General features: G+C 40.9%; 1 protein-coding gene across 1 annotated transcript; it reads left to right on the top strand.

Moving 5' to 3' along the window:
• Positions 1 to 31492: 31492 nt before the first annotated feature.
• LOC117419343 (neurotrophin-3-like) lies at positions 31493 to 56065 on the top strand. Its single transcript, XM_034032004.3, has 2 exons — positions 31493 to 31856; positions 48566 to 56065. Exons 1-2 carry the CDS (start codon positions 31839 to 31841, stop codon positions 49349 to 49351), a joined length of 804 nt encoding a protein of 267 aa, XP_033887895.1. The 5' UTR covers positions 31493 to 31838; the 3' UTR covers positions 49352 to 56065.
• Positions 56066 to 72089: the final 16024 nt, after the last annotated feature.

Here is a 72089-nt window from a genome sequence, read left to right as displayed (position 1 = left end):
GCTAATACTAACACATTCATGGGGTGTGTGAGTGCACCTTCTGGGAATGAGACCTTACTGACATTCCAATGTTGCCTTGCAGGTCAATAAAGGTGGTGCCGGCACTGGTGGGTGAAGATGTGCCCTACAGACATTCCTTTTCCCATAATGTGTTATTAGGAATTTAGATGTCGCTTAAGGAGCAGTTTGGTACGGGTCTAAAATATCACAGTCATCTTGATTAAAGTATTTGTACTGTTATTAAGAATCCCTCATTTCCATCATCACATCTTGGTGACTTTTTAAAAACATTTAGGAACCCTGTGGCCTCAATAGAGCTCTTAGAATCATGTCTGATCTCCAGGAAGTATGTGTAACTTCCAGGTATAGATGGTACACCAGAGTGTAACAATTAGTCTGTCCCCTTGCAACACTCTGCCGCCAGAGGATGTAATGAATGCATCAGTAAGACATACCACAAAGAACACAAGCTATATGTCTTACTTCATCAGCCAGCAGAATGTGACGACCGACTGAAACAGAAACTCACACAGATTCTAAAGAGCAAGAAAAACACATTAGTCAAGATCCAGTAACTCAGATTTCCGTGCTCATTCTGAGTTGCTGCTAAAGTCAATTCTGTTTAGAAGCAGTTGTTGCTCTTCTCTTTGGGTTTTGGGTTAGAATTGTTCTCCACTATATATATATATTTATTTAAACTTAGTGTGTCCAATCGTTATTTCCTCCCTGATTTTCTCCCAGTTTGGAATGCATAATCACTTTTCCCCTCACTGTTGCAATTGCCCAGGGTTAGGGTTAGGGTTAGCTGTATGACTCATCCTGCACACGACACGCCTGCACTTTTATCAGGTGAGCTACTCGGGGACCCCCATGGCTATTAGTTTTTTGCACATGTAACTTTCATGAGACTTCACAACCACTGTCATGTGACTTGGCTCTAGTCTGTCTGGATACTTTTCATGGAAGGTTAATAAGCTTAAAGATTTAATTGTGAATATGAACTGTGTTTGATTGAGAGGGTTCAGAGGAGTTTATACAAGTATACAAGTAAGGCTTTGCTTAATTTTTTAATGGTTCTGTCCCAGGAAAAAAAGAGTTTATTGTAAAAATGTAGTAATACTACAATAACTGTAATAATGCATGACAGGGTGTGGGCTATTCTCTAATATCACCACGCCCAGGTGCATTATAAGTCACAAGGTGAAGCCGAATGGCTTTAACTGCCTGGGCATGGTGATATTAGAGTATATCCCTGTGACCGAGCTGTTGTTGAGTGGCGTGTGGGGTGGTGACGTCACAGACCAGGAAGTAAACAAAGGCAAGGAATGGTGGTGATAAACTATGTTTTGCCTCTGTGACCAGAATGGTTTGTGGCTTAAACACAAACACTTTACAAAAACAAAAGGCACAGCAACAAACACATTCAAACAAACAAGCACCATGCTGGTTGAAATCCAGCACGAGTAGCAATTGCAGTTTTATAAATTTCCTCACCTCTCCTCTCCTCTCTCTCACGTACCTTCTCTCTGTACGCCTGTAACCCTTGTACACCCAAAATGATCTAATGTAGTACCGACTACGCCACTCCCTATCTACGGGAGACCCTCTAACCCCTCAATTAGAACTTATGCACACAGATTCTTTGTGGATATAGTGAACCTACAGAAATCAAAACCAAGTCCAGCAATAGCATTCAGCAGTTTATTCACAAGTTTATCACAATTACACAATTATTGCTAACAGTCCCAAAGTAGCAAATATCTAATTAAATGATTTTCAATCAGAGCAGCGTTTCAACTCAGTAGTAATATGTTAAAGTGCAATACAGGGTAACTAAAAGTAATACAATATAACTTAAGAAATATACAAAAGCAACCAATCTGACATCTATATTCACAGTTCTCTCAAATAGCCACAATTGTTGTTATTGTATACCTCAGATGGCAAAATTAATGCATTCTAATTAAAACTAACAGTTTTAATTCAATACAAGATTTAAGTGTATCAAAAATAAATTCAAATAAAATCAGGGTTCCCTTTAATACTTAAAAACAATACCAGTTTATAACTATTAAAATAAAACTACATCAAACATTCTACCCTTAGCAGAGGATTTACAATTACCAGACGGCACAAGAAAACCTCAACGGCAACAAACTATCAACTATATTGACTGTGCAAGCGTTTACACTCAATCACAATAATACCGGCTTTGATTACCTTGACTCCAATCTAAACATACATATGCAACCAACACTGCTAATCCAATGGTGTGTTCCCAACCAAGTAAAACAAATAGCCGCTTGTGTTTCCTTGTGCCATGCTGGACGATCCACACTACGTTCTCTGTACCTGCTGTGCTCTCTGTAGCTGCTGTGCTCTCTATAGATGCTGTGCTCTCTATAGATGCTGTGCTCTCTATAGCTGCTGTGCTCTCTATAGCTGCTGTGCTCTGCCTTCTGCTCTGCCTGTGTGGCTTTTATCTATATATCTATTGAGCTGTAATCAGGAGAGGAGAAAAACAATGAGGGACTGGTGTCTTGCATTTAGACATTTTACTGGGGATGGCAAGAGGTGTCCGTATTAACTGTGCAGCTAAACAATTAGTGATTCATCCTACAATTACAGAAAAAATCCATGTGCAAAAATTAAATACATCAGTGCATCACAACAAAATAACGTGTTCCATAAATCGTGAAAGGGAAAAATAATGAAAATCAAATCAACAAACGTGCGCTCTCTATACAAATCAAAAGTGTATGCATTACATTGTGACACACCCAACCCCGGTCAGCAAAAGCTGCTGGGTTTTATAACGTGGTCTTAACTGGCCATCAATTACCTAGTTTATCCCTCGACCATATTCTGCACGGGTTCTCATATGCGTGGCCGACACCCAATTTGTCAGTAAATCATCAGGTGCCGACCACGCATTCTCATGCGAGGTAGTCTGGCACAAACAAGAAGCAAACATCGTCTCTGCCAAACTACACCAAACCACCACAACAAAACATGCACACAGCAGTACATTTAAGTGATAATAATACCACACAAATACTAAAAATACTAAATATACAAAATACACACAGGGGCAGGGTGTACTCCGCCACAGCGCCCCCATTCAGCAAAAGAGCTATTCACAAGATTAGATGAAACAGCCTCAGGTAACAGTAACACTTTGAGCTGTACGGCAGCTGGGGTACCTAAGACCAGTGTAAAACATCTGCACCTTGCTCAGTCTCCTACTGCTTTTCGACGGGGTCAAAAAGTAGGCCAGTGTAGATGCGGAGTTAGGGATAGGGTGTGGTCGAGTCAAACAGGAGTCTGCCTAGCCTCTTCTTGTTGCTTCTGGTCTCTTTCCAATGGCTAGCTGGCAGTGTAATACATGTAAAGGGTGTGGGGGCTTGGTGGGATGGGTGATTAGCACTGTCTTCAATCAAAAGCCCTTTGGCTTATCCAACTGTCTCTGATTGAAAATACTCACTGCAGTGCTGCCCCAAGTATTGAGACCCTCTGTACATCTCAGTGTTACTGCTCTGGATAGGGTACCGGCCCTCTGTGCATGTCAGTGTTACTCCTCTGGATAGGGTACCGGCCCTCTGTACATGTCAGTGTTACTGCTCTGGTTAGAGTATAATAAATGTAAATTGTGATTGAATGTTTTAACACCAGGGTGGTTTTCAACATCAAGACCAGACTGAGTTGAAACTGATCTCTTGAGAAGAGGAGCAAAAGATAGACACCTTTTAAGTGCTAGGACAAGTCATGCAGAAGCTATGATAAATAAATCCAAAGCAGTTCACACCAGCTTCTAAAAAATATGCAGTGAATTAGCGCTTGGAACACATAGTCAAGACTTTTCTTTTAATGAAATTATTACCGGATTTGGTAAATGGTAAAGTATGGCATTGTCAATGAAAGTTGTCGTTGAAAAATTAACTAAGTATGTCATTATTATTATTATTTTTAATTAACACAGCTAAATGAAAATAATACTTTATTCATTACAATATGTTTCTATAGCTTTTTCCCATTTTCTTTCATCTTGTTATAGGATACAGTAAATACATTGAAAAAGCCTCTAGCACTAAATTTATAGCAATAGTATCACTGCCCCCCCCCCCCCCCCCCCCGGTCTTTTTTCTTCTGTTGATTTGTTTTTGTTGTATTAATTGAATTTTACAGACTGCTTTTATGGTGCTAAAGGAAACTTGTCGTAAGAAATGGGATTTTAAAGCCTTGATTCTCACTCATTTTAAATGCAAATACTGTCTGCCTCAAAAGGGGCTTTTTATTGAATTTAACCAAACAGATTATCTTCCGGGTCCCGTGGGACACAATATCAAGATTCAGATGACCGCCTGCTTTTGAAGATTCATTTGTGTTGGAATTCCAAGCTCATGAGGTCAAGGATAGGAGGCTAGTATAATGGAGAAAGAAGAAAAGAGATATACATAGTCAACATTCATAGTCAGAGCTGTTGCTTAACACTGGAAGACCAAACAATAATTTAAATGTAATCCAATCCTGTGTTAAACAACACTATTCCCATGACTGGAAGATAATGAATTGAAACCCAGTGTGACCCCAATAGTATTGCACTTTCAAGACTGTATCACTCGTTTTAGGGCATTTCATTCCCATTTCTACAACAGATACAGCAGGGTGCACATTTATTAGAACACCCCATTGCGTCTGTTGTTTTGATTGCTTGTGCATATGAACTCAAAGCACTGTAACTGAAAATCTTCACAAATATTATCCACAAATGGTAAAATGCAGGAGACTTTTTAGTCGAATACATTTGCACACTACTGTACACTACTTTTTCCAGCTAGAGATAATCTCCTGGATTGCATTAATTAATTTTAGAGGGTAATCCTGGGATAAGTACAGGTAGGTGGTTAATGAATGAAAATGGGGATTCCCCGGTGCTGTAAAATGCTCCAATAAAACAATCAAATCCCGCTGCAGCTTATCAGAATACAGGCTGATCAAATTAACCCTGCAAAGAGTAAGTAGCGGGGATCCTAAAAATATCGCGTCCTCACGTGTTGCTACAACTGTTTAAATAACGTTTCTTTTCATTGTTAACACCGATATTGTAAGAATTATTGCCCTCATTGTCAAACAGGTAACACAGCAATAACGATCCATGGTGTTTTACAGAACAGAAAAGCAGGAGCACTTGTTATGTTTTTTTTTATCCCTCTCCCGGCAGTGATTTAGAGGACAGATCTTAAACCTCAGTGCAGTAGAATGGCCATTTTGAAAAGAGCTTTGAAACAGACTTTGAAGTTATGTGCAAAAAGCTGTCAGGATGTTAACAAATAAATGACAAATTACAGGTACGTTATTTAAACAGTTCTAGCATCACGTGGGGATGAATCCTGCTATTTACTCTTTAAGTTTTCTGAATTAGAATTTGATTAAGTGTTTGAAGTTCGGATGAAATGCTTTCAACACGCAAGTTTTCTGCTGTACCGTAATAAAGTTTAAGAATGAGTCTGGCAAAATGCTTAGGAGGTAAGCAGAGTCCGCTTCAGCTCTATAACGATAATATCAAACTCGGCCAGGCATGCACAGAGAAGCTAACAAAACAGAGAAAGGAGACAGTATTCCCCAAGCAGCCGTGCTAACACAGAAATAGATGTGGCCTTAGGCAAGGACTAGAGTGAATGCACAAAGGCTTCAGTGGACAACATGTAAGGACATCTGGAAAGGGTGAAAGGAAAAGTAATACCCGTAGGAACTGAACAGGGAAATGTGTCCAGAGCAGAGGCAAACAGGAATACTGTGATAAAGAGGAGCGTATTGATCTGCCGTGGCTCTGTGGGTGCTGCTATTCACAGAGACTAAAGTAATCCTTATCAGGGCAGGGTTTATTAACAAAAGCCCCACAATAGCATAGTGTTGTCATGTAAAGAACATATCGGTCTGTATACATTAGGGTTGAGTGCTTTTTGTTTTAAATACCGGTCTGTATGTCTCAGTAGACATGCCGACAATGTATCGGCACTGCTGAAATACATTAACTGTTTCCCGTCTTTCTTTTTAGAAAATGTGGTGCTTTAGAATCTCATAAAGAAAGGTGAGGGATCAGGGAACATGTGAACTTCCTCCCGCTCACAACTCTGATCATGCGACCGCTCCTCAAACCTGCCATCAGTCCTGGGCTCTCTGAGCAGACCTCCAACTGTGTCAAAGTGAATTGCTTTGGAGGATGTTGAAATCATTGCAACTGGGACCTGAGGGAGTCTCAAGCCTCCAGAGGCAAAAGGCTAACAAAATATTGGCTGCTGTGTCCCGTGTGTTATTTTAGGAAGTTCAGCCTTACAAAAATACTACTTTTAAGGGAATGCTTACCTCACATCAGACAGATGCCTGGTTCCAGCAGTCGCCACCCGGTTATTTATTGGTATAAAGACAATATTAAATGATCGTTCGTGGTATACGTTTTTATTCTCCTTAGGAGGATGTCCTTACATAAACCCCTCACCTCTGTAGGGTCTTGTGATTTACTGGGACATCCTCCTGCAGCGAATACAAACCATACCCTCTACTTATTACATTCTACAATGGAACGCATGTAATTGTGTAACACATTTATTTCAGAATTTCCACCTCCACAGTAAGACCAAAGGGATCGTGCTGCTACACCAGTATTACTGTTTTCCACCTTCAAAAGAAACCTGCTCTGCTTTGCATGAATGCTTGATGGCAAATCTCAGCAATGCATGAAACCGCATTCAGTCAACACTGCAGAAGCATTCTGTGATCTCATTCCCTGTCCCTGAAGCTAGGAGATGTGGTTAACAAGTAAAAGGGCACGATTAGAAGTTGAATGCTTCAAGGGTAGCCAAGGGTAGGTTTACCCATCTATCAGAGGCAGTGCTAAAGCATTTGATGGCAAACTTGAGCAGACTGATTCTCCTGGACAGTGGATCTAGGTAGTCACATGACCTAACTCCCCTTCTCTCATTGCTGGCATACTCTGGCATTACGGATTCTGACAGCTATATTGCATTGTGGTTAGGACGCTCGCTTGAGCTGCACGGGGTCGCCAGTTCGCGATCAGCCTCTGCCCTGTACTCCACAACTGTACAGTATAACAAATATTAAGATTTACAATTCTCGACCCCACATGCTCAGCATATAAACAATCTCTGAAAATGTTCATTACATTCCAAAGCAATAAAAAAGGAGGAGTTGGGATAAAAAGAATGAGGCAAAAGATGGGAGACAAAGTACTTGGGGAAGTTCAGACAGTCTAGAAGGCTTTCTTAGTCAACCCACATCCCCTTTACTGTTATATAACACTGCCAAAGTAAAGAAAAGTTAAGAGGTTAGCTGTCAATACAGTTTTTTATTTCTATTTTGACAAATGTTATTGGCACACATACATTCTTAGCTCAGTAAAACAGGTTGATACATTTAAAAAGAAAATGAAAAACATTATCAAAATGAGATCTGTCAGTAATACATCCATCACATTTTACAGTAAGATATTTGCTTGGGACTGAGTTTCTTCATAATGTAAACAACATGAAACCTGTTAATCGTCACTTTTCTCCACTTAATTGGAAAACAAGTGGATATTTCAAGGTAAACAATAGGAAAAGGGTTTGAGTTGGATGGAAAACTTGTCTGTCAGCTTTTGTGTATTCGTTCGGTGTAATTATCCGATTAAACTTACATCTTTCGTGCAGAATCTAAAACACTTTCTTTACTTTTATGTTGTAAATACAGTACTGTTCACATTTAGAGATGTGAATTGCTATTCATTTGCTCACACTCCCTCATTTCCCTGTATTATTATTATTATTATTTATTTCTTAGCAGACACCCTTATCCAGGGCAATTTACAGTCGTAAACAAAAATACATTTCAAGAATCACAGTACAAGTAATAATACAATTAAGAGCAAGAAAAAAATACAATGACTTTGGTTCATGCAAGTACAAGTATGACAATACGATTCAATAACGGAGCAGATAACAGTGTCAGTGATACTTACAGCAGGATATAATTAAATACAAAATACTACAGATTAAATAACACTTGTGACAGATTAGAGTACTCTAAAGTACAGGATTAAATGCAGTAAAATAGGGGGCAGATAAGAGCAAGTAAAGTGCATTTAAGGAAGAGTGATAAGTGTCCAGAGAGAAAAAAGAAGAGTTCTACAGGTGCTGTCTGAAGAGGTGAGTCTTGAGGAGGCGCCGGAAGGTGGTCAGGGACTGGGCAGTCCTGACATCTGTAGGAAGGTCATTCCACCACTGTGGGGCGAGGGTGGAGAAGGAGCGGGCTCTGGAGGCAGGGGAGCGTAGAGGAGGTAGAGCCAGTCTTCTAGTGCAGGAGGAGCGGAGAGGTCGAGTGGGGGTGTAGGGAGAGATGAGGGTCTGGAGGTAGCTGGGTGCAGTCTGGTCAAGGCATCTGTAGGGTAGTACAAGAGTCTTGAACTGGATGCGAGCGGTGATTGGGAGCCAGTGGAGTGAGCGGAGCAGTGGAGTTGCGTGGGAGAAGCGTAACATGTCCCCCTGATGTTTTGTAACAATACTGGACACAGCCATGGGCATCACTGTACTGTCAATGATTTTTTACAGTTATGACAGGAAACAGGTAATACATCCTGGAATAAATAAGGAGTAAAAAAAAAACATAATCATTCATAAAACATAAAACTCAGCAGCAACAGCAGGCACAGATGTCAGTCAGCAACGAGTCGGCCCTACTGAAACTCCAGTTTCTGTTCAGTTTGCACCAGTACAAAGCTTGCCCTCAGTTTGTATACATTGATCTGTTGCTCAAGGCTGAAAACCTCTTAGCTGCAGATGGAAGCAGTTAAATGAATGCTCCAGTTTATTGTAGGATATAGGATTTCTGATTGTGATCTATAAATGCATTGCTCCATCGTTATTCATGACCTGTTTCAGAAATCACAGCTGAAACACTTTTTAAAGCTCTCGAGTTTAAAGCTCTCCTGTGACCTCAATAGAGCTCTTTGTAACATGTCTATTTTCTAGGTTCATCTGATAGACCAGAGTGTAACCTGCCACCCTGCAGCACTGCCTCGTAGTGCAGGGGTGGCCAACGTTGCCCCTTACAGTCTTGGTCTTTATTCCAACCCTTTGAACCAATTACACATCCACCCAGTTCCGAAACAGTTCCTTTATTCACCTGTTAAACCTGGAGATTGGATATCCCTGCCTAAGTGGATGTAAGAAACATATCAGTAAGAAAAAGCACAAAACAAATGTCGTATTTCTTGCCTCCAAGCACAGTGGGCCACAGAAGAAGCTGTGATCTCATGCTGCTACTGCAACTACAAAATGGCAGATGTCTGTGACTTTATCTCTTGTTTTCCACTCTAGCTGTTTAGTCCCCCAGTGACTATTTACCCTGGACCTCTTGGCTTGTACCCATGTGGTTAAAACACCAGACCACGGTGCCTCTGAATGCAAGAAGACAGCAGCCTGTGAGCACGTCAGCAAAGATTTCTTTTTTCCCCAAAGATTTTAACAATTTAACACAACACAACTTTTGATTTAGCAGACCCATGCCACTGGGGTACGGTTGTGTAAGACTTTTCAGAGACTTTGTGTGGGTTTAAACAATTGAGACCATTCCAGATATCATCTTGAACAAGGTGACTTTAATCAGGGTCCAACAATGCAGATGTTCAACATTAACTCACTGACTGTTGTGTCGTTGCATAAACGTGAGCATAGACAACAAGCCACTCGCTTTCCTCCCGAGGCTGGAACTGCTTTACTACTAAAACATTCCCTCCAGGAAACAGTATCTCACAAACGTGTGCTAACTCCATTTCACCATGTTCAAAAGCTCCTACTTGTTTATATATAAAGAACACATTTAGCAACTACTATTGGTTTGCTTTTAAACATTATACTTCATTACTGATAAATAGCTGTTATCAGTAAATGTTATTTGAAGTTTCTAATTATTTTAACTTCTACCCCTTGCTATATTTAAATTTATAGTTAAAAGCAATATAACCCTTGCTTAACCATTTAAATATAAACATATAAATGTTACAGTTGCAAGCTCAATTTATATGGATTCTACCAAATACTGTACAAGATTCCCATGCTTATACTCAGTCAGTGTCCAAAGTGTAGCAGGATTCAGGTCTCTCTTCTTTAACTAATTAGGATTTTTATTTTATTATTTGATGTTGATCAAGAGAGAGAGAGAGAGAGAGAGAGAGAGAGAGAGAGAGAGAGAGGGAGGGGGGGTATTGTGTTTAGAGTCAATATGTTAGTGTGGCGGAGTGTCCCGCCCCTATTTATTATTATTTGTATTTTTGTTTGCGGCGCGGGTAAAAGCGCCGCGTCTTTTATTATTATTTAAAACCCCGTGAGGATGCATGGCTGATCAGCTACTGATTACTTAAATAGCTGACAGTCATGCATCCTTACCAAACGCGTGCAGACTCTGGCCGGGGGATAATAAGATAATTACCAACTAGTTAAATCCCTCGGCCAGAGTATATAAACCTGCAGCTCTCTGCATTTGGGGTTGGGGTGTTGGAGTAGAGAGTACGGGGAGCGGAGAGAAGGAATAATATTTAAAAAACAATTGCTAATACGTGCTGGATAATCCAGCACGGCACTTACTTGTTTGTTTATTTATTCGTTTGGCCCTCGTGCCCTTTTGTTTGTATTTTGTTTAAATATTTTGTTTGTTTGTTATTAAATACGCTGAGTGCTTTTGCACTCAGTTTCACCCGCCCATCCACTGTTTGGAGTCAGTTACTTCCTGGTCCGTGACGTCATCCACCACACCACTGCGAGCCAGACTGTCACATATGGTGTCCTGCGTGGGACAAAACAAACGCCTCCAATAGCCGGACCAGGAAAGAAAAGCTCGTTTTTTTGTTCGTTTTTTTTTCAAAGTGTTTTTTGTGTGTTTTTGGAAAAAAAAAAAAAAAAAAAAAAAAAATATGGGAAGAAGCGGACGGAGGAAGCAGCAGCTACAGCAGCGTGGGGCCGGTCGCAGGTCCCACTGTAGCTCAACCATGCTGGACGTCTGCCCCACCTGCTTGAAAGGTGAGGAGTGGTGCTTCGCTGTTGGGGAGGTGGGGCACATAGCACCCGACCAACCCCCTCCATGGCAGGAGAAAGAGGAGCCAGAGCGTCCAGTGAGGGAGGACCTGCATCCTCCAAAGAGGACGAATGCACTCTCCTCTGAGGGAGTCTGGGACTGGCTGGTGGAGCCGGGGAGGGATTATGAGGAAGCCCTCCCTGCAGTGATCAACCTCCTGTGGGCAAGAGATGGGGAGCGCTGGGAGGCCTGGGAACAGCAACACCACCCAGCTTCCCTCCCAGACATCGCAGCCATGGTGTTCAACTACCTGGCTGCGGATATGGGAGAGACCCTGCTGCTGCCATCTCCAGCACAAAAGGGAGAGGAGCCATCGCTACCGTCTCCAGCGCCAGAGGGAGAGGAGCCATCGCTGCCGTCTCCAGCGCCAGAGGGAGAGGAGCCATCGCTGCCGTCTCCAGCGCCAGAGGGAGAGGAGCCATCGCTGCCGTCTCCAGCGCCAGAGGGAGAGGAGCCATCGCTGCCGTCTCCAGCGCCAGAGGGAGAGGAGCCATCGCTGCCGTCTCCAGCGCCAGAGGGAGAGGAGCCATCGCTGCCGTCTCCAGCGCCAGAGGGAGAGGAGCCATCGCTGCCGTCTCCAGCGCCAGAGGGAGAGGAGCCATCGCTGCCGTCTCCAGCGCCAGAGGGAGAGGAGCCATCGCTGCCGTCTCCAGCGCCAGAGGGAGAGGAGCCATCGCTGCCGTCTCCAGCGCCAGAGGGAGAGGAGCCATCGCTGCCGTCTCCAGCGCCAGAGGGAGAGGAGCCATCGCTGCCGTCTCCAGCGCCAGAGGGAGAGGAGCCATCGCTGCCGTCTCCAGCATCAGAGGGAGAGGAGCCATCGCTACCGTCTCCAGCATCAGAGGGAGAGGAGCCATCGCTACCGTCTCCACCAGCAGAGGGAGAATGCCTGCTGGTTTCGCCTCCACAGCCTGGGGAGGAGCCCGAACGTCCTACGCCCGAGTGGGAGGAGCCCGAACGTCCTACGCCCGAGTGGGAGGAGCCCGAACGTCCTACGCCCGAGTGGGAGGAGCCCGAACGTCCTACGCCCGAGTGGGAGGAGCCCGAACGTCCTACGCCCGAGTGGGAGGAGCCCGAACGTCCTACGCCCGAGTGGGAGGAGCCCGAACGTCCTACGCCCGAGTGGGAGGAGCCCGAACGTCCTACGCCCAAGAGGGGGGAGTCGGTGCGTCCACAGCCCAAGAGGGAGGAGTCGGTGCGTCCACAGCCCAAGAGGGAGGAGTCGGTGCGTCCACAGCCCAAAGAGGGGGGAGTCGGTGCGTCCATAGCCCAAGAGGTGGAAGTCTGCGCTTCCACAGCCTTAGGACCCAAGCTGCAGTCCCAAGAGCCAGAAGGGGAGGAGTTACAGGCTCAACCCCCTGAATTTTTCTGGGGGGGAGAAGGGCAGGATGCTGGTGTTCCCCAGCAGCCTCTATTTATGCTGCTGAAGGGAGCACGGCACACACCAGCCCAGCCGCCACAGCAGAGGGAGCCAGCACCGCCACAGCCTCCCTCTGAGTGGCCAGCATCCGCCCCATCGCCTCTGCATCCACCACCACCAGGAGCAGAGCAGCAGGAGCTGCCTCTGTCTCCACCACCACCAGGAGCAGAGCAGCAGGAGCTGCTTCTGTCTCCAACATCACCAGGAGCAGAGCAGCAAGAGCTGCCTCTGCCTCCGCCACCTCCACCAGCAGAGGGTGAATGCCTGCTGGTTCCACATCCACCGTCGTGGGAGGACTGCTTGCCCCTCCCACCTCCACCAGCAGAGGGTGAATGCCTGCTGGTTCCGCCTCCACCGTCGTGGGAGGACTGCTTGCCCCTCCCACCTCCACCAGCAGAGGGTGAATGCCTGCTGGTTCCGCCTCCACCGTCGTGGGAGGACTGCTTGCCCCTCCCACCTCCACCAGCAGAGGGTGAATGCCTGCTGGTTCTGCCTCAACCGTCGTGGGAGGACTGCTTGCCCCTCCCACCTCCACCAGCAGAGGATGAATGCCTGCTGGTTCTGCCTCAGCCGCTGTGGGAGGACTGCTTGCCACTCCCAGCTCCACCAGCAGAGGGTGAATACCTGCTGGTTCCGTCTCAGCCGCTGTGGGAGGACTGCTTTCCCCTCCCACCTCCACCAGCAGAGGGTGAATACCTGCTGGTTCCACATCCACCGTCATGGGAAGGACTGCTCCTGCCCTGCCTCGCACCACCCAGGGATGCCTGCCTCGCATCGCCTGGGGCTGCCTGTTCCACATCGCCTGGGGTCGCCAGGGATCCTGCTTCGCCTGGGGTCGCCAGGGATCCTGCTTTGCCTGGGGTCGCCAGGGATCCTGCTTCGCCTGGGGTCACTACACTGTGGTCGGAGCCCCACGGAGGGGAGCTGCCGGCCATGAAGAAAGGGGGGGAGGTCAGGAGACCAGCTCCCCCAGCCGCACTTTCGCGGCCGGAGATCATGTGGTCAGAGCCCCACGAAGGGGAGCTGCCAGCCATGGAAAAGGGGGGGGAGGTCAGGAGACCAGCTCCCCCAGCCGCACTTTCGCGGCAGGAAATACTGTGGCTGGAGCCCCGTGAAGGGCAGCTGTCAGCCATGAAGAAGGGGGGGGAGGTCAGGAGACCATCTTCCCCCGCAGCAATTTCGCTGCAGGAGAAAGGGTGGCCAGAGCCCCACGGAGGGGAGCTGTCGGCCATGAAGAAGGGGGGGCAGGTCTGGAGACCACCCCCAAAATTTTTTGGCCAGAGGAGCTGGCCGGTGCGCGGGCCATTGGAACACTACGGCTGTTTGGGTGGGAGGAGGACATCCCACCGTGGCCGCCACCTTTGGCCCGTTGCTGCCCCTGTTCCTGCGCCGGGACTGCTGACCGGGACTTTGGGGACTAAGGGGGGAGGTGGCCGAAAAGGCCATGTGTGCTGCGCACAAGGGGGGGCATGTGTGGCGGAGTGTCCCGCCCCTATTTATTATTATTTGTATTTTTGTTTGCGGCGCGGGTAAAAGCGCCGCGTCTTTTATTATTATTTAAAACCCCGTGAGGATGCATGGCTGATCAGCTACTGATTACTTAAATAGCTGACAGTCATGCATCCTTACCAAACGCGTGCAGACTCTGGCCGGGGGATAATAAGATAATTACCAACTAGTTAAATCCCTCGGCCAGAGTATATAAACCTGCAGCTCTCTGCATTTGGGGTTGGGGTGTTGGAGTAGAGAGTACGGGGAGCGGAGAGAAGGAATAATATTTAAAAAACAATTGCTAATACGTGCTGGATAATCCAGCACGGCACTTACTTGTTTGTTTATTTATTCGTTTGGCCCTCGTGCCCTTTTGTTTGTATTTTGTTTAAATATTTTGTTTGTTTGTTATTAAATACGCTGAGTGCTTTTGCACTCAGTTTCACCCGCCCATCCACTGTTTGGAGTCAGTTACTTCCTGGTCCGTGACGTCATCCACCACACCACTGCGAGCCAGACTGTCACAGTTAGCCTCGAAGTATTTTCTCTAAGCATGTAGCAAATTAATACTTAATTCAAGCCCCTGAATTAAAAGTCTTAGTGGCTTATTTATTTGTATCTGTATTGGGTGATTTTCTCCTTGCTGAAAAACCTTTGATAATTTAGCCCAATGTGTAGTAACACTTTACTTCAAGTGTCTAATATATCATTATGTATCCAGAGCTCAATACTCTCAATACTTGTGCTAAATAATGTTAATACCAAGTGTCATCATAACTTAAAAGGTGTTTTTCAGGATATGGGCAACAATGTGAGCGTGACATACAGATGGACAATTGTACAGACAGACAGACAGACAGACACCCCCCAAAGACGGTTAGTTTCAATGTCATCCTATCAAGGACTTTCAGTGTGGTGAAAACAGATGAGTAGGTTTTAGGATTTCATTTAATCTCTGAGGTGTAAACCTGTATATATTTAATACCAGCCTGCCCCTAACCAAACCTGCTGTATACTCTTCTGGGACTGTGTAGTTTTGTTTGGTGTATGGCCACTACGATACAAATGTATAGTAATTGCACGATAAGTTTAGATAAATTAGTAGTCTCATTATCAAGATTCTTTTGTTGGGGTTGGGACCAATACAAGGGCTTTTCTTAGGCTTTTCTTACTACATTACTACATATGTCAGACTACTTTCTTTGGGCTTTGGCCTTGCCTTTCGAGGTACCCCTGCCCATAAATTAACTCGCAGATAATCAGAGAGGCTGACCGTAGGGAAGTCATGGGCAAGGGGCCAGGGATAGCTAGCTCCCCATTAGACTAAGCCAAAAAGCAGGTGGAGGCTGGGGAGGAGGAGGCAAACTCTGGAGTACAGCGCAGATATTATGGATTGAGGTAAGATATAAAGCCTTCCATGCAGATCATTGGACATATTGTTTATCAAAGGACAAATAAGATACTAGGTATTCGACTGACGATTTGAGCTTGTTGTATGTATTATTATCCACCTATAACCAGCAGAGAATGATGCCTTTCCTATCTTAATAACTAAATTTCTCCTTCTTAGTGACGAATCCCAAATAACTGTTAACCTTCAGGAATGGTGACTTTTGTTGGCAGGATTAACAATTTTACGGGACTGGGTGGAGACTGAGATACACTTAGATCGCATTTGTTTTTTTTCTTTTGCAGGCATTGTGCTTATGGAGAGAAGTTCTGCTAAACCACATCATGCCAGTGTAAAGACTGTGGCCGTCTGGTCTGCTGCTTTTTTTTTTTTTATTAAGAATGTGTTTTTATATTTCCTGTTTTTGTCTTGTGAAAAATGTTAACTTAAATACAATAATTCATAACTCAATTAGGGTCATGTTTGTGTAAGACAAGACATGCCCAACAGCCAGTGAAAGCGTGCAGCAACATGAGCCCAGAGCACTGGGCAGGTAGCTTTTGATGGTACAAGACAGCCCAGGATCGCAATGCATGCATTCTATTTTTATCTTTTAAACACATGCTGTCACCTGGGGGTCCTTGTACTCGGCAGGGTGCTGATTTAAAGCTGGTGTCAGGGTGCTTTGCCTTCTTCCGGATGAAGAAACGTTATCTTGGGTGACAGCTGTAAATATTAGAGTAAATAAAGGAGCAGGTGATACATTTTTTGGCTTCAGCTCCAGCTAGTGATCTGAGGGACATAAAACATATGCTGAATGACACGCTTATAATGTGTTAATGTCCTGCTCGCTGTGGGACAGGGCTGGGCTGGAGAACGTGGTAAAAAAACCAAACATGGTGGGACACGGTTAAAGCTGATTCAGTGAGGCACACTGAAAGTATCACGCAAAAAAAAAAAAAAAAATCAAGCTAAACAACGTCACCTGTACAAACCTTCCTTTTTATACATGGAAAGAGGCTGTTGACTTTCCATTCAAATGGATTAAGGCACTGGTTAGGTATTCCTCTGCTTTCATACACTTGTTTCATAATCGTGTGTAAGCACGTTACTAATGCTTTACTTCTAATTCTAGTAACATTCTTGCCATATTATATGTAGGTTGCCTATAGTACACAAACATCACAGTACCTTATTATAGCATTTATTATCATTGATTCATAATAAAGTTCACTCACCATCGACAAGTCAAACCTTGAGCAAACAGAAACAGCTGGCAACGGTTTCATGTTACATTGTGATTCCATGAACCTCCAGCAAACAACTTCTAGAATCTGCTCAGAGCAAAAAATGATTGAACTTCTCTTGTCAATTGTTGTAACCAATTGGTTCAGGACACTTCCTTTGTAAAGCTGAGGGAACACAAAGCCACCGTTGCAGGAGCAGTGGCTTGAAACCTGGCTCCAGGAGATTTGGAGACCCAGTTTGAGGCAACTTTGCTGTATCAAACCCCAAGTCTCCCCTGATGTGCCATGCAGTGGCCTGAAACTATAGTCCCTTTCACACTGGCACTCCTATCCGGGTCCTGATCTGGGTTTTGGCTACCCGGGTCACCATACCATGTAGTGCCAATACCGGGAGGTGGGTCAACATGCTTTGGCCCGGGTTGAGCGAGACAAAATTTATGACGGCCGTTCATAAGCCAATGACATAACAAACAGCCATACCGGCGCAAAGGTTTCAGTTCCGCAAGGAACATTTCTATTTATTCTGTTTAGCCATATTTTTGTTGATTGAGATACACCATGAGCCAGATTGCAGCAGGGATGAAGAAACATTTGCTCTAATCAACATTTGGGCCAACGGTTCAATCCAAAGAAGCTTGGATGGAAGCGTCCGTAACAAGCTGCTTCCGGGGCATTGGTACGAGCATTGTGTACTTGCGTCTGTCACCCAGGTCAACCCTGCTTTATCAAAAGCCGTGAGAAATCGTGTAACCGACCCGGAAGACACCAGGTCCTGACCCAGGTAGGTTCTGACATGGGTAGAGCATGCCAGTGTGAAAGGGGCTCTAGTCTCCTCAAAACAAGTTCCAAGCCACAAAGTGGCTTTGTGTTCCTTGGGTTAGTTTAGACAAAGAAGTCAAATTATCATGAATGGTGTCGACATTTGTCCACAACGGTGCCTGTGAAGCTAATTATAAATACTATATGAAAAATGATCAATGCTCAAAATTTGTCACAATTCCAGCACATCTTATCTTGCCTATGGATGTCATCCTGTGCACAGAATATGCAACACAAATTGGGCACTGTAAGTTAATATATATCTCTCTTTAAAAGTGGTTCCTGAGTACAACCTTCATTTTTGTGATTTATAATAAGCGAATACCCTGTTTTAGGGTGTCTCATAATATAACAGAAGCCACTACAGGCATCTGTCACCATGGAATTCCTTCTGATTCTGATTTCTAGTACAGTACTGAGGCATGCGTGGCTAATTAGTAAACCCATTGTTCTATGACAGTAGACTGCCCATAGATGCCACTGCTGTTTGAGATTCCTTTTCCACACCTTGTTGTTTGATATCCTCTCCCTTACCAAACCCATTGAAAGGCTGTGTGGCATTCTCAAATGCTAATCCTGCCTTCCAGCAAGGTGCGTCTACAAGCTTACACCAGCCATGCATCAATACAGAAGACATTTCTGTATGTTTTTTGACATTTAAAATGCATACGGTACTGTGACAGGATGGCTTGGTGGGTAACATCAGACCAGGAAATAGACACACACAAGTACTGTGGGGTGAGTCGCCAATGCGATCTTATTTACTAAATAAATAACCAAAAATAAAAAGGCTGGATGGCCAAACAAACAAATAGAACATGGAAAATAAAACACATTTTGGCCGGAATACAGCCAGCCAGAAAGCAATTGCTTATCTTACTTTGTGATGGATCTCCTCTATCGCTCTCTAATTCCTCTTACTCTCTTTCACTCTCACAGAGCTCAGCTGCTGCACTTTTTATACATGGTTGTCCTCAAATTGGCAAACAATTAACCAATTTGAAGACAGCCACATTTATCTTCCCTGCTTTTTGGCAGGGAAGATAATTGTCTGCTTCCCAGCCAACCCCAAATCACACCAAAAATAATACAAAATACATTTAAATAATAACAATATTACTCCATAATAACAATACTACAAAAATGATACAAATAAACACAGGGGCGGGCGTACCTCTTCACAAGTACGGAGCAGAGCGATACTCAGTTTGTATTTGCCTTTTCCAGGAAGAGGTTTGCATTATAAAACCTTTTTAGATGTCATGCAAATGGCACTATGACTTAGAGTTACAGCACACACTGCAGTGTTTACAAGAAAAGCATGACATTTTATTTTAGTGTGTTAAACTAAGGGAGCACGAACTCTCACTTTGTGGCTTGGAACTTAGTTTAAGGAGACTAGGTTTCAGGCCACTGCACGGCACACCAGAGGAGACTTGGGGTTTGATGGAGCTGTATAAAACCTCAGGGGGCTTGGAGGTGTAGAGGGCTGATTTACAAGCCCTCATGGCTGGGGTTGAGTCTTGTTTGGGTAACAGCTTGGTCCGCAGTGGGCACGAGTCTTCTCAATTAAACGTGGCTGTCTGTCTCTGCTCGAAAGAGATCCGGAACTGAATGGCAGGCACGGGGTGCTCAGGTCAGGATTGTGGTGTGCTTGCAAACGCTTCCTTAAATACAATCATTGGCAGAAAAATAAGTTTTTGTTAATGTGAGTGACACCTTTAATCCTGTGATGTAGAGTACAGGTGTTTTGAATGGAGAATGGAAACTTGTATCCGACACAAAACTAAAGAGTAAGCAACACACAGTCATTTCTGGTTTGGTTACTTAATTTGTTTATTTTCTGACAATTAGGCATAAATAGCTCTGAGAATCTAGCCTGATGTGTTGCATATGAAAATTATGACTTTTGATTGTGGGTACACCACTGGGATTTATTTGGCCATTTCAACTGAAATGAAACCATTCCACTGATGAAGGCGATGGCAGAAACACTTGAAACTTTTCGTACCTCTCTTAAAACAATATGGTGGTTAGCAGATCTTAATGTGTTATCCATACCTGTGTACCAATCAGAGACCTCGCAGGAAAGCTAAGAGATTGAAAGCATGGCCCAGTCAATTCATCTCTGATATCCAGTAGCAATGCCATTCATAGTCTAAGGGCTTCTGAGTAACTGTAGACCCCTTCACCCCTGGTACACACTGACAAAGAAGATTCTCAAGCCTTCACCCTGGGAATACAAGCTGGAATACATGGGAACAGTAGCTTGGAAAAACATGCCGGACCAAAGCTATTTTCAGCTTAAGCTTAGGGAACACAGGACTGGGAGACCTAGTTTGAGGCAACTTTGCTCCCTGGTGTGCTATGCAGCGGCCTGAAACCTCATCTCCTGGCCTCATGTTCCCTCACCTTTAAAGAATGAGTAGTGTCAAATATAATTTTAATTATTATTATTATTTTTTACGGAGGGAGCTGAGAGGATTTTGAATCTTCAATCCTGTACAGAAAAACATACAGAGAGTTAATTGCCAGCTAGAATAGTCTGGCCTGAGCCAAGCAGCATTGAATCTCTGTACTGAGGAAAAAAAGCTCTGTCCAGCCCAGCAGATGTATAGGGTTTAGTGAGCGACTCCTCGCTAGCAGGATAGCGCACAGCACTTGTACAGAATACTTTTACTTTGTTAGGAGTTTTGAGTGTTTTCCTTTTTACTATTTGTGAATGTTTGTAAAAGTCTGATTCATGTGAAGTACACAGTGCTAGCAGCTACCGTCAGCAACACTCATTGCATTGTAATTGAGAAAAAGAAGATTGTGTAAAGAATAAATAGCAGCGTTTTAACTGCAATCCCCGCTTCCCTGTCATTCTACAAGGCAATCTTGCTATCCTCTTACACTGCCATAGACAGGCGTTACTTTATGTAGTCTAGATTGTCCAAAGTGTCTTTATATTTGGAAGTGTTAGCTTGATCCAGAGTGGCTGTTCACTAGATGGCGCTGACTCTTACATCTATAGAGACACTTTGGCTGCTCAGCCTGTGTAACATATACCAGTGGCACCCAAGTGGAACTAAAGAGTAGTTCCTAAATCATAGTGAAACCTTTCCTCAAAAAAATAAAACTGTAAAATGCAGTATGAACCATCAAGAATAATTGCAAATACCACAAGAAGACAGTAAAACTGAAAAAATAACAGTTTTAAATAATTGCACACAGTTAGCTTAGGTTTTGTTAAAAACAAATGTCCAAAATGGATACTTGTGCTTTAATGTTGAATTAAATCTGAAGGTAGGACACAGCTGGCTGTCGGACATAGCTGAGTAATGACCCACCAGTGTCTCATTCAGGCTGTTTGACCCTCACCAGAGGGATTCTTAGCGGTAATTCTTCTACAGCACCGGCTTATTCATCTCTGAAATATGGGTTTGATGTACTGATAAACTCATCACCATCTCTCCCTGATATTAGGAAGTTAACAGACAGAGTGCCCTGACATGCTGCTGTATCTGTGCTGCTATAAATGTCTTCCTGTCTCCTACTTCACACTGTCCACGAGGTACATTAACTCATACTACCCTAGCAATGGTTCTGTTGTTTTTGCAAAGGTTTCCTGTAGATCACATTTATCTTACTTGGATTTACTGTCTATCTATCTCGCGGTTTCATTTAGTGTAATTCTATACGCAGCACCTACTGAGTCCTGTATCAGTTGGCATCTCAGCCCATTGAATTGAATGGAGAGGCAAGGGCAAACCGCAAACCTTACAGTTCAAAGACGAATGCCTTACCGCTCAAATGAAGAGCAAGCTCTACAGTTACAGCCAAAAGTTTTTCATCACCGAGAATTTTAGGATTTATTTAACATCATTTAATCAAAGAAAAAAGTCTACCGGAATAGTAGTACAGTATTTCATGTTAGATTTCGAAATGTTACATTTTTCATGAAGTATATGGAAAACTACAAAGCGGTATGTAATTCAATATGTAAACGTAACATTATTCTGCAGTTTCAGTCGACTTTTATGATGCAAAATGAGTTAATTCTATAGGGTGATGCAAAACATGTTTACTTGTTTTCAGCTCTTAAACAGTTGCAGATCAAGTTACTTATCAAATGTTATTGCTAACTTGAAATATGCAACTGTTCAAGAGCTGAAAACAAGTGAAAAGGTCTAATTAAAACAAGTGAAAAGGTCTAATCAGTTCAATGAAAAGGTCTAATCAGTTCAATGAAGGGTCTAGTTAAGTAATTGAGAGCTTGGTTGGAATGAAAACCAGCACACAGGGGGTTCTGAGGACCGAGTTTGAGAAGCCCTGGTGTAGCATATAGGTACAGGTCGTATGCTGATATCAGTATTATTAACTCACTAGGAGGACATTCATTATAAGCTGCTTGCATCTCCTTCCCAGAACTCTACTGGAAAACAACGTTGTTTTGTGGAAGAGCGTTTAACTGCGTTTAAACTGCTTTTAACTGTTTAATTGTAACGCAAGAGCTCAATAGCACAAAATACTACACAGCTGTAGCTAGAACAAGTAAAGTCAAGCATGCATTTACAATATTGTCTTCGCAAATGAAACCAGATATGTACATTTACAATTGATATTAAAAATGATGCACGTTAACTAGTGTAACCAGTAAGATTGGTATATTCTTTCTGATGTTCTGTATTATTAGGAATAGCCTGCAGTAGGCTAAGGTGGGGCATTGAAATTAATTTCATACAGTGCGTCAGAGCCCTTTTAAGAACTTCCCATAGTAAAAGCATAGCAGCATAAAACACAGTGAATAGCAAAGTGGAATAAAGCACAGTGAAAGCATGGTAATGTTTCCCATAGTAATAGCATAGCAAAGTGGAATAGAGCACAATGAAAGCATAGGGAAGCATAGGTTAGCATTGTAAAGAATAGAGAGGTATGGTTAAGCATATTAATAAACATGGCAAACCAGGGTATACTATGGTAACTGCATAGTACATCCATGGGAAAATAATTGTGAAAATACCATGCAGAATACTGTGGTAAACTTTTAGAAGGGCTATCTTTTGTTTTGTGTCATTACAAGATGCTTAAATCTAGTGAATAAGCTTCTGGTCCAAACTGAATACCTTCATAAACAAAAAAAAACAAGAAGTAGCATTACAAAATAGCAATAGAAAACAGTTATTCAATCTATAAACATACTGTAACAAAGGGCTGGCACTGGGACTTTGTGTGTGTGCGTCTGTGCTTTGAACTGTGCACTGAACTTTTGTACTGAACTACCTTGCTTTGTAGAGCTAAGTTGCATGGAGCGCTTACCCTGCTGCAGGCACGGCTCCCCTATACGGGACTATTGGTGCAACCTTGCACCAGCGCTGACCCCTGCCAAGTGTGGGAAAAAGCTCTCGGGATCATTACACGCACCTGGTAGGAGCCAGGGGAGTGGGGCTGGGTTAACCTAAAATGTTGCAATATTTTAGGGTTGTGGGATATAAAAGAAGCAGGCTTCTTGCTAGTGCTAGCCAGGGGTGGAGAGTAGAAGAAGTAACCTGTGTTCACCTGTCTTGCTGAGAAGTATTGCTGACCTGCGTATCCTGTGCTTTTATGACAATAAAAGTGATTGCTGCTTTTAAAGAACTCCTGTTTCACACTTCCGTTCTTACCAAATCATTACAGTACTATATATAAAACGCTAATATTTCTGCCCTGGTTCTTTAACCACACTATCTAAGAAAACAATCTGTGTGCCCTGCTGAGTTATATTTGCATTAAGCATGTTTGCATGAATATTATATATAACTTGGGACACGCTATCAAGAGACATACAAAGTGTCTGTGCATTTCTCTGTTTTTTTTTTAATTTAGTAGTCACTAATATTTTTTATTATTTTCTCCCAATTTAGAATGTCCAATTATTTTTAGGCTCAGCTCACTGCTATCACCCCTGTGCTGACTCAGGAGGGGTGAAGATGAACACATGCTGTCCTCTGAAGTGTGTGCCGTCAGCCACCCTCTTCTTTACACACTGCAGGCTCACCATGCAGCCACCTCAGAGGACAACGCAGCTCTGGGCAGCTTACAGGCAAGCCCGCAGGTGCCCGGCCAGACCACAGGGGTTGCTGGTGTGCGGTGAGCTGAGGACACCCTGGCTGACCTAAGCCCACCCCCCTGGACAGCGCTCAGCCAATTGTGTGCTGCCCCCTGGGAGCACCCGTCCACAGTCGGCAATGGAATAGCCTGGACTCGAACCGGCGACGTCCAGGCTATAGGGCGCATCCTGCACTCCACGCGGAGCGCCTTTACCGGATGCACCTCTCGGGAGCCCCTGAAGGTGCTCCTTTCAAAATCCCACATGTAAAATCTACAAGACATAGAAATTTAACAGGTAGGATTTATGAAAGTATTTCATTCTCCATTTAATGGAGCTAGACAAGAGTCCAGGTCTGTCAAAGTTAACCTGCACCATTTTAAATCTTACAACTAGCACCATCTGTGTGAAGGTGGAATTTCATGTTTCAGTATAAGGTGTTGAGGGAAGCTGGCCAGCCTATTTTAACATCCTCTGCAGATTTATCTTCAGACATTTTCTTGTAAAGCTCAGAAATGTTTTTATTTTTCATAATTAATTGTTCTATTTTTAAAAACTGGCTTTTTGCTCCCGAGTGGCGCATCCAGTAAAGGTGCTCCGCGTTGAGTTCAGGATGTGCCCTATAGCCTGGAGATCGCAGTTTCGAATCCAGGCTATGTCATTGCCGACCGTGGATTGGCAATTGGCTGAATGCCACCCAGGTAGGGAGGGCTTAAGTCGGCAGAGCAATCCACAGTTCACCGTGCACCAGCGACCCCTGTGGCTGATAGGGCGCCTGAGAATCTATAGTGGAGCCATTCAGATCTGTGTTGTCCTCCGGCACTATAGGTCTGATGGCTTCGCTGTTGATCTGCAGCGCAAAAAAAGACACCTTGGCAGGGGCACGTTTTGGAGGATGCGTGTGTCAGCCGCCATTTCCCGAGTCGCCGGGGGGTTGCAGCGGTGAACCGGGATTAATAATAACACAATTGGCAAAATCTAAATTGGCGAGAAAAAATGGGATAAAAATCATTGGCGACTACTAAATTAAAAATAAATAAATAAATAAATAAATAAAATGACTTTTTAGCTTAGATTTTCAAACCAAATTTTTTATCTTGTTTTTCATTTCTGTATCAGACTATTTTTAATTGAATGGTTTAATTGTACATTTGTGTGTGTGTGTGTGTGTGCGCGTGTGTGTGCGCGTGTGTGTTTGTGTGTGTGCGTGCATGTGCATGTGTGTGCATGTGCGTGTGTGTACATGTGCGTGTGTGTGTTTGTGCATGTGCATGAGCGTGTGTGCGTGTGTGTGTTTGTGCATGTGCATGTGCGTGTGTGTACATGTGTGTTTGTGCATGTGCATGTGCGTGCGTGCGTGTGTGTGTGTGTGTGTGAAGTGCTTTGGAACCCTTGTGATAAAAGGAGCTATAGAAATGTGAATTGTTGTGTCATTGTTTAAAACCCTGTTTACATGCTCTGTGATTCAGAATATGTTTAAATCAACTCTGATGCTTTCACCACAACTGAAGCTCAGTGCTTAATGTATTCATGTGAAGTGTCCCACAATGATGAATTTGGCAGGGCAGCTGGAGGCAGCTCTCCAGGGATACTAGATATATTCTGCAGCAGAAAGCAGGAAAGGAAACAAAATGGGGAAAAGCACGAAAGACCAGCATAGTAAGTTAAAACGTCTCCAAAAATGTTTAAAACTTTTTAGTTTTGAATTGCTTTGATCTTCCATGTAAAATACACCTGCATTTAGATGGCACTGTTTTAATCGGTATACAAGTTTCCAATATAACCATAGGAAAAGCATGTTAAAACTGCAAAAATACTATAGAAAAATACTGTGCAAAAATACTATGACAAAATACTAAGCAAAAATACTATGCAAAAATACTGAAAAGGTAACCCTAGCCAATACTGAAACAGGACACAGTTGGAGGACTTGTTGAGACAGACAAAGGACAGAGAGACACTTCTTCACACGGAGAGTGGTGAGGGGGTGGAATGGGTTACCTAGCCTTGTTGTTAATGCTGAATCACTGGAATCTTTTAAGACCCATATTGGACAAGCATTCAAGATCAACCACATACTAACAAACGGACAAGTGCTGATGTACTGATGTGTACAGATGTCTGTGAATAAATTACATGCAAAACCCAGTAGCAGGAAGTGCTGAATGTACTGTATAGAAATTACATTTGATATATTTGAACATTGGAAGTTTTGTCGTGATATTAAAAACTACTTGTACCTCTCAGTAGATTTGTCCGGTCTAAATTGATTACAGCAACGTTTCTTCCAAATAAGCTAAGGCTGATCCTTGTGACAAACTAAACGACTTTCCGAATAAATAAAACAATTTAAAGAAAAATCTTTTCGTTTTTTTTTTTAAAAAGAGGAGCGTTGTTGTGGTCAGGGCTAAAAATGCGACTCCGTATTGAAAAGGATTCTGAAGGCCCTACAGACGGAAAGTTAAGTGATGGCTTAAAATAATGTTGAGCGAAATGCCTCCTGTTAGTATGCTGGTGTTGGGTTTCGAGAACTAAAAGACTTGGTTTAGGGGCATGTCACAGCATATCAGCTACACAGGTAAACCACAATCTGCTCTGCTCCAGACAATTATCCTGACCTCTCATCCCCTTCTGGTTACTTTTTCACAGGCAGGTTTCCAACCATTGCTTCCCCAGGGACTGCTGTCTGTTTTTGCAGAGGGTTGCTGCTCTATGCGTGACAGACCAGTAAAAGCCATATTGCTCGGTCTCAACAGTGCACAAGATTCGCAACAATGACTTAAACTATTTGGAGAGCCATGTTATTCTGTGTTGTATATTCTGACCGATACATTATTCTCTTTATAATTCTCATGATTGATGATTTAGTCTGGTATTGGAAGCATCTAAAATATGCTTGCTTTTTACGTGATTTGATCTAAGGTTAAAGCAAATTTCCTGCCAGAACCATCGCTTTGCTTAAAGCATTTCTGAGGCCATTCCTGCTTGTAAGCAGTTAAGCATCCTGAGTGAGCTAAGCCACAGGCACTAAAAGAGGTTCGACCTAATTCAGCAATTCCATAAATCTTAACTGGCCAGGCCCTTCCATTCACTATGCATTGCTTTCTCCTTCCTGTCATTAACCACCCGGCTGATTCCCCTAATGACTGACATGCTCTGCAGGCAGTGACACACTCCGATCCCAAAGGCATACGAAAGCAAGGCATGCAAATGAGAACTTTCTTTAACCTAGTATGGTACCAGCTATCATGTTTTGAAATGCACATACTGTTTGTTAGATTGTATTAATCACAGTTGTTTATTATTATTATTATTATTATTATTATTATTATTATTATTATTATTATTATTATTGTTGTTGTTGTTGTTGTTACAGTAGTGTGCACATTTAATAGAACACCTCAAGAGGTGTCATTTATATTCTTTATATACCTACCTGCATAAAAACCTCTGGGTGTGAGAATTTCAATTTCCACTCAGTAATCAGTGATATAGAAACAATAGGCACTCATGTGTGAAAATGCTAGACCACTTTGTGATTTAATTAGGCATCTTAAACAACTTCTAAAAAGTATCATGCATTTTATCATTTGTGGCTGTGTGTTCCTTTTCTCTTACTATTTTAAATGAACTGCATGTGTGACCTATTAAAGTCGTAAAATAAATTAGACAATCACTAATTTGCCTATTTTGTCAATTTTCCAAGATGTTCAGTTACGCACAACAAATCAAAACTACAGAAGCAATGAGGTGTTCTAATACATGTGCACACTGCTGTATTATATACAGAAGCAATGGGGTGTTCTAATACATGTGCACACTGCTGTATTATATACAGAAGCAATGGGGTGTTCTAATACATGTGCACACTGCTGTATTATATACAGAAGCAATGGGGTGTTCTAATACATGTGCACACTGCTGTATTATATACAGAAGCAATGGGGTGTTCTAATACATGTGCACACTGCTGCATTATATACAGAAGCAATGGGGTGTTCTAATACATGTGCACACTGCTGTATTATATACAGAAGCAATGGGGTGTTCTAATACATGTGCACACTGCTGTATTATATACAGAAGCAATGGGGTGTTCTAATACATGTGCACACTGCTGCATTATATACAGAAGCAATGGGGTGTTCTAATACATGTGCACACTGCTGTATTATATACAGAAGCAATGGGGTGTTCTAATACATGTGCACACTGCTGTATTATATACAGAAGCAATGGGGTGTTCTAATACATGTGCACACTGCTGTATTATATACAGAAGCAATGAGGTGTTCTAATACATGTGCACACTGCTGCATTATATACAGAAGCAATGAGGTGTTCTAATACATGTGCACACTGCTGTATTATATACAGAAGCAATGGGGTGTTCTAATATATGTGCACACTGCTGTATTATAAACAGAAGCAATGGGGTGTTCTAATACATGTGCACACTGCTGTATTATATACAGAAGCAATGGGGTGTTCTAATACATGTGCACACTGCTGCATTATATACAGAAGCAATGGGGTGTTCTAATACATGCGCACACTGCTGTATTATATACAGAAGCAATGGGGTGTTCTAATACATGTGCACACTGCTGCATTATATACAGAAGCAATGGGGTGTTCTAATACATGCGCACACTGCTGTATTATAAACTACTTGTTTAACTAAGATGGGTTTAGAAGGAAATCATGTTATATACAGTCTCTATTCCTTGCTGAATGTGACAGTAGTTTGGTTATCTGACCTTATGCTGAGTTCCCAGGACTAGAGGGGGAGCCCTGAGGCTTCATGTTGCCCTCTAGTAAAAGCTGGGGGAAAGTACATTTGACACCATTGTCTTTTACAGGCAGGGGAGAAATTCTGCCGGTACTCACCGGTACTCTTTTCCGGGACTTATTTTGATGCCAGTACTGGGTACCGGGACTTATTTAATCTGCTTTTTATCCAACACGGATGCATTCCATCCATTCACACAGTCCACTAGCACAACGTTTCTCAAATGCGCTTTCATTCAGCACAGTTCGTGCTGCTTGCATTCTGTTTATCATATCGCGTTTTGCCTTGCACCGATTTACCACACAGCCAGTTTTTGCACAAAATTTTCTAAAATGGCAAGTGATGTGTGGGACAGTAGGGATTAACATTAAAAAAACAGGATCAACAAAGTGCTGCTTCAGATTTGGCAAGTGATTCAGAATCAGGATACAGGTGGAGGTGTGCTTCACGCTTTTCAAACACTGGCCCAACTTGCAAGACACATGTTAAGCATAGTGATCAACGTTTTGTTTTGTTGTGATCCTAGTATTTTCTGTTATGAGGACTGTAATAAACGGAAACTAAAATGTTGAGGTGTTTTTTCTTTGCACTATTTCCCCTTTTCTAAAACATTTTGAAGAGTTTAAGTTAAATGTGAGTTTTCACTTGCATGCACATCTAAAAAAAATAAATAAATAAAGGCAGAAGTAAACCACAGTAATAATATTACTTCATGCCACTTTGTTTCTTGTTCAAAAACCACAATACCAGGGATAAAAAATAAATAAGTCTACTTTTATACTGTTTCTGCCTGAAAAATCATTATTATCTGGAATAGATCATTGTAATTAATCTACACAGAAACAGAACAGAGAAACACACAGAACATATTATTGTAAGATAAATAATAAGTACAAAATAAATCAAAGAAACAGGGATCTATGTTCTAATCCAAGGCTATTATTGTAGCATGGCCAGGTCCTGTTGTAGGTGAATACCCAGAGACCTTTTTGTATCATGTTTTCATAGCACAGTTGTTTTTTATACCATATTTTTATAACATCATCCTTTTTTTTATGATATCTTAATACAAAACTCCCTCTCTACATTAATTACTGCATAGTAATATTTCTTAATGCGTGTTATTTAAGGTTTAACTTCAGTGTTATATTACAGTACATGACTGAGACAAGCAGAGGGTACAAAGCTTTCAGTATTTGCAGCTTCTTTGTTTATGGTGAATTTTTTATGATTGATCGGTTATTTTTTAAGGCTTATTTTATATTTATAAATGTACCATGTACCATATGTATACATTTTAAAAGTATTTATTCATTGGCTCTCAGATTGTCTCAATTTTTAAAATATTTACACCTGGCTGTGCATATGAGTACCAGCACTTTTTTTGTTGAGAATTTCACCCCTGATTACAGGTATCAACTGTGGCAAGGTTCACTGTGAAACATCAATATTTTTGGTTGTCTTGTATATCCAACCAAGCACTCGCTCTCAGCTGTCTATAAAAGTATGTTGGATCCGACTGAAACGGATTTGCAACAGGGAGATATGTATCCGGGATGCACGCCGCATACATAATAATCGGTTTAATATTAACAGCGCGGTGCAAGATGGATGGAACAAATATAATTACATTGCTGCAACATATTTGCTTCAGCACCCGCGTAACACGAAACACGTCAGTATGAATTTAATGACCAGAAAGAAAGCCACCTAACTTAGAATCATGATTGGAAATTTAAAAAAAAGTCATTCTGCCAATATTATGTTAGTGAAGGAGAATATGATTTGGAGACTTTGCGCAATGGGATACTGCGCGTTTCTCCGTCATTTTTTTCTGTTTATTTTAATTTTGCCTTAAATGTGTAAATGGCATTTGATGTTATTATAAGTTAGTATACATGTATTACCTGTATGTGTCGTGTTTAACGTCAAACGGAGTTCGACATTAATGGTTTCTCACCAAAGTGTTTCACTTGTGTGTGTGTGTGTGTGTGTGTGTGTGTGTGTGTGTGTGTGTAATGTGGAGATAACCTGTGTCTATACAGCTAAAACTACCTTTGAGATATGTAAACAATCTGGAATGTAAACAATACCTGCCTTTTATTGAAAAGCGTGGGCACAGAACAATTTTAAAATGTAACATGTAAACAGACAGGAAGGACTGCGACTTTAAGACAGTTCGAGATCCCAGTCCTACTGCATTTTGAATTTTATTTGGAATATGTCCCTTTACCTTGTACATTGATTGTATTATTGACTGATTGTGCTGTCAGCAAAACGATGTGTTTATCTGTTGTTTTGTGGGTCCCATTGTTGATATAATTACTGTCTTTGTTTCCATTTAGCTGACATGCATTTCCCGTATTACTGGTTTGGCTGAGCCTCAGGTCGTCAGCAGGTGCCTTGGACGGCCCATTAAGGAACAACAGTACCTGCAAATAAATAAGTTTAATAAGGATTGCAGCTCATTAGCTGTCTTAATTGTACGTCTATGACAGATTAAAACAAATTATTTCGAGAATACAATCGGAATCCTGTGGGCACTAAACCAATTCGTCACGTGGAGGGATTGGAATGTCATGTAAATGAATGAAGCAACAGCAGAGAATATATTCTAATGCCTGCACAGTGAAAATGAATAGGTAGTTGAAGTATCCGCCCTTCTATATGTCAGAAACACCTAACACTGACTGTCATCCCTTTAAGTGTTTAATAATTGCACTTGTAGATGTGAAGAGGACCGCAAGGAAGACAGTAACATTAAGCTTGAACCGTACTCTGCATGTTATTTCTAAATTACATTGCTGTACATGTACCCGTTGGTGTGTTGCAAGCGTAAAGGGAAATGCTAGTTATGCCAGTAAGGCATTGTCATTTAACTGTATGTCACTTAAAGATCGGTCGTCTGTTTTGTTTGTTTCCTCCCTAAGTATATATTTTGGCTTCTGTCCTTGGGAAAAGCGTTCAAGATAATTATTTAAAACACGCAGAATCTACATAATTGTAGCGTTTGCCAGGATAAAGTTATTATCGAGTATCATGTTTCAAGGCGTGTTTTGGCGAGTGCGTGCTATGGCAGATTTTTCATGTAGTAGTAGTGTCCTACATAAATAGCATATATTTGAAAGGAGGAGGGGGATAGGAGGTGATCAGTACCCGGGACAGCGATTTACGTGGGCTAAGTTTGTGTGTGTGTTGGCGTTACACGTGAAATGTCTTGATTTCTACAGTGCCGCTGGGTTAATATGCAACTCGCACAGGCATCTAGCTGGACTGGTTGGTTATAATCGAGCAGATTACGTTTGCAAGTCTCAGAGGTAGAGCGACTGAGAGAGGGAGGGCGAGAGAATGCGTTTTGGACAGATGATCTGCGCAGATTCTGCAAGCGAACCCGACATTGCATCGAGCTCTGCGCTCCTAACTTAATTTTGAAGGCAAGCTTCCTAAACATTAATGTATCTGTTGGATAATGTAATACGGATGCTATGGTTACCTTTATTACGGTAAGGAAACAGAATTACCACATAACTTTTTCTTTTTCTATCTTTCTGTTTTGTGGGAACTCGTACTGCAATATGTACTGGTTTGCTGGTAGAACTTCTACTGTATTCATGTTACTTTTAGCATACAACTTAAAGCAATCCGAGCGCTTTGATATAAGTATATCGAAGTGGCGTTTATTGTTAACCAATTAAGTCCGTTTGTTTGACTACATTTTTTTTTATGTGAACAGTAGCAGATATACAACAAAGAGTTTTGGTTCTAGCAATAGACTAGTAATAAGGTTTGAACTGCAAACTATTAGGAATGCAGAACCCGATCAGACAGGCTGCCGCCCAAAGGAAAGGTTAACAGTCCAGACGCCGTTTTACACTTCAGTTCTGTGACTTACTACACACCTAACTCCAGTTAAATAAAATAAAATAAAAAACAAACAAACAAACAAACAAACAAAAAATGGTGCATTTGCTGTTGTTTTGAATATTGCTTTACGTTCACATATGCTATATACAGTGTTATATAACGGGCTGAATAGTTCACATTTTAGTTGTGCGTGAATGAAAACTATCAAAGGCGCGCAGATTGAACGTTGTAAGCAGTTTACTTTATAAAGTAAAATTAAAACTCGTGCAAATGATTATAGATACACATTGGGTGTGTTTTACGTTCCATTACAAATATAATTTAGGCACAATAATACATTTATTACCCAAAACAACATTACATTTTTGTATCTCTCTCTCTCTCTCTCTCTCTCTCTCTCTCTCTCTCTCTCTCTCTCCCTCTCTACTTTTATGATCAGTTATTCGTGATATCATGTGTGCATTATATATTATCTATTCAGGGACACTATATACCATGGCACAGAAAGCCTGTAACTGCCTCTACTGTTCGTTTTCAAACATACTTCCCCTTGACAAAGGTATGCTAAACATACCGAAACGTTGGGAAGTCAATGATTTTTTTGCAAAAACTTTATAAATGGTAAATAAATGTCACCACTGTATGTTTAAATTGATTTTAACAGTTTTTGTTTTATTTTATTTTGTTTTCCCCTTTCACCCAACATATGCTAGGACGTCGTGTCGAGGCTTGTTTTATTTTTCAGAAGCATCTGTCAAATAATAGTTTTAAAGCCAGAAGGGGAAATGCTAAAACAAGAAGGGATTAGAGACGACAAAGCTAAATTTCATGGTGTGGTGTAGTCGAGCCTGGACGGTGTTCTGGTACTTTATTCAATAGGCAGAACCTTGACTTAAGAGTTAATTTAAGAATAATTTCGATGCATGTGCATCGATATTTCCGTCTGGTAATCAAAATAATCTTTCTGTACTATGCCATTGAATAGGCATTAGGAACAGATTCCCTACGCGCCACTACTTATGGTACACGAATCGGAGTCTCTGTCTCCGGTAACCGGCACGTATTTTAAATGTTTGCAGAGTCAAGTCACACACATCTGATTCCTGCACAATTGTACGATTCCGTCAGTCGTCCTTGTGATGCAATAAAGAGAACATGAGGAACTTCTATTACAAAACTACAGTACTGAAGTTTAATAGGGCTAACAATGTGTTTTTTTTTTTTTTTTACTAAAAATGCTGATGAAGAGTATCCAAATTGTGTTTTTTTTTTATAAAGCAGACAAAACCTGCTCTTACATTTAAGATTTAATGTATATTACAAAAGCACAAATAAGTGGTACACGTTAAAAACACACGCACATGCACACGCACACGCACACAGAGTAATGTTATAAACCTATTTATGTATCTGCTTTGCTTGGTTTTTTCTCACAATTTACAGTACCGGAACCGCTGTTTTTTGTTTTGTTTTTTATCTGATGAGATCAAATGCCGTAGTTCCAGGAAAAAAAACCAAAAAAAAAAAAACATGTATTCAGAATGTCGTGTAAAATTAAATTGTCCAGAAGTGTCACGGATTCTTAAAGATACATTCTTAAAAATAAATAGAAAAACAATTGTAATTGTACAGTTCTGAAATTGGTGACGAATTAAAAATAACAGCGTTTATGTGATTCGTAATTTTATTGGATGCAGAGCTCCAGAATAAAGACAGGGGGAGGACGTGATATACTATACAGGACGTTGTGGTGATTGAAGTTCTGCGCTGGTGATGACCTCATAATAAAAGGAATAGAAAAAGAACATGCACGATAAAAAATTTACCCGCAAGATGCTTTCAAAACAAGACACATTTGGCTGGAAAACCACCAATCCAGCAGCACTGACTGGGGGAGTAGCCTATAAAAGTCGCATGGGAGACACATGCATTACCTATCCCTAACCCTGGTTCCCTGAAAGAGACGACAACCACCAATGACATTACGTATGGGATTTGCCTGCCCATTGGGTAGGTATCGCTGTGTTCTCTATACAAGTCCTCTTCCTGGGATGATGCACTCGGTCCTGCCCACCGAGGGAATAAAACTGTCATCCCGAGGAAGCCATTTCTCTTTTTCCATCGAACCTGTGAGGGCGACCGATGAGACCTCGCGGTTGGTGGTTGTCTTCTCTTTCAGGGAACCAGGGTTACAGTAGGTAACCTAACAATTCGAAGACGACCACCAATGACATTAAGTATGGGATAATGTATACCAGAGGCAGCATATGAGGGACACACTAACACTGTCTAACCCAGGGGTTAGCGGTGTGAACTTACACCTTCCAGGACCTTTGTGCCTAATGAAGGCAGGGCAGGGTCTACCACATTAAGGTGGTAGAACCTGGAGAAGATATGTGGCGTAGCCTAGATAGGCGCAGTACAACTTTCAGACATTGAGGCCCCTCTGAAGAGGGCCCAAGATGTAGCCAATGCTCTAGTGCAATGGTATTCAGACTTTTTTTACATGAGCCCCCCTTTTAAATTTCCATAACTTTTTGCGCCCCCCCCCCCCAATATATGTAATAATATTAATAATATCTAATCATAACAATAACCACAGCACACTCAAACTTAAAGCTCATCACAAAATAACTTCAGATAAACTACATTTAGGTTTAAAACGTATGGGATACAAACTTACCAATTTAATGAGAAGAATATGCCTGTTTTTCTGCTGACAATATGTCAATTTGTGGAGAAATCTTCGAAATGGAAAGTCTGAGGTTGTTTTCTAATTCAAATCTTGATCAGTATTTTGTCTTGAGCACAGCCAATGGTGAAAATCAGACTTCACACAAGTAAGAGGAGCCGAATGGCAAAAGAGCTTTGATTGCGTGTTTTGTCAGAGCTGAGTGTTCCGTGCCTGCCTTCAACCAAAACTCTTTTAAACTTCATTTCAAGGGTTCTGTCACTCTGCAGTTCAATCAATTGTTCCTGGACATCATTTGAAAGATGTGCGAATGTCTCTGCCTCAGTGAGAAATGGTTGTGTAATCCAGTCATCCTGGGGTGCAACGCTTTCTGGAAAATATTTACCCAGACTGGCTCCGAGGGAGGTCAAATGATTCTAATGGGTTCAGCAATGCTGGATATGTCAGATTCTGTCTCCTCGATAGCGTCACTCAGCAACGAGAATGGGAGACACATAGACCCATAACCGGAACCTGCCCGGTTCTGGGTGCCAAAGAGTGCCTCTCGTCTGACTGAGGCGATCCAAGTGCAGTGGGATCTCCCAGGGCTGGCCGTGCAACAGCTGGCACAGGGTCAAAAACCAGATTCTCCTGGGACACTTGGTGGCCACTAGGAGAACTGACACTTCCTCTAACTGTACCTTTTCAAGAAAGGCCGGGAGCAGCGGTATAGGCGGGAAAGCGTACAAAAACGCTTTGGGCCATTCGTGTGCTAGGGTGTCTAAGCTGAGTGGACCGCCTAGGTATGCGTCGCCTCTGCCAAGGCGAAACGATCGACCTGCGCCTTCCCAACCGTTCCCAAATGCGCTCCACTATCTGAGGGTGGAGTCGTCACTCTGATGGATGCGGAACCGTTCCCGGAGAGGAGGTCCGCTGCCCAGTTCACCACTCCAGGAATGGGCATCGCCTGTAGGGACAGCAAGTTCCTCTGAGCCCATGTCAATAGCCTGAAGGCCATGCGATGCAACCCCAGTGACCATAGGCCACCCTGGTGGTTGACATACGCCACCATTGTCGTGTTGTCCGTCTGGATCAACACATGTGTGCCGCTCAGCACCGGGAGTCAGTGGTGAAGAGCAAGGGAGACCGCTTGCAGCTCCAGCATGTTTATGTGCAGGGATGTCCAGTGGTCTGGCCCAGATCTGTGTGCTCCTCCGCCTTCCCAGACCGCCCCCCAACCCATGGGAGGTGGGGTCTACGAGACGAATGGCTCACTTGCACAGCAAGGCGGCCACTTCCTTCTGAAGTACCGAGGCCTGGAAAGGGTCTGTCACAAAAGTAGTCATAATACCTCGAAAGGGAGGAAGTCCAAAGCGGAACTGAAGCGCGTAACCATTTGGCACAGTGGCAAGCACCCAGATGTCTGATGTGCAAGCACGCTAGTACTGCAGCTGTTGTGCTCGGGCTGCTGAGGGTGCTGGCACTGGAAACGCCTCCTGTGATGCTGGTGTCTGGGCTGGCCACGTCCTGCGTTCCCTCTGCCTGTCGGGTGGGCCTGGTTGTTTGCTGCTGGTGTGCCCTGTAGGCGATGCCTTAGGTCACCCACTGGAGCCGTGGGGACTGGAACTGTCCTGGTGACAGTCTGCATCTGAGGAGCGAGCAACGCGGCCACCTGCCGGGATGCCTTGCATTCCCGGTGGGATCTCTGTAAGATCTCCTCCACGGCTGGCCCAAAGGTATGTCCTGGGGATATAGGCGCGTCTAGCAGTGCGGCCTTATCCGCATCAGGAACTCTGGCTTGTGACAGCCACAGCTGTCTACGAGCCACAATCAAGCCAGCCAGGTTCCGGCCAAGAGCTTGCCCTTGGAGACTGGAGATCTGCAGCAGCGTGCTGGACAGGAGACGCAGCTCCGTGGCCATCGGCTCAGGGAGCGGGGCCTGTGCAGTACACCGTCCATATAAGCCATGAGCACACTCGCAGTGTTTGACAGGCGAGTTGCCTGCGCCTATGCTGCATACGCCCACTTGAGATGTGTTTCTGTCACCTTGCATTGAGGGTTCGGCCACGCTGGGTCTCTAGCCAACCCACCCACTGGCGGGGCCTTAACCAGGGCAGTGATGGTGGAGTCTACCGGGGGGAACCCTGCTAGGCCAAGCTTTGCCACACCTTCTAGAGAGACAAGCGGTGCAGCCTGCTTTAGCACGCTCCTCCCAGGAGGACCGTACATCCTCCATGAAATCTGGGAAGGCTGGGAACTTTTGAGGGAGAGGAGCCATCACCTGCGTCCGGAAAAAGGACCGGCATGGTTTTGCCGCTGGCGTCCAGGGGACCTGCAGGAAGGCTGCAGCGTGTCCCATAAGTGCCGAAACCGACAATGGGGAAGCACTGGCTTCCGAGGCTACCCCTAAGCAGGGGGTGTGCCTACCTGCATGTCAGAGGAGAAGGAGGCCCCCTCCCCAGAGGCCGCTATAGAAAGCGTTATCCTCTTGCACCAGCTGGGACGCCTCTTTCCATCTACCCTGAACTCCCCTGGGGGAGGTGGGGTATGGCAATTGGGGCTGCAATGGAGCTGGGACTGCGACCGGGGCCACAGGTGCCTGTTTGGTCAACAGATCCAGGACCTGGGCCATCTGGGCTTTGAGGTCCATAATGTCCCTCGCCTGCCTGGAACGCTTCACCCTTCTCGCCTGTGGAGATGGGGAGCGACTATGGGAGGTCTGCGCATCGGGGATGTCCAGCAGGGGGTCCTGGGACAGGTCATGAAGGAGCGGCTCTGGGGCTCCAAGAGCTGCTGATGGTCCGGCCATAGAGGACGCGGAGCTCGCTTTTGTGGCCCTCTCCAACCTAGCTTCCTACAGTTGCCCACAGTGGCCCTGCACCCTATTCACAGTGTTACGGTATGGTTTGTGGGTATGGTTTGTGCAGCTCGGGTATATTTAAGACAGCAAAACCACTATTGTGCAAATTGATTGGGACCAGAGCCGATGTTCCTAAAATCACTTTTTTTTGTATAATGGAATTTGTAAAATTGGTCATATGGCTTTCCCAATGATGTCATAGCCTGAAATATTGTACTGTCAAGTACTAGATATAGAACACTTACTGTGCCAACGGTACAGAAAAACAGGACAGGGTACCAAGGGTGCTGTTCCGATAACAGAGGTGTTAAGGTAATACAGAGAGGTGTTCATGCAATTTAGTTATGCGTGTCACTATGGGTTGTGTTATTGTACAGGCAATTTAAACACTTATCAAGTACTTTCACTTTTTGCAGTTTTATGTTTAATCTAAGAGCTTAAACTGAGGGAACATGAAGACACTTTGTGGCTTGGAACTTGGTTTCAGGAGACTAGGTTTCAGACCACTGCATGGCACACCAGGGGACACTTGGGGTATGATACAGCAAAGTTGCCCCAGATTAGTTCTGCAGGTCTCCTGGATCCAGGTTTCAAGCACTGTTCCTGAAAAAGTGTCTCTGTGTTCCCTTAGCTTAAGAGCTTATACACTCTTTAAAATCAGTCCTTAACCCTTTGCAGTCCATTTATTTAGCGCGTGTCAGGCACGTCAGGTCCAATTTATTTCCACACTCGCAGTTTATTTTAGACGCACTGTTTAAAAGTATTTTTTTTCACAGTAAAACAGGTTTAAAAGGCACTGCATATCAACAGGATGCTCAGTACTGCATCTCCAGCCCCGCCCCACCCCTTGTTCACTGTATTTTTCACATACCTCTTCATAGTCGTGCGCACGTCTCCTGATCTCCTGATCACTAATTTTATTACCAAACTCCTCAATAATGTGATCCGTCATTATTTTATTACTATAACATCTCAAAAAGCTCTGCAAATGTCTGTGATATTCTTGAGTGCTGGATGCAGAAGCAGCTATCTTGTTTGTTTATGTCCGTGTTATCTCTGTGGTGCAGGGGCGATGTGTATTGCTCAGATCCGCCCCCTTGTTTTTTTTTTGTTTGGCTTCTCTCGGCTCCTATCGGTCTCACTCGGCCATTGAATGGTTTTCTCAGCTTTTCCCAGACAAAAAACAACTAGAGACCTGTTTTTTACGTCTTTTTGATGATGTCGGACAGGGTCCTACATTGGACCGGAAAGGGAACATTATAATGTCGGAACTGGTCCGACGTAGGACTGCAAAGGGTTAAAAATGATCCTTAACCACTGTGTTCTCCTGTTTTCTTTACATTAACTTTTTATGACCAGTTAGGTGAGTTACATGAAAGAGCCACATTTCTATTAAATGTAGGTTTTAGAAACTTGTGCAATATTTTGTTTGAATATCATTTCTCAGTCATAATAATTATGGAAAAAGGAGTTGACTGGTAATACGTACACTCCACACAGCTAGATGGAACCAAGGTGCTTGGTGCTGCCATCTAGTGCTTCCAAAGATTTTAATAGAAAGATGTAAAATGTGGGGTCTACCCTGGTAATGGCACAGCTCTGGTGTGTGCAGGGGGTCATACAATTAGGGAAGTGTAGGGGTCCCCGAGAGTCCCCCTGGTAAAAGCTCAGCCGTGTGGTGTGCAGGGGTCATACAGTCAGGGGGCGCAGGGGTCCCACAGTGTCTCCCCTAGTAAAGGCATTGGGGGGAGTTATACAGTCAGGGAAGTGCAGGTTCTTGTCCTGGCTGTGTGAAGTTGCAGGTCTTTAACAGAGATTCCTCAGGGAGCACTGAATTGCCTCAGGGAGGCAAATTTGTCTGGGAATTGTTTCTCCTCCCTGCCCTGCAAGGCCCTAATGGCCAGACACCTTCGACACCTGCAGGACTGCTCTTGATCCTCCAGGGGCCCCTGGCTCACCTTATCAAAATAAAATATGTTTTTCCATAACTTTCTTTTGTATTGGGCATTTCCAGAGAATTTGCAGTTTGTTTCTCAATATTTGAACAAGCTTCAACAAAGATTTTAAACGTACTAATATGTAAACTGTCAAATAGTATGCATTTATTTCCTGAAGTGATATTAAGTGGGATTAAATTAATTGTATGGCTGGATGTTAGTGCAATAATATCCAAAGTGAGCTTTTTTCCTTTGACTCCTAGGTTGAAAGAAATGTATTACAAACAGGATTGACTGTATGTATTCACAGAACAGGAACATTTTCAGCCTAATGAATGGGTTTTAAAGCCTTGGTTTCTGATTCCTGGTCTGTATATTGTGAACAGGAGTGGTGGTGTCCTTCAAACCAAGGGTGTTCTACCCTCTGTGTCCCAGAGAATTGAGGGCCATGGTTTATTTGGTCTTTAGAAAGAGGACTGTGGCAAAGTGGTTTGCAGTGTGCAGGTGTAGTGGTGATGTAATCATGAAACAGAAGACAGACAACAAAGTTCACGGTCCAAACAATATATTTATTTATAATCCTGGTCTGGTGATCACAAAGAATAATCCCAGGCAATACACAGCATAGTCTCTAAACAACTGGTCGCAGTCCCAAAATAATAATACACAGTTCCAAAGAATAAACACAGTATGTGAAAACAAGGTATTGAGAGGGCCAGAATCTGTGGATTTAAAGAGGTGCCTGTCTGTGTATCTAAAGTGCATTTATCACTTATGTATCATGAGCATCACTTTCAAAATGAAGGAAGCTGGTAAAGGCATTCATTAGCACATCTGGGAGTATCAGAAAACTGTATTCTGACTTTTATGGTATATGCTAAAGATACTCGTATTACCCTGTTTTATCATGTTTTGTTTTTTTTTAATATGCTTTACCATATCTCGCTATAATTTACAATGCTTGCCAATGCTTTACCTTGCTTTTACAATGCTTTATTAAGCACCTTTAAACCATGTGGTGTAAATCATGTTGCCCCTCCTCTCCCAGTTGTTTCACTATTGTGGATGTGGGTTTTGAGTTGGCAGTAGGTGGGGTGGGGGCTGGGGGTGTTGGAAAGTTGAATGTGTCTGCTGAGATAAATCAGAAGATTTTAATAATTGAGCTGTAAAAAATAAATGCTGTACATTAAAGCAGACCTCATTAAAGTTGTAATATCCCGAGGGTTCAGTCACAGTCCATGCTTCATTCTTAAGGCTATATCGAAGCTTATTATGAAAGTAGTTACTGTACAAAGCTAATGAAAGAATCCCATGAATCTTCCCTGTTGTGCATTTGCACCCGCTGTGTGCTTTTAAAAGAAGCACATGTTGCAGCAAGCGTGTATTTTAATTAAAAAAAGTAATAGCTTGCACTATACTAGGTTAAAAGAAAGTTCTCAGTTTGCAAGCCTTACTTTCTGATAGCCTGTTTCATTTCCTACTGTAGGTCACCTCTGCAGTGTTTGTGCATGAACTGCAAAGCATATCAGTCATTTGGGGAAGCAGCTGGTTGGCCAATGACAAGAAATAAGACATACAAAAGGGTGGGGCTAACCTTGTTACTTTTTTTTTTTTTATGAAAACGCATGTTTGCTTTAACCGCAACGCATGAGAACTACTTAGTGAACACAAGTGCATGATAGCTGAGATTTATGGAATTACTTCATAAGCCATAAGCACGTTAATAGAAAAGTGCTGGGATTATACTGTAGCTGTTTCTCTGGGACTAAGGTATTATGTTATACCAAAAGACAAAACAATGACACCATAATGCAATTTACTCTTGACAAAGAACACAACACTTTGTCTGAATGTTCATTTTATCAAGACATTTTAGAATCCAATACTGTCCTTAAACAATGACAAAGGGCATGCAGTGATTGCTAAAGGAGTGCTAACCAAAGTTTTAAGCCATTTTCTTACCTCCTATTGGCAGTAGTAATATAAGCATTGGTCCACGGCTTATTCTGTCATCTATTCAATTTGGAATTGGCAGATATATTTCAAAGACCATGCTGTAGAAGTTGCTGCTTCTTCCTGCCACTACAGTAGCTGCCATCAGACCATGTGACCTACTTCAAATAAATATTTTAATCAGCTTTCAAAGTGAATGTCTTGGTGGATTACATTAGCTAAGTAGAGTTTCAATCCCTGATCTTTCACCTTTTTAAATCTGTAGCAGTTTGCTTGGAATGAAGTCAGTTCAAAGATCTGCATATGCTGTGAATGTCTGTGTATGGAGGATTGGACAAATATTGGCAAGATGTAGAAAAGACTTGTGCAAACAGACATGAAAAATCCATTTGTTATCCAAAAGCTTCCCTGACATGTATTGTGTTAAATCTAAAGAGTGCATCTCCTGGTTGCAGACAAGACATCTGACAGACCTTGATAGAGGGGCAGTCCCACAAACTAGACAGACTCACAGTCAAACAAACAATACGTTTTCTCAGCACACCGTTCATATCAAGTTTCCCATGCTGAAGAAATATGGTAACATGTACAGACTTCTTCTGATAAATTGTTCCTAATACAATTTTTAACAATAATAAAATAAACTCCTTCTCTGCAGCTGTCAGGTTGAGTCATAGCACACAACACCACCCCAAACACCCCAAACCACACAACATCACATGACACCACACCACACCACACCACACCACATGACACCACCCCACCCCACATCACATGACACCACCCCACCCCACCCCACACCACCCCACACCACACCACACCACATCACACCACCCCACATCACACCACATGACACCACCCCACACCACACCACTCTGCAACACACAACACCACACCAAACCACATCACACAAAACACCACCACACACCACACCACACCACACCACATGACACCACCCCACCCCACATCACATGACACCACCCCACCCCACACCACACCACATGACACCACCCCACATCACACCACATGACACCACCCCACACCACACCACTCTGCAACACACAACACCACACCAAACCACATCACACAAAACACCACCACACACCACACCACATCACATGACACCACCCCACCCCACCCCGCATGACACCACCCCACCCCACCCCACACTGCAACACACAACACCACACCAAACCACATCACACAAAACACCACCACACACCACACCACACCACATCACATGACACCACCCCACCCCACATGACACCACCCCACCCCACCCCACACTGCAACACACAACACCACACCAAACCACATCACACAAAACACCACCACACACCACACCACACCACATCACATGACACCACCCCACCCCACCCCACATGACACCACCCCACCCCACCCCACACTGCAACACACAACACCACACCAAACCACATCACACAAAACACCACCACACAAACCACATCACACAAAACACCACCACACACCATACCACACCACATCACATGACACCACCCCACCCCACCCCACACTGCAACACACAACACCACACCAAACCACATCACACAAAACACCACCACACACCACACCACACCATATCACATGACACTACACCACACCACACCACACCACACCATACCACACCACTTGATAAACAGTCCACTCCCTGAATGGAAATGCTTCTGGTACAATTGCTCTTATTGTATTACTTGTATTGTAACACTTGAATGTATTTGTATTTGCTTGCGATTGTAAGTCGCCCTGGATAAGGGCGTCTGCTAAGAAATAAATAATAATAAAAAAAATAATAATAATTACTACATGACCTCAGTATTATCACAGCTCATGTTTATAGGAGGGGGTCCTTGTTTGGCAAGCAGTGGTCTTTCAGGGAGAAGAGCCCTTGTGCCCACACTTTCCTAAAGTAAGCAACCTCACAGTCAACATTTCAAAATCATCCTTACAATACATATGGGGAGCCATTTTGAAGGCAATTATCTATAGTTATAGAAAATATTGCTTATTCATGGAATAAGTCAATGGTTTTGACACATACACAAAATTGAATGCAACCATATGATAATTTACATATTTGAACTGCATTGCGATTTACTGAAAGGGTTCTCCTGTTTAATAAGCACTTGTAAGTACATCTGTTAAAATTTCTATTAAAATTAATTCTGTTAAAAGTTATATTTGAATATTTGTACCCAGCAATTTCAGACATGTATGTCCAACACCAATAAATATACATCCAACACCATGCAAATGTAATTATTTTCTCTGAGTTACAATTAAGTAAGAAGATTACATCTACAGTAGTGTATAAGGGTCTGATATAATTGTCTAAAACAACACCATTGCCACCTGGTAACACCACTTGAGTTTATTTTCCTCTCTCTTCAATCATTTCCTCTATTTTTCTGTTGTCTAGAGACAGTCCAAAAATGCAACAAAATATACAACAAAATGCTGGGATTTTAAGTAGATATCTGCGTAGATATCAGAATGTTCTGCAGAGCATCTTATGTGTTTAATATTTATATTAATAATGGCTTATAAAAACATAAATCAAGTAAACATAATCATATGAAACAATGTATGGGTGAAGTACTTCCAATCAAACATATCAGGCATTTTTGTCAGTTCAATCTTTAGAAACTGTCAAACAAAAACATCACATCACATCACATGAGGCTTCTTATTGGGACACGTTTTCAAAGCCTTAACCCTTTGCGGTCCATTTATTCAGTGTGTCTCAGACGCGTCAGGTCCAATTTATTTTCACACGTGCAGTTTATTTTAGACACGCTGTTTAAAAGTATTTTTTTTCACAGTAAATCAGGTTTAAAAGGCACTGCATATCAACAAGACACTCAGTACTGCATCTCCAGCCCCTCCCCACCCCTTGTTCGCTTGTTTCACATACCTCTTCATAGTCGTGCATATCGATAAATCATCTCCTGATCACTTGTTTTATCACCAAACTCCTCAATAATGCGGAATAAATAAATAAATAAAAAAAGGGGGCGTATCAGAGGCAGAAGTCTTAAAGAGACTAGGAGCTCTAGGAGAAATCCCCTGGGCCGGATGAGCTCTTCCCAATAGTACTCAAAGAAATGAAAGAAGTTATGAAATTGCCTCACCACATTGGTGAGATACTTTTAATGACTCCCCTATAACCCCGAAATCCTTTTCAAAGTCCTCGTCCCCTTTTTCCATCCCATACATTTTGTATGCACAACCTGGATTATTTCGCCCAATATGCAATCTGTGCTCTCAAGCATTTTATAAGTGTGTGTATTCCTCAGTTCCTAATGGTAAAACATGCAGAAGGTCATAAACTCAGCAATGTTTAAACATTCAAATATGCCAACGCTTAAACTAATTGACGTCAGCTGAATGATTTAAGATTTTCAGTTGTGTGAAATGAATAACAGCCGTCCCACCAAGTCTTACTGCATTGGAAATAAATAAATAACATTTGGGGCAACACAGCACATTAACCCCTTCAACTCCAGATGTAAACATGAATGTGCATGCCATCAATCTTATATGTTGACGTATTTTGTTTGCAATAATAGCAAGCAAGTTATACCAATATAAAATAACAGTAACCAAGTAATACTGCAAATAAACTGCTCCATAATGAAAGTAAATACTATATATACACATTAAGATCGCCAGTGGTTTGTTCTTGTATCTTCCATTCTTCTCAATGCACTCGCAGATGAATGGGATGCGCGAAATGCAATTGGATAAAATTGTCACTGGACACACCCCCAACACCTTCCGACTGCAAAAGGAAAATTCCACAGTAAAAATAGCCTGCAGAGCATTCACACTGACTGACCAGGCTGAAAGAAACCCTATAGAATAGACGGCAAACCTTGACGTACACAGACACGGCATGGTACTGCAAGTGCTCTGGCTTTTGACGTACTTGCATACATTCTGGAACTGAAGGGGTTAAAACCTGGCTCATTCAAATCTTTTGCAAATGTGCACATCAGAAGCTCAAAAGACCACTCGTGTCCTAGATTTGTTTGGTTTCACAGTAAATTAATTTTCCCGTTTAGCTGGTTCCCGGATTAAACTGGCTTCATTGTCCTGTTCTATTGTTTGAAGTTTGGAAACACCATTTTAAAAATGAAGAAATAAATAATAAATCGGCCTGGTTGTTTGTTTGTTATTTTATGGGGAGTACACGTTGTCCTTCAGGGCAGCTTTAAAACAGTCTCGCCCTTTTCCAAAGCAATCCTCTCTATATGATGAGAAGAATGTTGCCTTTAGCTATTTGGTTGAGCTTTAAGCCCTTATGAGCAAGCTTCTGATGAAAGATCGGCAGACATTAGGAAGCAAAGAGATCCTGTCTTACTTCAAAATATTCAAACTCGTTTCCGTCCATTCACTGAAGTGGAATTCAAGCTATTCTTGTCTTGAAAAGACGTACACATTCGGTAAGCATATATTCTATTTTTTTATGATATTTTCCTACGAAATTGACAAACGCTCTTTAATATTTTTCTCTTGTGCACCCTCAGGACTAGTCCCATGATCAACACAAAGACATAGAAACATGCGAGTCGATTTTATATGGTATACACTGGAAATGTTCCAAGTTACCTTACACCTCTGTTAGAGACATGTAACACTACCTATGGACCAAGATCAAATCCTGAATCCCTAAATTGGTATCTAATACGGGACAACATGCCTTTGTATATCAGGCATTTCATCTTTGAAATGTATTGCCTACGAACATAAAAACAGCCTCTTCACAATACCTTTTAAAATCACTCATAAAAATGGATTATGTACAGTACATTGGAATTGTTCTATTTTTATGATTTTATTGTGTATTCCTGTTTTTATGATTCTTTAAGTGTTTGTGTCCTATTTGAATGATTTGTCTACTTTTGCAATTGATTTTATAAGGTTATTTCTTTGCTGTCTTCTCCTGCCAGGACCCCCTTGTAAATGAGATGTATAGCTCAAGGGTTCTATCCTGGTTAAATAAATACATTTTAATTTGAAATTTGTAGGGAACGAAGAGACTGGTTAATTAAAAAGAGCTTCTGGGAGTTGGTGTCCCATGCCTTTTTAATGAAAGTTTATCACTAAAAATGTGTACAGTAATTTAGCAGTTTTCGTGGGGTTATACTTTACCATAGTTTACCCTGGTTTAAAGTGTTTTTAATATGCTTTACCACACCTCTCCGTGCTTTACAATGCTTCCCCATGCTTTACCATATCTCTCCATGCTTTACAATGCTTCCCTATATTTTACCAGACCTCTCTGTGCTTTACAATGCTTCTCTATGCTTTACCATACCTCTCCGTGCTTTACAATGCTTCCCTTTGCTTTACCATACCTCTCTGTGCTTTACAATGCTTCCCTATGCTTCCCTATGCTTTACCAGACCTCTCTGTGCTTTACAATGCTTCCCTATGCTTTACCGTACCTCTCCGTGCTTTACAATGCTCACCTATGCTTTACCGTACCTCTCCGTGCTTTACAATGCTTCCCCATGCTTTGCCGTATCTCTCCATGCTTTACAATGCTTCCCTATGCTTTACCATACCTCTCCGTGCTTTACAATGCTTCCCTATGTTTTACCATACCTCTCTGTGTTTACAATGCTTCTCTATGCTTTACCATACCTCTCCGTGCTTTACAATGCTTCCCTTTGCTTTACCATACCTCTCTGTGCTTTACAATGCTTCCCTATGCTTTACCAGACCTCTCTGTGCTTTACAATGCTTCCCTATGCTTTACCGTACCTCTCCATGCTTTACAATGCTCACCTATGCTTTACCGTACCTCTCAGTGCTTTACAATGCTCACCTATGCTTTACCATGCTTTAACCTGTGCTTTATTATACTTTGCTATGATTTTACTATGGGGGAACTTTTATAATGGCGGTCAAAGCAGAAACCACTGATTCATTCACGTAATATTTTTTAAGATACTTACAAGTTAGACATGTTTCTGAGAGGTACAGGGAGCTACAGACTATAAACTTTTGAGTTTTAAAAACATCACCAGGATGTGAGGACTGAAATAGAGAATGATATACAAAGTGAATCTAAACTAGAACAATAGTTACAATTACTGTCATATTTTATACTCGTAGAAAGTTGCTCTTTTAGCTAACAAAAGGATACTATAAATCATACCTGTCATGCACTTCCAGTCTTTCTGTTGGTCTCACATGTGCAGTTGTGTTCTACTTGTACTTCCTAGGCCATTGCACTAATTCCCCAGAGCATTACAATTGTCATCATTTGCTTTCTTCATATTTTGAATAGAAAAGCTACACTTACCAGGGATTTGAGTTAAAAAGCCTCACTGTCGCAAACTGTGAACATGCAGTCAAATGGTAACCCTAATCCACAAAGACAACTCAGTAGTTGGGCTAATTTTTTCCAATGCATTTTCCATGGTTTAACTATGCATATATCATAGTTCATCATGGTTTGTATTTTTAATATGCTTTACCACACCGCTCTTGGCTTTACAATGATTTCACTGTGCGTTATTACACTTTGCTATGCTTTTACTATGGGAAACTTTACTATGCTTTCACTATGCTTTATTACATTTTGCTGTGATTTTTACTATGGGGATCTTTGATAAGGGATCTGTATGTGAAAACAAGTTATCGAGAGAACCAGAATCTGGGCTTTGGTTTCACAGACCCTGATTGGCCTTCATTTTGGTCAATCTTACATAAGATAATGACTGTAGGAGGTCCAAGATTAGTGCTAATTGGAGTCTGTGAAACCCTCTGATCCCTAATGGCAGGCTTAAGACTGATTAACAGGAGGTGTCTAAAAGATGAATTAATGATTAACTTAATGATTATAGGGTTTGGAATTGCAGAAATGTACCGCCTGACATTTTGTTTTCTTATTTTCAGATCTTGCAGGTGAATCTAGTGATGTCCATCCTGCTGTATGTGATGTTTCTTGCTTACCTCTGTGGCCTCCACGCTACATCAATGGATAAAAGGAAACTGCAGAAAGACCCGGTGAATTCCCTGATCATCAAACTCCTCCAAGCGGACATAATGAAAAACAAACAGCAGCAGCCAGAGGACGTTTTTGACAAATACCAAGACACGCAGCAAGAGGGCGACATTCCGGAGGACGCAGGTTTTTTCGAAAGGAAAACGTCAGCCTACCAGCCGGTCTATAGCATTGACGCAGATTTATTGAGACAGCAGAAGCGGTATAATTCACCACGGGTGCTTCTGAGCGACCGGCCGCCGCTACAGCCGCCGCCGCTGTATTTAATCGACGATTACGTGGGGAATTCTGAAATGAGGAATAAAACGAGGAAAAAGCGCTACGTGGAGCAGAAGAGCTACCGAGGGGAGTATTCTGTGTGCGACAGCGAAAGTGTGTGGGTCACAGACAAATCCACGGCGGTAGATATCAGGGGACATCAAGTGACCGTTCTAGGAGTTATCAAAACTGGCGGCTCGGACGTCAAGCAATACTTTTATGAAACCAAATGCAGGGCAGCCAAGCCGTTCAGAAGCGGGTGCCGAGGAATCGACGACAAACACTGGAATTCACAATGCAAAACCTCACAGACCTTCGTCAGAGCGCTGACCACGGAGAAAAGCACTATGGGGTGGAGGTGGATACGAATCAACACGTCGTGCGGGTGCGCACTTTCCAGGAAAATCAGGAGAACATAATTACACGCATAACGTTAAATAACGTTAAATATAAATTATTCTGTTTTAAGTTATATGAAATGCATGTAGTGTATTATTTTTATTTTTGTTGTTGTTATTATTATTATTATTATTATTATTATTATTATTATTATTATTATTTTTTAATGTGGATATATTTGTATTATTTATTAAACAAACTTTGGTCAAGCTTCAGAGAGTAAGGGATATCCCAACCCACCCAAATAACATCTTAAGGAGAGTTGACGTGCCTTCAAACTCAGTGGTCAGTTTTGGTTCCTTTTTTTTTACTGTGCAGAATGTGTCTTCTCAGTCATGTAAATCAGTATTTTTCTTCAGTATTGTGAATCATGTTCTGTCTTTTTAGTAATATAGTTCACATCTCAATCTCCAGCCCTGTTTGCTACATACAACACATATTACGTACAGCTATTTTCCAAAATCTTTATCTCCAAGGCCAAACTATACAGCATCAATCTAGATTATTTTTTTTATAAACACATTTCAAAATGTGGGTTTGGATTTAATACATAGACTTGTGTCTTAAAGATAAGGAATACATAACCCACAAATGTATTAATGTTAGTTGTTCTTATTTTATTAGTAGCGAAGTGCAAGCGTTATTGTGAGGGTTATTGCAATATATGTCCATTATTTGTCTCTTTTAACAAAACTTTCATTTAAAACATGATTTGATGAATAAAGTAAGGTTAGAAATCCATTAACCCTTTCAACAGTTTTGAAAGATGGCCAAATCTAGTGCTCAGTGAAAATAAAACCAAATAAAAATAAAAACATGGTATAAAGGCAGCAATAAAGATTATACAGGGAGCATCACATTGTCTAGTGATTGATTCACCTCACTGCGCTACAGCGCCACCCTCTGACCAGGCATCCAGTGAACTTAAAAACACCTACATGGCTACAATAATCAGGTACTCTAAATTGAAAAAAATATTAAGCCCAGCATAAAAGTACAATTTCCTGCTACTTCCTGAAGTAGTTTTTTTGTTATGCTGTTACAAAGACTTATTAAACTCAAAATAATTTGCCTGTGCTTCAAAATAAGGCCTACAGAGTTAAAAAAAAAAAAAAAAAGTAATTGAGAGCTCAGTTACTTAACCATCAGACACAGTGGGTCCACAGGACCGGAGTTGAAAACCACTGCTCTAACACACCATGAAGTCACACATTGTCTACAGCAATATCATATGCAATGTGCACGAACCCGAACCCTGACTGCTAAATCCTTTCAAAATGATTCAGATCCCAGATCTTAGAATACATTTGAGAACTTGCATTTTAGTAACTTATGAACTGTAAGCACCCCGTCATGCTTGTATTGGAGTTATTTAAATCTGCTTAAAAGAATGAAGAGAATAACTTACCAATAGTCAATTAATCTGCCCACTATAACCATTTCTTAGTAGTTGAAAGTAATTAATAGCAATTATAAATGTACTACTATTAATAAAAGGGGTTGTACTAGGACTGTTTATAAGTGGTGAATATACAGTACTGTGAATGGATGGTTATGGCATTAGTAATTCAATAATAAGTAATACATTAGCTCATGCATTATAACATTAAAACATTATTAGGGTTCCTTTCCAGTTTGGTGGATCTAGTTATTGCTGCCATTTAAATTATTAAAAGAAGGGGGCTTTATGAAAAGCAACATCTAACAGGGTATGTGAGTCTCTTGCTTGCATTTGTATCTTTAAAAGTAATTACAGTGACAGGTTTGGATCTAGTTTAGTATTTTTACCATGGTGGTTTTTAGGTCTGCTACAGCTTAGATCAATTGAACAGACAATGAACTATATAGTAATTGATAGCCAGCCGTATTTCACAAATCTTTACTTCAGGAGTTATTTAAAGATTGATTGGGAATGTTTTTTAAATGGATTCAAATACATTTCCACATGCATTCACGCTTTCTAGACGGCAGTGGTTTAAAACACGTTCAAGTATATCTAATCTTTTTATTCTATCTTTACATTTTTTTTAAATAACTTGTGAGTTTTTGCCAATCTGGGCCCATGGGATGTGTCCATCCAAACATCAGAAAACATCCCGGAGATGGAAAGCTCCCATTGCATAACAATGAGATCCATTCCAGGTTTTACTGCAAGCTTAATAGTGAGAAATCAGCCTATTAAGATCCGATAATTGCGGAACAGAACCCATGTTTAGATGTCATTCCATGCACAGAACGTACTGTACAGCATAGTTAAAAACAGATAACCCATTTTCTGTTTAACAGCAGTTCCTGAGTGCAATTTTCGTGTATGTGATTTCTAATGAACGAATGCATCGCATAATAGAAATCATTTAGCACAGTTTGAGCAAACTCTTGGCCAAACTGAGAAGACTGTTATAATGGTACCACTTTAAAATAACCACCACAAATTCCTGATGAATTCCGGCTGTACCCCACAGGATCAACACATGGATATCTTCTGCACTTCCTATGAGTTCTGAAGTCATTCATTTTGAATTCAGCCCTGTTGATTCATGTGGATTGAATTGCCCATATTCATTCCATGTTCCTTTGTAACAAACACTGTTGCTCACATATACAAGGCCTGCATTAATGCATGAATGAATACTTCTCACAGTCCCCTGGTGGGTGAGTAAGAGGGCATGAATTAGTGAAGAATAAACATTCATTAGGAATGGATGGAGGGGAAAATGGAACCTTTTTAAATCATGATGAATTAACAGGGCTGAATTCAAAATGAATGATATCAGATCTCACAGGAAGTGCAGAAGATACCCAGGTGTTGATCCTGTGGGATTCAGCCGGAATTCATCAGGAATTTGCGGTGGTTATTTTAAAGTGGTACCATTATAACAATAAGAGACACCCTTTACACAACGTATTAACTAAGCTACCAAGCATACCAAGCATAGGCAACAAGCCCAGCTGTGGCTAAATCAGCTCGCAGTAAAACCACTCCTCATCACTACAACCAAATATAAGCCTTTCCCATACATTCCAAAGAATGTTTTAAAGGGTGTTCTCTTATAAACCCATACTGTATCATTTCCTTAAATACAGCACAGCTTCAAATGTCAATTATATATTTTTATATCTTGCAAGCAGTGATGTACAGTAGCAGGAACCGTTCTATTTGGCTATTACTTAACAATATAGTTTGTGGGTAGGCAACTCCGCTCCTGGAGGGCCATTCCATTACAGTTTTAACAGATTTAATCAAGTGATTAATTACTTAAGGAACTGACCAGGGGTTTCATTGGTGCAATTTTAAAGGCCAAAGCTCCCTTCCTCCAGCTAAATCTACCTTGCAGGATGTAAACAAACTTAAGGCCTGCTTACACAGGAAGTATGGAAAAATGGATAACACTGTGTTAGCCAGGCTAGCAATTATTACTAGAGATTATACTTGTAAGAGATTACAAAATACATATTACTCAAGACTCAAGCCTCAGCTTTCACATTTTCAGCATTAACAAGGGATTTCTGGACAACTGAGAAAATGGCATATTATTATCTGCTAACTTCTGTTGATTATTGCCCGCAGAATATGTAGTAAGCAAATTGTTTTGTAAACAGAGACCAGGGAACTATATATTATGGGTATAATTCATTATCTTTCTATGCATAACGTTACATTTGTGTCTGCCCCATGAAACATGTACAGTAGCACTCAATCTCAGCTTGTTCCAGTATCCGCCTGCTTACTGCTGGTTTCATTTGCTGTCTACAATCCGCAACCAAGCGTTACACAACAGCCAAAGCTGGCCTGTATCTGTCACATATTTGTATCATTCCCATTGATACATTTGTGCACCCAGCTCTAATATTCCGCTGATGATAATTTGACAGCCCTTTTATTATACCATGGCGCCGCAATCTCTCCTTCGTACTGGGCGCTCATTGGGTCACTTCATTCATCAGTGAGTTGGAGAGACCGAGTTCTGCAAGCGAGCCAGATTCCTAACTGATTGGCTGACAGTCCTAATTCAGACCTGTTTGATCTTGGTCTGCTGCCAATTGAAACAAGCTGGAATGAGTGTGAAAATGGAAATGTGACATAAAGGTCATATGCTTCGATATGTTGTTTCAGTTATTAAACTACCTTGATTTCAGTGATAAAGCAAAATGGGTGTAAATAGCATTACAGTAAAACATACATTTTTCTATTCCCAGTGCATTTAAAATCAGATGTACAGGGCTTGGACACAACATTTTAAAAAAAAAACACCTGCAGTATTTAACACACACTTTTGTGCAGATTGACTGCAAGTTACCTGTGTGGCATTCTGTGTTACATAAAAGCTGCATCTCCCTGTTTCAATTGGACAGCAAATCAGTAGAGGGGTGAGAGGGGGTCTCAAGAACAGTGACCCTACGGGTCAACAGACGTTACGCCCTTAAGCAGCTCTCCACCCTAATACAACTACCCTGAAGGAATTAGAGGCTGATACTATGTGAGGTATGGTCCAAAACAGCTTGCAGACTCGTCACGTCAAATCAATGCTGCTCAGTCTGCCCAGGTTAACCCCGCACCCCACTGACACTGTTAAAGAGGGTGTTTCTAATGTAACATCCAATTAAATTGTACAGAAATCCAGATATGTGTTACTGTTGTGCTTTAATGATAAGTCTGTGTGAAGAGGAGTGGGTAGACAAGCTTGAATATTTTTTAACTACCATTTAAATACAGGATCAGGGTTACTTGTCAAACATGTCAAGAAATTGAAAGTGGTCAAACAGGCTTTCAACAGATGGTGTCCCAGCTACCGATTAGTACTGCATTTCAGATCCACAATGTTAGATCCTGAAGTTGCTTTGTTTATTGTACACTCTGCAATATAATATGTCCATCACCAAAAGACTATCGTGATACTTGCTGTAAGTTGGCTAGGTGGAGTAGGCGGTCTCAACCTCACTCCCAGACAGTGGGCATTAGTTTAATCCAAATCACAACAAAAAAAACAGTTTGAGAGATGCCCAGTCATGGATTAATTTATAATTATAGCCGTGCCATAACAATTATAAAATACTACTATGGCACTGCCATAAACTTTGATTTATTTTACGCCGAAGGACCAAATAGCAAGCATTATCATTATTTTCTATTGCAAATACATCCGGATAGATAAGGGACCTCTGTGTGCCACATCACCAACAATTACAGCAAGTATTGACGGTTACCACCACACGTGTAACCCTTGACTAACTGGGTGAAATGATGTCAATTTTACTGATTGTAAATTCGCACAGTAGTTTTGCAGTGTTTTATGAAAACTAAAACATTGCATTGACTTACCATGGTTACCCATGTCCTTTATCATACTGAGCTGTGATCTGGCTTTTTTTTTGTTTGTTTGTTTTTTTTACCAGCGCGTCACCATGCTTTATTATACTTGGCTATGCTTTTACTGTGACGCACTGCAGTAAACTTTTATGAGGGTCATGCCATGACATCAAATGCAATCTGCCTCAGTACTAACGAATGGGGTTATACGCTTATTATGTTAACAGCTGTGATCAGAAAACATTATTTCAGTTGGTTTTATAATAAAAAAAAAACTATTTCAGGTAAAAATTACGTATACCATCTAAATTGTTTTGTTCAATGGCTTCAAAATACTGGTTTCCTCAATATTACAAAACAAAATTGTCAAAAACAGCAATATTAAGGTTTGTTTTTTGATATGCTTCAAGGCCAACATTTATTAGAAAATATTATACATTGTCTGAAACTAATTAGCAGTGTTTTTTTTTTTTTTTTTTAGATAATTGCACTGTTAAAAATGGTTGTTGTTGTTGTTGCTGTGTTTTTAAAAGGCACAACTCCAAATGTTAAAATTATATAACTTTTTGACACATTAGGGGATAGGGCTGCATGAACCGATTATTATAATTATTATTATTATTATTATTATTATTATTATTAATAATTAGTCATTTAGCAGAGGCTTTTCTCCAAAGCGACTTACTGATTTTTTGATTATTCAGATAAAGCTCTCCACAGGTGAGGGTCTATGTCGTTGATCGAGCTACTGTAACATTCAGAGTGAAACAAGTGAAGAAACAGCTGCTTGGGTTTGTGTGGATCGCTGTTCTCCACAGAGTCTAAGAAAAGCAGCAATCATCACAAATCCAAGCAGCTGTTTCTTCACTCGTTTCACTCTGAATAGTGAATCAGCCCAATCAACACCAATGACCCTCACCCGATTGTCAGCACCTGAATTCTGTAGAGATGTTGATTCCAAAACCAGATAATCGATTTGTGCAGCACTTTTAGGGGAAGTTTCTCATGGTTAATATGCCCCTTTAAAATGTTGATGTGCCAAAAAATAATAATAATTAAAACAAAATGTGTATGTTCTTTGCGTACAGTAAATGACTGTTATTAAAATATAAAATACTTATACTATATAATATTTAAAGCTCTACGTGTCTTAGAAATGTACAGAAAAGACCTCTATTTTAGTACAGACATGTTTTTTTATGTTTTATTGTATAGTATGTGATACTGCCTGGTGTGTTTTCCAGTTTGTAGACTGTTGCACATGTAATGTTGTCTTAAGAAGTACCTCCTCGAACTCTAATTGTGGCTGAAGCGCTGCAAACTGGTTTACTGTTTCGAAAAGAAACACGCTTGCTTTCTGAGGCAGGGGCTGCCTGTCGTCTGTGTCTCAATATTTCAGAATAAACGTATAATTATGTTTTGTATACCTTCTATTCTGCGTTTTTCTTTTTGATATGGTTCCAATATAAACCTAGTTTATTCTGCCATAGGGAAAGGTACCATCTCCTTTATATCTCTTTCACTTATCTGAGAAATGCTTCCTGATTTTCTTTCCATTTGAATCAGATATCTGATATATAGGGCCGTGTTTTTTTTCACTGTACAAATTGTTTATTTCACAGTCTAAAAATAGGCATTTCAAGATATTTTGTAATTAAACATAATATTTATTAAAGCAGACAAATAGCATTGTCACAATTAAAATCTGATAATTTTCTCTAGTTATTATACAACAAATGTTCCTAAATATTCAAATGCTTACCTGAAAAACAGTAAATGCTAAATTTTATGTCCACCTTTTAAAGATATTTTCACCGCAATGTTTTTGCAGAAACATTTGGAACATATACTGTACCTGCAGTAGTTCTCAAAATTGTGGGATCACCTATGAATTTTGGTATTATATATATATATATATATATATTTTCTCATTATAGAAAGGATTGTTTCTTTCAAAATTAACCCATTAAGTACCAAATACATTTTTCTTTGAAAATGTTATGCAATTTATGTGTTTTTACACAAGCTGTATTTATGTAATCAATATGTTTTTACACAAGCTGTATTTATGTCATTTAACACATTACATTAAGACTTAAGACAACAATATAGTTTAAATAACAAGTAAAGTTAAAAATGCTGCAAAAACAATTACAAAGTAATATCAAATGAAGTCATTCATTTTTAATTCAGCCCTGTTTATTCATGTGGATTTAATTCATGTTTATTTGTGACAAAAATTCATACCCTCTTACTCACCCACCAGGGGATTGTGAGAAGTGTTAATTCACACACGAATGCAGGCCTTATACATGTGATCAACATGATTTGTTGCAAAGAAATGTGGAACAAATACTGAAGAAGATATTCAAGTGTCATTCTTGTTGAATTCAGCCGGAATTCATTGCTCAGCACAGAGAATCCGCAATTAATGAATGGCAATGAATGAATGATGAATGATTGCAATTGCAGATGATTTAATGAACTGTGACGGCGCTCAGGGCCTGAGTGAAAGATAAATTTGTCTGGAGGCCTTGTCTGTGGGTGTCTGACAGCTACCTGCGCGAGGCTGGCTGGAAAAACATGAACAGTTACATGCATTCCAGTGCCGCACATAGGAGGTGGCTATGGGCCACTTCCCCCTAAAAAGACGAGGCCACCAAACCATGAATGAAAATAATAATAAATGATTAACGCACCTGTGGCAATGTGCCCCGCCCCTGTGTGTATTTTGCGCGCGTGTGTTAATGTTGGTGTATAGATTGGTACACGGGATATAAACGGGTCTGTGTTTCACGTGTGATTTAAAAAGGTAGATTTGTATTTAGGCACGAGGAGGGCACAAATCACTTCACGTGCTGGTTAAATGTAATATGTGAGCACGGGGTTGCACAGAATTAATTCACGTGCTGGGATTCAAGTGAATAATTAATTAGTAATTGAATCCCAGCACAACAGTATATATAGAGACACGTAGCATTCAGTCGGGGTTGGGTGTTCGGTGAGTGGAGAACGGGAGAGAGAGAAGGAGAAAAGTAAATAAAAGTAAATAATAAGTGTTTTCACTCACTGTGTTTGTTCGTCTGTCTGTTTAAGTGTTTAGTACATTTTGTTTGGCGCAAGTGCCGTGTCCTGTGTTTTTGTTTCAAACCTTTTATTTTCTGTGCTGTTTATTAAATGCTGAGCGAAAGCATTCGCTCAGCTCCACCAAACCACAAGTCTCTGTCTGTTTATTTCCTGCTTCTGGTCTGGCGCCACCCACTCCGGCCGTCTTTGTGACAGCACCCCACAATGGAAAGATAAATTTGGCTGGAGGCCTCGTCCGTGGGTGCCCGACGGCTACCTGCGTGAGGCCAACTGGAAAAACATGAACAGTTACATGCATCCCAGTGCCTCAGATAGGAAGTGGCTATGGGTCACCTACCCACAAAATGAAATGAAAATCAGCAGCTGAGACACGGCCCATCCCCCAGAGCATGACTGCGATGGGGCAGAGAGCCCAGCCTCTCCAACCCGACCACTCGCCCCCAGAACCAACTAAGCCGTTAAAATAACTGCATATAATAACACAATCATAATTAAACATTGAATATATATATATATATATATCAGTTATAAAAATAGCCGTGTTAATCAAGACATGAATGGGACTAACTTAAAAGGTTAACTTGGCTGGTGGCACTTCCAAAAAAAACTATACAAAAAACTAGCCATGGTCCAGGAAGTTAAACTGAATATTGATTAATAAACACATAACCAGCTTTATTAAACAAGTAACTAATAAGTTTCTTTAATTTATTTTTGTATAATAAATTACTTTTTACACTGGGACAAAAAACAAAGGCTGAAAACTGGGACAATCTTAGGACAGGACATCTGGTAACCCTAGTATTTTAAAGCACGGAGAGATATGGTAAAGCATACTAATACCAGGGTAAGCTATGGTAAAAGCATGGTAAAACTGCAAAAATATCATGGTACATTTTTATAAGGGGTTTGCCACCAACAAAACTTGATCTAGAAAGAGATTGTATTTTATCTGAAGTGAGATATCATGATGCACTGTAATCTCATGTAACAAAAACAAGAGAGCTGTTTATTATTAGTTTATTTAGCAGACGCCTTTATCCAAGGCGACTTACAGAGACTAGGGTGTGTGAACTATGCATCAGCTGCAGAGTCACTTACAACTACGCCTCACCCGAAAGACGGAGCACAAGGAGGTTAAGTGACTTGCTCAGGGTCACACAATGAGTCAGTGGCTGAGGTGGGATTTGAACCAGGGACCTCCTGGTTACAAGTCCTTTTCTTTAACCACTGGACCACATAGCCTATATTGAGTAATTATAAAAAATAATGTGTATTCACATAGTAGTTACTTAGCAAATATATGTGTGCTTACAACTACAGTGATATTATGCACAGTCACAATGTACTTAATGTGTAAATCTTTTTGCATTTTGGGGGGGGGGGGGGGGTAAAGCAAGGTTCTTGTGAATATTTATGAATAGCCTCCTCCTCCCCAGCCTCCACCTGCTTTTTTGTATGCTTTAATAAATAATATATTGCATGCGTTTCCTGACTGAAATTAAAGTTATTTACAGTTTTTTTTTAATATATCTAGATACCTTTTTCCTGCATGGAAACTGCTAACTCGGACCCCTGGTGTTCTTTTCTCATTATTGTAAACTGGCATGCTTTGTTTAATCCAGGCTAGACATCAAGGAAAGGCAAATGTGTTTGATGTGTCTAGCACATAATATTGTGTCTGGACTGAGTTAAGGGTTTTAAAATTAACCATAATATTGTACTAAATCTTTGTACAAGGTGTCAATGTATATGTGTACAGTAAATTTACTGACTGTGAAAAATGTGTTTGAAGTACAGTGCAGGATCGTATTCTTATAACGCTTGCTTGCTTGAGTCATTTGATTGGAGTTTGTCTGATACAGCAACAGCAATTACAGAATGTACGTTGGCCTGCTGTCTTGCAGGGAATGGCTACATCAACTAAGGTCAAATGTTTCTATGGTTATTTCATTCCCGTCTCTGTTATTTTCAAATGTTTTTACAGCACGACCCGCTTAGTAAATACATCATAGATCCCAATTTTTCTTCAACTTGAATGCTGGTCCAGACTATTTGTATCCCCCTTGTAACATTGGACATGCTGGTAGTGGTGAGGATTGCATACTGGAGGTAAATACAGGGAGTCCAAGTCAATAGTTTCGGGTACAAACAGTACATTTCTTAGGCAGTTGTATGATTCAGACCATACATAGCCAGTTCCCACGGCCCCTTCCCATAACATACATATTACAGGGTAAGGCACTTTACCAATAAACCCATTTTACTGTGGATTATCCCCAAGGCTCATCCACATTGCTCTAAGAACTCCACACTTCTCCCATGCTCTCACTCGCTAACTGTGCAAATGCACATTAGCAAGTGACGTCAACACGCAGTATCAGAGCTAATGACGCACCTTAAAGGCATGCAATTCCTTAAAAAGGATCATTACACCCTTCCTCGTGAACATTTCAAATCAACAAAAAAACAACACTGATTACTTTAAAATGATATCATTTGCAACTTGAATTAAGAACCCATCATTGAATGGAGTGTACTTGATAATGACAAGCTTCCGTTTTTAACATCCCCCAAACACTGATCTTGTAGATCATTTTTATTTTGTGGCTTGTGCAATGACTGTTGGGCCTGCGGGTTTAATGTCAATTTGCGGGTCTGACATTATTACAGCTAGATATTGTATAATTAAAACGCACTGTGATGGTTCAATTAGAACCATGTTTCCAGCATGTGTTCATCGGGGTGTCAGCCAATTATTTTACTGTTATGTTGTTGGGGCTCAAACTGTCAACATAACTGGTATAGTTTATCTATATCATGGGATGCCAATGCTACAATATGCGTTAGCGTTCATTTAAATAATTTCATTATTAATTATAACCTCCATGCATCGTCTGAGCCAATTTGATTCCTAGTAGTAGTGGTCATTATCCCACAAACAGACACCCTCTAAAAGCTATTATAAGCCACGTCCCCATTGGAACCTATTAGCAGCAACTACACTTACGAGAGTGTAGATCTCGCAATGTTTAAACCATAACAGGCTCTATAGAAACAGATTAAATAAGTTAATTTTTATTTTTTAGTTAGTTTTTATTTCATTTAATTGACTTATAATATGTTTATACTGTATGTGTTTCAGTGGCTACCTCTTAACAAGCTGAGAGTGGACAATTATCTAGCATGTAAGAACCACAGTATAGAACATTGATGCTTAATTATTTGCAGTTTTGCTGTGCGCTGACAAAATACATGATTGTCTTTAACACTAGAACCACTGAGATTTCGGACTACATACAACCACGGCACACGCAAAATGTGCGGCTCCATTTTAAAACGGCTTTGATATGAAAATGATAAACAAACAATCAGAAACAACTTAATATTTTTATTTATGAACATCATACATAACATTTTTCAGAGCAGAAACATTGTATTTACATTGAAAATGTAACTTTTTTATTCGTTTTTGCAAAAAGAGCACATATACATAACAAAAACTGTAATAAAGTAAACTTTACGCAATAAACTTCTGTGTAAACAGGTGTAGAAAGCTGTATGCACATATAAAATTATAAAACATAAATAATTAGTTAGAAAAATAGCATAAAACAAAAATATAACATAACTTGTGCAACGTGAAAGCGTTTTGAGTGAAACTGTCTGTTCAGAGTTCTATTACAGCTTTTTAAGTACAATCTACGCAGAAAACACACTTTTCAACTGTACCAGTGCATTTCCCACAGACTGTCTTTTCACAACGGGCGCAGACATCAAAAGTTCTGTTTTTATTGCATTTACTAACCTGGCATTGTCTTTTATTCCGTGTGCCAGTGGGCGCAGCGCTGGCTGAAGGTTGAGTGGCATTTACCAGCCGGCTTTCGTGTCTCTTATCAGAATGTTTCTGCTGTAGCTCCAGGGCTAGCTGCAAAATGAAGTCTCTCTGAGTGATTGTGTTGCCGGTGCACTTCTTGTACAAAGCCAAAGAGCTGATGGCTGCCAGGTCCAAAAAATTATAAAATAACAGCCACAGACCACCTGCGAGTACCACCTTTTTCAGAATACAGCCGTGCCATTTGATCCAGTATATCCACACCGTACTTCGTAGCATTGTAAAATGCAACAGTCTCTGGCTTTCATTTAGCATCAGTTGTGATGGTCACTGATCTGTGCAGAGAGCTTAGAATACGCACATTTTTTATTTTTTTGCACCGTCACACTCAGGGTGGCACAGTCGTTCTGCCTAAGAAATGCAGTGTAAATAATAATAATATATGATGTGTAGAATGACTTTCATTAGTTTTTCAGCACTCGACAGGAATATATAATACGTTCTTTCACAATGACTTTGATTTTATTACAAAGCCCAGACTAAATTGTTGGCTATATTGTATTGATTTCAATATGTCACATAAACTGCGGGTCTGGCAGTTGAAGAAGCAAGTGCTTCTAATATTAATTGTTACGATTCTGCAGATAAAACACCGTATGGGTATTTAATTCCAATATTTAGTAACACTTAAGAACAGACATGCACGATACATTCACATAAGCGGGGATATTTAAATCTGAATTGCAAAAGCCGTTCAAAAAACGGCTATGGCGGTGCTAGTGTTAAAGCTTTAAATCCACAGCACTCCCTGTGGTTTTGTTTAATGCATTTTCTGCTCTATTTTGCCACCTGGTGGCAGGACTAATGAAGTGCAGCTGATTCAATGGTGGTCAGAAAAAACATGATTGCAAAGCTGAGGCATTTCTGCATTATCGCACTGCGGCAGTCTCGCAACAGGTGAATAGCTGGTTTTGCCTACCACTGTAGTCCCATTTCATTATTGTTGCTTTAAAAACTGCTTTTATTTCTTTATTTAAGAGTGGACGCGATGGACCACACAGAAAGATTCAAAGGGATTCTGATGTCAAAGGTGAGATGCCAGGAGAGAGATAGATGGATCTGCCACAGCACTATCAATTGGGTGTAGCATAGGCACGATGGGAAGGACTGCTTTGGACTTGATGAATTCCTCCATTTCATCTCGAATTTGTTAAGTATTAGATGCAGAGCGACTGTTATCTATCAGCCTGCTATTGTTGTTTTAATTCAGTTTTTAGATACTACAGAACATTAAAGTAAGAATTCCCTTAAAGTTTAAAAGCTAGTTTTTTAAATTTTTATAAAGTGAACATACAATAGAGCAGTGTTAAAATTGCAATAATCACAAGACAACCAAGGCCGTGCCCTTATGAGACCGCACTGCCCACCCACTCATACGTTATTTCTCATATGTATGGTCAGAGGTACCGTTTGCATAACACACAGGATAGCCCCTACCCAGAATGTGTGTGCTGTACAGTATGCAATGCATAATATGGTTATTTAAAATGAGTCTATGTTTACTTTACTGAAGTTTCTGTACTGCACTGACTGGTTCTGGTTAACTGTCAACTCTTTTTAAGATTCCAATCTTGCCCCCCCCCCCCCCCCCCAATTCTTCTTTGTTCTGGTCTAAATAAAACACTTTAAACCCTGGGGGATTGGTCCACTTGCTCTTCTTTGGAGTCCTGTAATCAGTGTATTGTCAGGAATGTGCCCAGGGTTACCAGATGTGGCGTTAGTTATTTAGGCAAAATAGTTTCTTCTGTTCAAGAATTCATTTAAAGTGTCTCTTTTAGACTGACATGGCATTTAAAGGTGGCACTCACCAAGGCAGATGCACATATTCTGAGGTTTAAAAGAATTGGTTTCCATCCAAGAGGTAAAGGAATTTAAATGCTGTTGCTCTTCTGTCTGCTAAAGCAATGAGAGCTATATGCAAAGAAGAGGACTACGCCTTCTTGAGAAGCTTGGATGAGAAACGGCACGTGTTGTCCAGGATGTTCAGAAGGAACTGGAGGAAAGGCATGAGAAACAGGTACAAGAACTGATGACAGTAGAAGTACAAACATTTTAGAAATCCCCTTTATTAACGTTGCATATTTCTAAGAGATCTGGTTTTGAAAATACAACAGAAACAACATTATTGACACATAATGTTGCCAAGTGTGGATGTTTGTTTGCCTCTCTACCCCCCCCCCCCCCCCCCCCCCCCCCCCCCCGCACCTGAGCAAATTGCTCTTGAGACTAGTAATCATTTTCTCAAACTTACTGTGTGGAGAATTGGATAGGTCTAAAGTACAATATTTTTATTATTATTATTATTATTATTATTGTAACACTTTAAATTAATGGAAATTCAGAATGCATCCAGATGAATCCCACAGGAATAACATCTGCATATCTTTTGCACTTCCTCTGGGTTCTGAAGTAATTCCTTTTGAATCTAGCCCTGTTAATTCACATGGATTTAATTACACTAATTCATTCCATGTTTCTTTGGAACAAATAATGCTGATCACATGTATAAGGCAGATCAATTCATGCATGAGGGAGGGGAGAGCAGTCACTGGAACAGCACAATGCTCATAGTGAATCTGCCTTTGTAACCTTTACTCAGGTCCAGCAAAGGCACCAAAGGGAGCGCAGAGAAAAAGAAAGACAAAGAGAACTGGAAGAGATGCAGAAGGTAATTCTGTCAGTAACACTTTACTGCAATCAGGTTTTGAGTTGAGCAATCGGTATGGTAGATGCAAATAATTTACCTGAGTAGTGAGCCGAGTAGTGGGTATAAACGTATATCCGTAACAAGTGTTCACAAGGTTCCTACCTCTGCAATCGAGACCTATCCTAAATACATTCTTACTGTTTTTTCTAACTAAATATATTGATTAATTCACAAATCTATATTTTTTATAATATTATATTTTTATATGTTTTAAAACAAATATAACAGTATTTGTTTTGAAATACTGTTCCAGTAGACAAGCATGCTGATAATAAAATCTAATTGGTTTTCTTTCCATTTATTTACATTCCACTGTAGTTTATGTGTTTTGTGTACAATAAACATGTAAGCTTGTGCTGAATGTGCAGTTATATCAGTGTACAGTAAACTATCAAAGTACAGTATGTTATCAAAGTACAGTAGTTGGCATAGGGCCCTATTCATAAAAGTACTTGCCGACTGCCGTAATAAAATGAATTTTGTTTAAAACTAATGAAAGTCGTCCATATTGCTATTCATAAAATGATCTGAGCAAATGGGAGCTTTTGAATGGGCATACAGTCAAGAATGAAAATCTGCCTCTTTTTGATGACATCATCAGCATTATTAATGTTCCCTGGGTGGCGTCGATATCTGTTGCAAAAAATAAAACGGAATCCACCGACATTAGCCTACTACCGAAACCTGAGTCTGCAGTTTGCAAAACCTGACTCTGATGCCCCTATCATGTCTGCCAAAAATTCAGGACATTCATTTAGAAAAAAAAGTATTTTTTAAATAAATACTTTGTATTTTCGTTTTTGTTTGGCAACGTTGGTAAACACATTTCCATTTGCACACATAAGATTTCCATTCTTAACTGTTGGACCAAAAAAAAAAACAACTAAACAAAAATCACTGTAGGAGGGTGTTTGAATACTGCCATCATGACTTTAACAAGCTCTACTCTACTGTTTTGGTTAACCGTGTCTAAATATTAAAACAGGTTCAGACTGTTAGACACATTCAAAGGTAATCCTGCTTTATAAATATGAGATCAACAATGACTGGGTTTTTAAGCGTGGCTTCTGAATTCAACCGACTAACATGTTTTGAGAACAGGGCCCTGTATTCTTTAAGGATAGAAAAACTTTTTGGAAACCTGGGAACCAACAGCTTATATTGCCGGTAGTTTTCCATGGGAGTCTGCACTGCTGAAAAAAACCAACGTTTTTCACACAGCTGTACCACTATGCAGCGCCAACTAATAGCCTAGATACTAGACTACCACCACAAATCATTAAGTGGAGGGTACCTGAGCCCTAGCCCTAGATTTTTTTAAGCTGTTCAAAACAAGTTCCTCTGTTGGGAGAATTTTTTATCAATTTCGTTATTTCATGAGTTACCTCAAGAGCAGTTTTGATTACTTTGCACTTGTTAACAGCATCACAGCATGCTAAGTTTTAAGGAATGTCCATAAGAGTGGACAAAAAATGCCTTTGGCTCTGCATCAGATAGCTGCTGTGTCACACCTGACTTTTTTCCAACCATAGCAGCAGCACCATCATAACACTGCCCCCTGACTTTTGTGATGCTAAGGTTAGCACTCATCAGAACATCTTAGATTACCCGCAGCAGCATTGTTGCATTGGTTCCCCCAACTTCATATAATCACAAAAAATATTTGTGAGCTTCATAATGGTCATCTACCCATCTAACACAAACTACAACCTGTTCCTTGTTGGCAGAATCCCTAGTTTCATCAATTATGGAGAAAAATTCAGCTGAGCATACTTTTTCAGTAATTTCACGCAGGACTCAAAACTAAAACATGCAGCCTCTCATTTTGAATTTCTGGTGATGTGCGTTTGTTTGTTTTTTGTTTCATTCCAGACAATAAGCCTAGGGTCATCGTTAACTCTTGGTTTGATTTCTGCATGTAGCTTGAATCCGATTCATCCCCATCTCCACGTAAACCCAAACCCTGCCAAGCTAAGAATTTTACATTTTGAAGTATTTTTAAAAAGCAATGACGCCGATCCCTCTTCTGTTTTTTCATGAACTGAAGACAGACATTCACCAACATCACGGAATGACTTGGGAGCAGTCACAACCTTGAAAACAGACTTTCCATGACAGTTGCTATATCCCTTAGATATGAAAGACGCCTCAAGGCAGGCGTTACAAATAATTTGTTTGTTTTGATATGCTTTTACACATATAAAGCAAAACGCACACTGCTTTCTTCGTAATGAAGCCACATCCATTTATCAAACCAAGAAGCACTGAATGACCTATTTACTACTTGTGTTTTCCCAAATTGCCGTTTTGGAAAATTGTAAAACAGTGACTGATTAGGATTGTCTGAAATTACTAGGGTTTCCAAAAAACTTAGACTGGGCCATATTTCATTCATTTACAGTATTTTTAAATTATCCTCCCTCAGAAGATTACCGGCTTTGTATTCGACGTTCAGTAGCCTAGCAACGCTGAAGGTCTGGTGCTATTGGCTAAGAACAGACTAGGAAGTGAAGGCAACCTCAAGGCTCGCAAGCCTGAATGATTAGCGGTGGTGAGGAGATGGGGGAGTCCAAACTGGGAGAAAAATAAATAATTGGGGACACAAATTAAATAATAATAATAATAATAATAATAATAATAATAATAATAATAATAATAATAATAATAATAATAATATATGGTTTTGAAATGGACAAAAAAAGTGGTATGGCCATCATACCATATCAGTTCCTACGGCCCTGCACATTGTAACGACTATGCGGAGCTTGATCTAAAGACAATAATTCTCTGAATTCAGCTGTTTAGGTTGAAACAGGCTTCCTTTTTCTTGCACTGTACTTGTTATACAAGCTCCAATGAACGTGCATGGAGAGTTGTGATTTTCCACTCATTCATGGCATACCTACTCAATGTGCATTTGTGATGTTTCCTCTATAACCATCTACTTTGGATATGCAGTGTGCATAAGATCACATTGATACGAACCGCGTGTTGTAAGCAAAAATATAACACCAAATGAACACCAGATGTTTTCACCATGCTAAGAAAATAGTTTTATGTTTTGTGGCTAGCATTTTACCCTAATCCCATGACTGCATACTGTAAATACCACAAAAATGTATTAATAATGAAAGGGAAATATAGTTTTGTAAACTCGTATTGTGCTTGAAATTACACTCAAGACTTGACAAATCGATCTAAAAACAGAAATGCAAGTCAAGTGAAATTCATACCAGAACTATCCATCACTAATGTATATTTACACCATAATTCTGGTAACATTCCAGCTTGTCTCTTCCTATCAGATTCAGGTAAATTGTCCTAAGAGTGAACTCCTGTTGAACTATACCGGTTTGAGATTTAATTTGCAGATCAGTATTTTCATCTTGGCAGCTGTCACATTTACCAAATCCAAACAACTCTCCTGCCTGCCTTCAAATGAGCAACCATGGGCTGGTCCAGCTTGCTTTGTGAGAAGCACCATGGTCTAGTCAGAGCCCCAAGAGGTAATTTCTATTGGTCACTTCAATAACTGTCTGCTGTTTGGCTGTCTTTTACACCTGATTTCCTCCCCAATTTAGAATGTCCAATTATTTTTCCCCACTGCAGCAATTTCTCACACAGCTCAGGAGAACTGAAGGTTCAGGGGGCGTCCTCTGATCCCACAACCGAGCCAGCGTCCTCTTTTACACCCAGGAACTTGAGAGCTACCGGCCTGTTGAGGACAAAGGCCAGGCCTGCAGGGGTCTGCTCTGAGCTCACTGGGAGCCTGACCAGCAGGGTCCGCTGTAGAGCGATGAGGAGAAGCAGTCCCTGATGGCTTTCCCTCTCTAACCCATGGGAGCGCCTGAGCCATTGCAACGCTCCCTCTAGAATCCCCAGCGAAGACCGGCGACTTCACACAGCCAGGACACAAACCTGCGCTCCCCTGACTAAATATCCATTGTAATTGCTTTTGTTTTTTTATGGATGTCATTTTAGGACATGTCATTTAAGCAATACCATTTCCATTGGTTTGCAATGAGCGTCATTGTGTGATGTCTCTCTGCTGTCTTGCAGGGACCTCGGAAAGAAGAAGTAAATCTCACTAGGTAAACCTGCTGGTTAACACTAGAACTGCCGCGTTTATACTCATACCTAAAACCGCTGCCTTCAGTCATTATGACGGTTACATTTTAAACAACATCAGTGTTAAAATGACAAACTATCGGATACAACTCAAAAGTTTAATTCAAGCACGTCATATCAAACAGTTGCACAGCAGAAAGGTTGTATTTAAATAAACAATTAAACATAAAAGGGTTTATTTTTTAACTTACCACGTATAAAGCACTACTTCAAAAAATGAAAAACTATAATAAAATAAACATTTCAAAAGAAACTAGTGTGTAAACAGGTATATGTACATACAAAACTGAAAAAACCTGATTATTTTTTAATTTAAAATGAAAGTCACATATGTTTTCTCTTGCGTGCGTCACTCAATCCAGGTTAATTTTTTATTGAAATGTTTCTGCTGAAGCGCTGTGGCTAGCTTCAAGATGAAATCTCTCCTACTGATATTTTCCCTGGTGCATTCCTTGTACAAAATGAAGGAATTGATGACTGTCAGGTCCGGTAGAGATAACAGGCTTGTATATATCATAAACAGACAACCGCAGAGTAGTTTCAATTTGAAAACCTCAAACCGTCAAAACAACTGCCGTGGTGGTCCTAGTGTTAAACGTTTTAACAGAAATCTGAAAACTTCTGCAGGATTTTCAAAGGTGAGTTCTCGAAGAGGAGCCTAGCCTGTCCTCTGGAAAGAGCTCAAAGGAGGTAGAAGACTTGAAAATTTTAACCATTCTCGATAATTAGAGGAAGTCCAAATGTATGGAAAATTCCTCTGAAATCTCATGATTTGCAGGCTCATGTGGAATTCACAGTCTTATACAGATTCGCCATATTCTGCAGCTATATCGTCATCATAATTAGCATAAACCGACTGCTAAAGCGACCCAAAATATATAACTTAGTTGTTCGGTTCTAGTTTTGTTAAATTAACAGATGTTTTGTCTCCTTCAAAAAGTAAGAGTTAATTAACCCTTTGCAGTCCATTTATTCAGCACGACTCAGGCGCGTCAGGTCCAATTTATTTTCACACGCACATTTTATTTTAGACGCGCTGTTTAACCCTTTGCGGTCCTATGTCGGACCTGGTCTGACATTGCAATTTTCCCTTTCTAGACCAATGTTGGATCCTGTCCGACATCATCAAAAAGATGTAAAAAACTAATCGTTTTTATCTCCGGAAAAAACTGAGAAAACCATCCAATGGCCGAGTGAGACCGATAGGCGCAGAGAAGGGGTGTATCTCATGAATACAGATAGCCCCGGCACAACATAGATAACACGGACATAAACAAACAAGATAGCTACTTCTGCATCCAGCGCTCAAAGAATATTACAGACATTTGCAGAGCTTTTTTTTAGATGTTATAGTAATAAAATAATGACTTGGATCGCATTATTGAGGAGTTTGGTGATAAAACGAGTGATCAGGAGATGATTTATTGGTATGCACTACTATGAAGAGGTATGTGAAAAATACAGCGAACAAGGGGTGAGGCGGGGCTGGAGATGCATCATTAACATATAGGTTCCTCATTGAAATATGGAAGTTATTCTGCTATTTTTATGTAAATTGTACCCATTCCAACTGTTGGAAAACCACAGAAAAGTGTTTCATTTTATGATGGAAATAACGTTCAAGATACGTCGGGTTAAAACAGACGGAGACAGCGAGTTTTGGACTGTCGGAAGACACTTCTGATATTCACGGCCCCTGTTCCTAGAGAAGTGTACAACCAGTAATACTAAAAGCAGCCTCCCTAGCAACACAATGCTGCAAAGCCAGCGGTACTGCGAGAAGTTTAAAATATATATGTTTAATAGTACTGCAATCAGGTATTTGAAACGGAACCGAAACCGGACATAATAAACGAAAAAAACTCGACTTTTTTCATGGAACAGAAACAAAAAACGAAACAAAATTAATTTATTACGTTCTGGAATGAAAATGATATTCAAGATTTTGTTTATCGGTTAATAACATTTTTTTTTCGTTATCTTTCAGCCTGTTCGCTGTCCCTTTCCAATGTTTTCAAACATACAATAATTTGAAAAAAAGCGCTCTTCCCATGATCTTACACCTCAGTGGTCAACGACAAAGCATTACATTACCCTTATAAAAGTTAACCATAGTAAAAGCATAGCAAACCATAATAAAGCATACTGAAAGCATGGTAATGCATAGGAAAGCAATGTAAAGAACAGTGAGGTATGGTAAAGCATATTAATAAACATTGTAAACTAGGGTCAATTATAGTCAATACATGGTATTACCATGGAAAAATCATGGTAAAAGTGCAAAAATACTGTGCAAAAATACCATGGTAAACTTGTATAAGGGCCCAGCCAGCTAATGAAATTCAACATTACATTTAGCTTGCTTTTCAGAGCAGCCAGCGAATCAAATAGCACTACATTTGCCTTCAGTTGAGGCTTCCACCTTGCTGTTAGCTGCATTGCTGGATCCACGTTTCACTCAAAATAAACATGTACTGGCTCCCGAGTGGTGCATACGGTAATGGCACTCCGCCCAGAGTGCAGGATGCGCCCTATAGCTTGGAGATTGCTGATTCGAATCCAAGCTGTACCATTGCCGAACATGGATGGGAGTTGTCACAAAAATGTTTCTTTCAAATATACAGCAGAGGTGTAAGTTTTGGAATTTTTTTGTTAACACCACAAAGTTGAAAGAAGAACAGAACGGTAAAAAGCAAATGACCATGATCTCAATTAGCTGCAGAATTTATTTCAGACAAACATCGCATTATTACATTGAATGGAAGGACATTAACCCACCGAGATTGTTGGGAAATGTCGCTGTTTTTAATTGTTTAAAAAAAAAGTGTAAACTCGAACTGAGGCAAAAGAAAGTTGCAATGGAGAAAAGAAAAAAAGAAGCGAACTGCTGTCATTTTCTTTTAAAGCTGCAACATAGGCATTGTTGTTTCTATAGCCAGGAAGTAAGTGCATTTATTGATACAGATGGATAGCTTGTCACGCCGTTTTCCCTTTCAGTGCAGAGTTATCTGGAGTTTACTGTATTCCATGTTTTTTTGTTTAATTTGAGAAAATGAAGACCTATGAACACCAATGCAATAGCCTATTTGACAAGAAAAAAAATTGAACCAGTATGAACCAGTATTGCATTTCATCTGAACCGGAACGGAACGAAATCAGCCGTTCGGAACTTTCAGAACCAGAGCTGAAAATTCCAGTTCGGAATAAAAATCTGGTCAAAATTCCTGACTGTAATAGTAATACAGAGCTTTTTGCATTATGGAGATGGGATACACTGCAAGACATTAACATTAATTGAATAGACCTGACCTGAACCCGACCCAAGTGTTTCAGAACAATCTTCTGCCGAAACCCATTCGGTATGGATCTCTTCTGGGGTTCTTGGGTCCACCTGGACACAAAAAATGGAGACTGTCTTAAAATACAAAAAAAATACAAATAAATTAAAGAAACTTGCTTTTTTACAGTCAAGAAACTCTCAGCAGCTGTGCCTTGTCCTTCCAACCAGAAAACACAAAGGAAGCCCTGTGGCTCCAGTTCTGCAACAGGTTTGCTGATCAACACAACCTTGTACACAATGAATCCTTCAGTTCTTTTTATGTCTTGTAACTAATTGATTCCCTTTCATTCCGG

This window comes from Acipenser ruthenus, chromosome 14 (genome assembly GCF_902713425.1).
Source record: "Acipenser ruthenus chromosome 14, fAciRut3.2 maternal haplotype, whole genome shotgun sequence".
In the NCBI taxonomy this organism is placed as follows: Eukaryota; Metazoa; Chordata; class Actinopteri; order Acipenseriformes; family Acipenseridae; genus Acipenser; species Acipenser ruthenus.
The sequence above is the reverse complement of the archived record's forward strand: the minus strand, read 5'-3'. Positions and strand labels throughout refer to the sequence as shown.